Here is a 72,089-nt window from a genome sequence, read left to right as displayed (position 1 = left end):
GTTTGTTTCAAAACTTTCTAAAAGTGAAATTGTGAAATACTCATTGTGAGCAGTCAGTTTTGATATTAATTTGTAAATAATCTTAAAAACATAAAAAAAACCATTATATACATTTTTATTTATTAATATTATGACATGAAATCAAACCTAGAAAAATTGTCAATTTACTTACACCATTGCATCTGCTTGCTTGTGTATCATGTGAATTGATATTTATGTTTACATCTTGATGTATTTGCTATACAATTCTTTGAAGATAGTCTTGAAGTTACTTCTATGGTGTCTATTCTATTTATATATACTTTATTCTGATAAACCGCTTGATCATTCATAACTCTAATAAAATTGCACAAATTTTCATAGCTTAGGTTGTTTAGATGTACTCATAAGTTCCCTGAACTTAAGAATATTACAATGGTTCGTGAATTTTTTATCTAAGTATTTATTTCTTTCTGTTGTTAAAAAGTTGCATTTAGGGAGATGATACTAATGATAATAAAGTGTCCAAATAATACTGAATTAATAATTTCTATTGAAACAATAAAACTAAATCCATCAATCAAATAATATCTGAAATTCACACTGAATATTGATGTTATTTTATCACATGCTTAGTACCAAATACAGAATTTTTGTATGTTTAATAAAGGTTCCTTTCTCCTGTCTGTACTCTATATCCCATAGCTCATAGAAATATGAAAATTTTGTACTATTGCCAATAAGACAACTCTACATCCAAGTTACAATGTCTAAAAATTAAACAATTACAGGTAAAAGTGTTCCTTTAACACAAAACCTTGGCTATGATTGTTACAAAGGTATGCTTGGTGAAATTTCCTATGGCATTATTTTTTTGCTTGTTAGATTATACAATGAATTGATATTCCAGGAATTTTACTCTTTTTTATTCATTCTAATTCTCTTATAGTTGATGTCAAGGTTTTTGACTTTGGTTTTTGTTTTATTTTTTAGACAATGCCACGTAGAGGTAAAAACAAAAGTGATTTGACAAAAAGGAGAGAGAAAAGAGATAGAATCAGAGAGAAAAGAGTTAAGCAGACTGATGACAAGAACCTCATCTCCACGGTCAATCAGAGCAGCACCTCTCTAAACTGTCCGATACATAATGATCAGAGCGTCATCTCTCAAAACTGTCCTATCAATAATGATCAGAGCGTCAACTCTTTAAACTGTCCTATACAACAAGATCAGAGCGTCAACTCTATAAACTGTCATATAAATATTGATCAGAGCATCAACTCTATAAACTGTTCTAAAAACAATGATCAGAGCGTCAACTCTATAAACTGTCTTATAGTACAAGATCAGAGCGTCAACTCTATAAACTGTCCTATAGAACAAGATCAGAGCGTCAACTCTACGAACTGTCCTATAGAACAAGATCAGAGCGTCAACTCTATAAACTGTCCTATAGAACAAGATCAGAGTGTCAACTCTATAAACTGTCCTATAGAACAAGATCAGAGCTTCAACTCTATAAACTGTTCTAAAAACAATAATCAGAGCGTCAACTCTATAAACTGTCCTATAGAACAAGATCAGAGCGTCAACTCTATAAACTGTCCTATAGAACAAGATCAGAGCGTCAACTCTATAAACTGTCCTATAGAACAAGATCAGAGTGTCAACTCTATAAACTGTCCTATAGAACAAGATCAGAGCGTCAACTCAGTCTATAAACTGTCCTACAAACAATGATCAGAGCGTCAACTCTATAAACTGTTCTACAAACAATGATCAGAGTGTCAACTCTATAAACTGTCCTTATGATACTGAAACAATCAATTTAAATCCATCAATCAAATCAGATTCAAATCAATCAATCAAATCTGAATCAACTATATCAATAAATTTAAACCAAAAAGCTAAATCAATCAAACTTAATAAATCAATGAAATCAAAAGTAGATCCTGAATCATTTACACCAAAACTAGATAATGAATCAGTTGAAAAAAATCTGGAGTATGAATCAATTAAAAATGATCTGGATAACGAATCAGTTAGAATAAATCTGGATTTTGAATCTGTTGAAACAAATTATGCTTTTGAATCAAATGGAACAAATGTGGAATATGAAGCGGTTAATAGAACTCTGGATAATGAGAAGGTTAAAACAAATCCGGGCTATGAATCAAGGAAATCAAAACAGAGTTCTAAAAGCACATACAATTTAAAAGAAAAAATGGTTTCAAATTTAAATGATACAATCCAATTGGGTACTAACTTGGAAAATAAATCAAGTGATGCAAAAAATGAACACACAAATAGACTTGAATTCTTAAAGAAGATTGGGACCATAATTAATGAAAAAGAAAATATACAGATGGATTTTAACGATTTTTTAGAATTTGACCAAGATGACAATTTGCTGAAACTGTATAGTCAAAGGAACAAAAGAACAATACCTGAAAACAGTATAGAGGCTCGTAGATCACTTTTTGATAATTTGGTAGTTCAAGGTAGTTTTCATCAAGGAGATATCAGATTTGGAATTAACAGTGGGAAGCAATGTGTTGCAAACTGTTTATCAGCTCTGGCCCATAGTAAATTTAAAGATCTAAATGATTGGAACCAGATTTATTTAGACAATGTTTTGATAGATGGAAACAAAATATATAGCCGTATTCATGGTGATAATATTCATTTACTTGTAACAGACCTACCAGACATGATTGACATGTCAGGAACATTACTGAAAATATTAAGAAAAGAATCAATTACAGCTGTTGTAGATACTTCTGGGATTATAGATTTTAGTGAATTTGGAAATTCTTTACCTTTAGACCAAGCTTTACAAGAGTCTCTCATAGACTATGATGCTTGCTTCATATGTGCATATGACACTACTTTTTTAGCCTTGAAACATAATCAAGATTTATTTTTGTTTGATTCTCATGCACGAAATAAGCTTGGCTTAAAGGACAGCGATGGTAAAAGTTTACTTTTAAAGTTAAACAGTCTGGATCATCTATACCAGTATTGTTGCAACATGATTGCTGGTGCAAGTCATAATCAATGGTTTGAAGTGACAGGAGTCAGTATTTGTATTTTAGGACAAGAACCTAAGATCAAAACTAACGATGAACTTTCGGAAAGGCATAAACCATTAATCACCAGTGAATTTAGATTGTCTGAAATTTTAGAAACTGTAAACAAAGATGAGATTCCTAAAAGTCAAGAATATATTACTCAGATCAGCAATATATCACCAGAAATACTCCAGTTTAACATTAGCAGTAATGACATTGAGAACGTTAACGAAGTACACATTAATGAGGTTATTAATGATGATGAATCTGACATTGAGATATTATCTACAGCAGAATGTTTTTATGATTTCATACCCTTGAATACACTTTTAAAGAGGAAGCTTTGTAAATTTGTTAATATACCAATCAAGAAAATATCCAAACAGAAATCTACAAATTTTTATAACATCGGCCAACCAACTGCTTGCAAGACTATCACAGGTGATGGAAATTGCTTATTTCGAGCCATTTCATATTCACTCTCTAATAGACAAGAATATTTTGTAGACATACGAAGGGCAATAGTTGATCATTTGTTAAGAAATGCAGAAGTTTTCAAGTCATTTTTACAGCCAAGATTTAAAACTGTAGAAGAGCATATACAAACTCTCAGAATGAAAGAAAATAATGTATGGGGAACTGAACTGGAAATAGTAGCTTGTGCTGACCTCCTTAAAACAGACATTTATACTTTTTTTAATGGTACATGGATTAAATATTCTTCATCTCAAATAAACAGCAATAATTGTGTCAATGATCAAGCAATTTATCTTCAACATAATGGTGATGTCAATCATTATGAAGTTGTCACAGCTGTAAAACAAAAGACTGTATCACCAAATGGATTACAATCTAGACAAGAACATGAATATGACATATCAAGGAAATCTGAGGTATCAACAAAGAAAATGAAAATTGACGAAAATCAAAAAGATGACTTTCTCATCGATACTGAATCAAAAATCTTGAAAAATGAAAAAGAAAGGATCAGGTACATGACAGATGATAAATTTAGAGCGAGAAAGATAAACAATTCTAAAAGAAAATATCAGGAGAATGAAGGAATACGTTCAAAAAAAATATGTTCAGGTATTAAAAAATATGAAGAAAATGAAACATACAGAGATAATTTGATACAAGCAGGTATTCAGAAATATAAAGAAGATGAAACATACAGAGAGAATTTGATACAAGCAGGTATTCAGAAATATGAAGAAGATGAAGATTACAGAAATATCTTAATACAAGCAGGAATTGAGAAATATAAAGATGACAATGAGTACAGGGAAAAGCTGAAACAAACTAGTATACACAAGTATAAAGCAAATGAAAAGCACAAGGAACATGTAATACAAGAAAGTATACACAAGTATAAAACAGATGAAAAGCACAAGGAACATGTCAAACAAGAAAGTATACACAAGTATAAAACGGATGAAAAGCACAAGAAACATGTGAAACAAGCAAGTATACACAAGTATGCAAATGATGATGCACACAGAATTAAGATTAAACAACAAACATCAGTACGTCGTGAAAATCTTCAGATAGAAAACAAGCAAATAAATGAGGTTATAAGAAAATTTAAAGTTGAAGTTACCAAAGGTCCAGAATGTGTTTGTGCTTGTTGTTTGAGGTTGTTTTTTGAAAAACAAGTTCAGATCTGCAAGAAAGAGAATTATGATAATTCCATATTTGATTTAGTTACAACAGATAAATACCAACACAAATGTACAGATGATTGTAAGACAAATTGTGCTTTTGAAGGAACATGTAGAACAAGTCTATGGATCTGTTATACTTGTCATCGTAAAATGTTGAAAGGTAAAATACCTGCAGACTCCTTTTCAAATAGTCTATTACTAGAAGATGTTCCAGTAGAGTTAAAACAGCTTAATTCAATCGAGCAACAACTTATCGCACAGAACATTCCTTTTATGAAAATAATGGCTTTACCAAAAGGAGGACAAAAAGGGGTTCACGGACCTGTAGTGTGTGTGCCATCTGATTTGAAAAAAGTAACTTCTATATTACCCCGATCTGAAAATGAAAGTCTATTACTGAAAGTTAAGTTAAAGAGAAAGCTTAGCTACAAAGGATATGACAAATATCAATTTGTAAGACCAAACCATTTAGAGCAAGCACTTTTGTATTTAAAGGATCAAAACATATGGTATAAAGAAGTGGCTATCAACAAAGAATGGATGAATCCAATTCCTGAAGTAAATGATGATCAAGTAGTAAATGATGAATCAGAATCTGATGATACTGAGCTAGTGAGTGAAAACAAAAAAGAGGAAGAAAAAACTAAAACAACGTCCTCTACAACAGGCAATGAAAAAGATATTGAAAGCGAACCTGTTAGCTACATTGACGATAGATTACGTGGTGTTCAGTTAGATACTTGTTTACAACCTGCTGATATTGGACAAGAGGCTTTAGATTTATGCTTTGACCAAGTTTTTAACATTGCTCCAGCTGAAAATAACAGTCCTCTTAGTGTTCTCCAAGAATCAGGAATTGAAGCTAAAACTTTTCCTGTACATTTTCCAACCGGTAAAAATACATTTGATGAAATCCGTGATGAAAAACTGACAATTGGAAGGTACTTTAATCTTCGATTGATGAGTGTTGAAAATAGATTTGCAAGGGATACATCCTACATATTTTTCAGTCAATATTTAACGGAACTCAACAGTGTGATTTCAAATGTACAGATATCTCTCAGAAAAGAATGCCCTTTTTCTAAAGAGGGAAATAAAATTACTGGAGAAATGCTGTGCAATAAGGAAACCTTGAAAGAGTTGTTTAAAAAAGATGAAGCCATTAAATATTTAAAACCTATTCGAGGAACTCCCCCATACTGGCAAAGCTCACAGAAAGATATATTTGCAATGATCAGACAGTTAGGTGTGCCAACATTCTTCTGTTCTTTTTCTTCAGCAGACTTCAGATGGTCTGAAATTGTTAATACAATTTTAAAACAACAGGGTGACATGAGAAATACTGAAAATATGACATGGGATGAAAAATGTAAAGTTCTTTGTAGCAATCCTGTTACAGCAGCAAGAATGTTTAATAATAGATTCAATACATTTCTAAAGGATGTTATCATGTCAGAAGCTGAACCAATCGGGAAAATAATTGACTATTTTTACAGAGTTGAATTTCAACAAAGAGGTTCTCCTCACACCCATTGTTTGTTTTGGGTTGAAAATGCTCCAAAATATGGTGAAGATGACAATGAAGAAGTTATGAGTTTTATTGACAAGTATGTTACATGCGAGATACCAGATGAAAAGGTAGATAAAGAATTACATGACATTGTAATGGCAGTACACCAACACAGCAAAAATCATTCAAAAACCTGTAAGAAAAAAGGAACAGTATGTCGTTTTAATTTCCCAAGACCTCCTTCGACTAAAACATTCATCTCTGAACCAAGTAAACCAGATAAGGATTCTAAAAAAGACGAAAAAGAAGCAAAAGAAATATTGTCTGGATTGTGGAAAGTTATAAAAGAGCATGAAAATGAAAACTTAGATGTATCTGAAATTTTCAATAAGTCAGGTCTTACTCAAGAAAGCTTTGAAAAGTATTTTCGTTTCATCACCAATCGAAACACAGTAGTTCTTAAACGTGAGCCAAATGAAATTTACACCAATCAGTATAATCCACATCTATTAAGGGCTTGGAATGCAAACATGGACATACAATATATTTTGGATGCATTTTCCTGTGTTGTATACATTATAAGTTACATAAGTAAATCTGAACGAGAGCTAGGATTACTCCTCCAACAAACCAAAAATGAAGCTGAAGAAGGAAATTTAAATGCACAACAGACTATGAAAAAAATTGGAACTTCATACCTTCATCATAGAGAGGTTAGTGCACAAGAAGCTGTTTTTAGAGTTATTGGATTAAGGTTAAGAGAATGTTCTCGGAAAGTAGAATTTATACCTGTTGGTGAAAACCCATGTAGAATGAGCATTCCTCTAAAAGACCTTGAGAAACAACAAAGTTATAAATCTTCCAACAGGAAAAGGAGTAACAATGACAGTGAAGATGAAAATGATGATGAAAATAAAATTTGGATGAACAATTTAGTTGATAGGTATAAAGGTAGACCACATATTGCTATGTTTATCAAAATGTGCCTTGCAAGTTTTGGTTCAGAATACAGTGTGTTACTAGAGTCACAGTTACCCCAGAAAATTAATGAAGAAACAACCTTCAAACTTGATGGCAACCTTGGATATATTAGAAAGCGCACAAGAACCTCACCTGCAGTTATCAAATATCCACGTTTCTCACAGGAAACTTCTCCTGAGAAATACTTCCAAAGCATATTGCAACTATTTTTACCATACAGGCATGATGAACAGTTAAAACCTCCACTATTTAATACATATGAAAATTTCTTCACTTGTGGTAGAGTTAAGTTTACAGGGGATAATACTTTGACTTCTGTAAAGGAAATTGTTATCAAAAACATGGCAGATTTTGTGAAAACTGGTCAAGAGTTAGAGGATGCAGAAAATCAATTGCATGAAACAGATCCAAAAGAAGATGCATGGTGTGAATTATGTCCAGAATCAGAACTGAACAGAAGAGAATGTATTGATGAAGGGAAAGAAACAAGTGTAATTGAAGAAGATTTGTCAGAAGCAACAATACCAGATTTGAATAATGCAAAAAGCTCATCATCTGTTGGAACTAATCTGCTGTCAGTTTCCCTCACAAAAAATGAAATTATTCCAAGACTCAGAAGTTTGAATGTGAAACAGAGACGAATTCTCTATAAAGTGAGAGATTGGTGCATTCAGAAAGCAACTGGAAAAATACCAAAGCCTTTACATGTATTCATAACAGGAGGAGCTGGAACGGGTAAAAGTCACTTGATCAAGTGTATACAATATGAAGCAACTCGAGTATTAGCACAAACTTCAGATAATCCAGATGATCTAACAGTATTGTTAACAGCTCCAACTGGTACAGCTGCATTTAATATTCATGGATTGACGATTCACAGTGCTCTTGGAATTTTCAAATCACTTTCAGCTGATCATGCAACTCTAAGTGAAGACAAAATAAATTCACTCAGAACGAAGTTAGAAAATTTGCAAATCCTGATCATCGATGAAATTTCAATGGTCAACAAGAAATTGTTGTTTTTCATTCATGAGCGGCTTAGACAAGTGAAAAAAAGACCAGATAATTGTTTATTTGGAGGTGTTTCAATAATTGCTGTTGGCGATTTTTATCAGCTGCCACCAGTAAGAACAAAAAGGGTAGACAAATTATATGTAAACGACCCCTCTAATCCCTCAAATCACCTTTGGAATGATTTATTTGAAATTGCTGAGTTGGATGAAATTATGCGTCAACGCGAGGATAGCTTGTTTGCAGAACTTTTAAACAGGTTACGTGTTAAACAAAAAAATGAAAAATTGACTTCTTTTGATATGAGAACTTTAATAAGATGCTTAGATGATGGACACGATGAAGCCTTGCACATATACTCTACAAATGCAGAGGTTGATACTTTTAACAAGGAGATGATATTGAAATTATGTTCAGAACCAAAACTAATTGAAGCAGAAGACTATGAAAAAAACAAAACATCAGGAAAATTGACCCTGAAAAAAGTCCATTGTACAAAGTCAGACGTCTGTCTTCCAATATCTATTCTTTTAGCTGAGGGAGCAAGAGTAATGCTTATCAAGAATGAAGACACAACAGATGGTTTAGTAAATGGAGTAATGGGAACAGTAATTTCTATAAAAGACTACTCAGTTAATTCACTCCCAAGTGCCATATTTGTTTTCTTTGACAATGAAAGAGTTGGAAAAAATGCAAAGTTACAAAAAATCATCTGTGGAAAACGCTGTGTTGGTTTAAAGCCTTCAAGTGAAGACATTCCCTTAAGCACCTGTGTACGTAAACAGTTCCCATTGAAACTAGCCTGGGCTTGCACTATTCATAAAGTTCAAGGATTGACAGTTGAAGAATGTGTTGTTGATTTAAATAAATGTTTCACTTATGGTCAAGCATACGTTGCCCTTAGCAGAGTTACCTCAAAATCAGGTCTTCATATTAAAAGCATAGAATCTGAAAAACTTGACAAGAAAATTTTCTGTGATCCTGATATTGTAAAGGGTGTTGCAGAAATGACTAGATTTTTACCTGAAGTTGAGGATGAAAGAGAGGAACAGAAAGATATTGTCCAGATAATGTATCACAATATTCAAGGTTTGCAGGCTCATGCAGAAGATCTTAAACAAAATCCAGACTTTATTGGTGTCGATTTCATTTGTCTTACTGAAACCTGGGCTAATCAGGAATTTGCTTGCTTTGAAATGATTGGATATGATGGTTTTCATTTGCCGCGATCTCAAGCTTTTGAAAATGACAACTCTTACTATTCATCTTTAAAGGAAATGCAGCATGGTGGTGTGTGTGTATTTTATAAGCATTCATCAGAAACTGAACTATGCAACTTGGCCTCAAACTTGGAATGTATAATTTTCAAGATAAAAACTGAAAATATTTTAGTTGCTACGATCTACAAAACTCAGAAGTATAATGTCGGAAAATTTTTGGAGAACTTGGAGACATTAATCTGTAAGATGCAAGAATTATCAGAAAAATTGTAATTATTGGTGATTTTAATCAAGATATTTTAAAAGGATTTTATACAGTATTAAATTTCATGCAATCAAAAGGTTTCAACCAGCTTGTCAATAGTCCAACAACAGAGGGTGGTACACTAATTGATCATGTGTATGTCAGAGGATGTCCTGATATATCAGTTGCAATAATTCCCACATATTACAGCTACCATGAGGCACTTAGAATAGTACTTAAAAGTTGAAGACCCAACAAAGATTTGAACATGAAAATGTTTAAAGAAAAACAGTTTGTTTTAATTTTGATTTCAAATATTTAAAAAAAAATGTTTTAATTTTGATTTCAAACACAGAAAAAATATAAAAATAATGCCTCCTAAAGTCCAACCCTTCGTCCCCGTCGTAGGAGGCGGATATCAGCACTAACGCATAATTTAGTGCTGATAACAAACAGGGCCCTGGCAGTGAACAGTTTGGTATTGCTGAATGTGCATGAAATATTTGCAACAGCATGTTTAGCAGACAATCAGTGTAGGTGTTCTATTTATAAATTCAATGCTTTTTCATAATGCTGTGCTTTAGTCTCACCTTTTCAATCAATCACTCAAATTTGAGGAATCAAAAAATGTTGAACTTTCAATAATGATAATAAGCATCAGCATACCATTTTTTTAAAAAGTGGAAAAAAGTTTTAATGAATATCAAATTTTTTTTCAGAATAAAAATCAACATTTCTAAGACAGTTTTTCTTAGCAGTGAGGTGAGAGATTTAAATCTCCATTGTTTTAGCTCTTGTGCATTGTTTTATATATAAAAGTGCAAATGCCATGAGTCAGCAAAGAATAAAAATGTGAATCAGGTGTTTTAAGAGAATTGTTAGTTGTGACAGGTTTTTTAAATTTAAGCTGAAAAGGTACATAGACATTTTATGGGATTTTTTTGGGGGTGGAAAGACCTACAATTGTTCTCTGAACAATTGGTTTTTAATTATTATTATTAGGTCTTTCAACCTTTCAGTTGAAAGACCTATTGTTTTTGTTCTGATTATTATTTTTTTTTTTCTTCCGCCAAATTTTTTTTCCTTCACTGTTTTTTTGTTTCGCAAGATGTCGCTTAGATATATGGTATATGATATGGAACAGTTGATACGCTTCTGAAACTGACACCGTGTAACAAAAACCTTTACCATGTAAGAGTTATCTCCCCAAACACTGTTTTTCTTGTTATCTCTAAGGCTTCGCAACCGTATAAGAAACCGACAAATTTATTTTTCCAAATTGCTCGTTATATCCTCAGGATGTTCTGTTTACTTTTGATCGAAGCTATCCGGAGACTCCATATGAGCGTTATCCCCCCTTTTGTATATGATATAGGTGATATGCATTTCTAACTGGTAAACCATTAGTGATAGAGACCCAGGGTCTTTTGATTTAAGATCCTTGGTCCAAAAAAAGTAAAATTAGGTCAAGGTCAAAGGTCAAGGTCAAATTCTAAATTTTGATTTGGGCTTATTCTCACTTATTTTCATTAACTTTATAAGATATCGACAAATTATTTTTACTAAATTGTAAGTTGCGACATGTCGTAACTTATAAAATTTGGTTGCAAGGGTGCGTAGACAATAAATGGGAGTTTTCGCCCCTCTTATATTTAGAATTATGCGTAAAGTGATATTACTCATGAACCATACATATTAAGGAACTAGTGTCTTTTGATTTGAGATGTTTAGTCTATGACCTTGAAATTGAGGTCAAGGTCATAGGTTAATTGGACGTTCTAGATTTTGACCTTTGCTCGAAATTCATATTTCTACATCATAAAGCCATAGGAACTGACATTTTCAACTGAATTTTAATATTTTCATATCAAAATAGATCCTTTTTGGTTGAAAGACCTTCAATTGTTCTCTGAACAATTGGTTTTTAATTATTATTATTTTTTTTTTTTTTTTCTTCCGCCAACTTTTTTTTCCTTCGCTGTTTTTTTGTTTCACAAGATGTCGCTTAGATATTTGGTATATGATATCGAACAGTTAATGCGCTTCTGAAACTGACACCGCGTAACAAAAACCTTTACCTTGTAAGAGTTATCTCCCCAAACACTGTTTTTCTTGTGGCCACTACTACTTCGCAACCATAAAAGAAACCGACAAATTTATTTTTCCAAATTGCTCGTTATATCCTTAGGATGTTCTGTTTCATTTCAACGGAAGCTATCCGGAGACTCCATATGAGAGTTATCCCCCTTTTATATATGATATCAGTGATATGCATTTCTAACTGGTAAACTATAAGTGATAGAGACCTAGGGTCTTTTGATTTAAGATCCTTGGTCCAAAAAAATGAAAATTAGGTCAAGGTCAAATTCTTAATTTTGATTTTGGCTTATTTTCACCTTTTTTCATTAACCTTATAAGATATCAACAATTTTTTTTTACTAAATTGTTAGTTGCGACATGTCGTAACTTATAAATTTTGGTTGCAAGGGTGCGTAAACAATAAACGGGAGTTTTCGCCCCTCTTATATTAAGAATTATGCGTAAAGTGATTTTACTCATGAACCATACATATTAAGGAACTAGTGTCTTATTATTTGAGATGTTTAGTCTATGACCTTGAAATTGAGGTCAAGGTCATAGGTTAATTGGACGTTCTAGATTTTGACCTTTGCTTAAAATTCATATTTATACATCATTAAGCCATAGGAACTGACATTTTCAACTGAATTTTAATATTTTCATATCTAAATAGATCCTTATTGGTTGAAAGACCTTCAATTGTTCTTTGAACAATTGGTTTTTAATTATTATTTTTTTTTTTTCTTCCGCCTAAATTTTTTTCTTGCGTAGTATTGATGTTTCAAAAGATGTCGCTTTGATATTTGGAATATGATGTTGTATAGTTTATACGCTTTAAAAATTTACAACTGCGTAACAAAATACTTTACGCTGTAAGAGTTATCTCCCCAAACACTGTTTTTCTTGTGGCCACTACTCCTTCGCAACCGTAAAAGATTACGACAAATTTATTTTACCAAATTGCTCATTACTTCTTCAGGATTAGGATATTCATTTGGACTGAAGTTATCCGGAGACTCCATATGAGAGTTATTTCCCCTTATGCATTTGATATAAGTGATATGCGTTTCTAACTGGTAAACCATCAGTGATAGAGGCCTAGGGTCTTTGGATTTAAGTTCCTTGGTCCAAAAAAATGAAAATGAGGTCAAGGTCAAAGGTCAAGGTCATATTCTAAATTTTGATTACGGCCTATTTTCTCTTATTTTCAACAACCGTGAAAGATATTGACAAATTATTTTTACTAAATTGTGAGTTGCGACATGTTGTAACTTCTAAATTTTGGTTGGAAGGGTGCGTAAACAATAAATGAGAGTTTTCGTCCATCTTATATTTAAAATCATGCCTAAAGTGATATAACTCATTTATCATACATATTACAGACCTAGGGTCTTTTTATTTGAGGTCTTTGGTTGGTGACCTTGAAATTGAGGTCAAGGTCAAAGGTTAATAGGACGTTCTAGATTTTGACCGTTGCTTTAAATTCATATTTATACATTATAAAGTCATAGGAACTGACATTTTAGATTGATTTTTAACATTTTGATAATAAAATAGATTTCTACTTGTGGAAAGACCTTCAATTGTTCTTTGAACAATTGGTTTTTAATTATTATTTTTTTTTTTTTTTTTCTTCCGCCTAATTTTTTTCTTGCGTAGTATTGATGTTTCAAAAGATGTCGCTTAGATATTTGGAATATGATATCGTAAAGTGTATGCGCTTTTAAAACTGACAACTGCGTAACCAAATACTTTGCGTTGTAAGAGTTATCTCCCCAAACACTGTTTTTCTTGTGGCCACTACTCCTTCGCAACCGTAAAAGATTACGACAAATTTATTTTACCAAATTGCTCGTTACATCTTCAGGATTAGGCAATTCATTTGGACCGAAGCTTTCCAGAGACTCCATATGAGAGTTATTTCCCCTTATGTAAATGATATAAGTGATATGCATTTCTAACTGGTAAACCATAAGTGATAGAGACCTAGGGTCTTCAGATTTGAGGTCCTTGGTCCAAAAAAATGAAAATGAGGTCAAGGTCAAAGGTCAAGGTCATGTTCTAAATTTTGATTTTTGCTTATTTTCACTGATTTTCAAATACCGTATGAAATATCGACAAATAATTTTTCATAAATTGTTATTTGCGACATGTCCTTACTTGTATATTTTGGTTGAAAGGGTGCGCAAATAATAAATGGGAGTTTTTGCCCATCTTGTATTTAGGTTTACCCATAAAGTGATATTACTCTTTAACCAAACATATTAAAGACATTAGGTCTTTTGATTTAAGATCCTTGGTTTGTGACCTTGAAATTGAGGTCAAGGTCATTGGTTAATAGGACGTTCTAGATTTTGACCTTTGCTTTAAATTGATATTAATACATCATAAAGCCATAGGAACTAACATTTTAAACTGATTTTTCATATTTCCATATCAAAATAGATCTTTACTAGTGGAAAGACCTTCAATTGTTCTCTGAACAATTGGTTTTTAATTATTATTATTATTAAGTCTTTCCACTTTTCTGTGGAAAGACTTATTGTTTTTGTTCTGATTATTATTAGGTCTTTCCACCTTTCCGTGGAAAGACCTATTGTATTTGTTCTGATTATTATTATTAGGTCTTTCCACCTTTCCGTGGAAAGACCTATTGAATTTGTTCTGATTATTATTAGGTCTTTCCACTTTTCCGTGGAAAGACCTATTGAATTTGTTCTGATTATTATTTTTTTTTTTTTTTTTCTTCCGCCTAAATTTTTTTCTTGCGTAGTATTGATATTTCAAAAGATGTCGCTTAGATATTTGGAATATGATGTCGTATAGTTTATACGCTTTAAAAATTTACAACTGCGTAACAAAATACTTTACGTTGTAAGAGTTATCTCCCCAATTACTGTTTTTCTTGTGGCCACTACTCCTTCGCAACCGTAAAAGATTATGACAAATTTATTTTACCAAATTGCTCGTTACTTCTTCAGGATCAGGATATTCATTTGGACCGAAGCTATCCGGTGACTCCATATGAGAGTTATTTCCCCTTATGCATTTGATATAAGTGATATGCGTTTCTAACTGGTAAACCATCAGTGATATAAGCCTAGGGTCTTTGGATTTAAGTTCCTTGGTCCAACAAAATTAAAATAAGGTCAAGGTCAAAGGTCAAGGTCATATTCTAAATTTTGATTTTGGCTTATTTTCTCTTATTTTCAACAACCGTGAAAGATATTGACAAATTATTTTTACTAAATTGTGAGTTGCGACATGTTGTAACTTATAAATTTTGGTTGGAAGGGTGCGTAAACAATAAATGAGAGTTTTCGCCCATCTTATATTTAAAATCATGCCTAAAGTGATATAACTCATTAACCATACATATTACAGACCTAGGGTCTTTTTATTTGAGGTCCTTGGTTGGTGACCTTGAAATTAAGGTCAAGGTCAAAGGTTAATAGGACGTTCTAGATTTTGACCTTTGCTTTAAATTCATACTTATACATTATAAAGTCATAGGAACTGACATTTTAGATTGATTTTTAATATTTTGATAATAAAATAGATCTTTACTTGTGGAAAGACCTTCAATTGTTCTTTGAACAATTGGTTTTTAATTATTATTATTATTATTTTTTTTTTTATTTTTCTTCCGCCTAAATTTTTTTCTTGCGTAGTATTGATATTTCAAAAGATGTCGCTTAGATATTTGGAATATGATGTCGTATAGTTTATACGCTTTAAAAATTTACAACTGCGTAACAAAATACTTTACGTTGTAAGAGTTATCTCCCCAAACACTGTTATTCTTGTGGCCACTACTCCTTCGCAACCGTAAAAGATTACGACAAATTTATTTTACCAAATTGCTCGTTACATCTTCAGGATTAGAATATTCATTCGGACCGAAGCTATCCGGAGACTCCATATGAGAGTTATTTCCCCTTATGCATTTGATATAAGTGATATGTGTTTCTTACTGGTAAACCATCAGTGATATAGGCCTAGGGTCTTTAGATTTGAGGTCCTTGGTCCAAAAAAATGAAAATAAGGTCAAGGTCAAAGGTCAAGGTCATATTCTAAATTTTGATTTTAGCTTATTTTCTCTTATTTTCAACAACCATGAAAGATATTGACAAATTATTTTTACTAAATTGTGAGTTGCGACATGTTGTAACTTATAAATTTTGGTTGGAAGTGTGCGTAAACAATTAATGAGAGTTTTCGCCCATCTTATATTTAAAATCATGCCTAAAGTGATATAACTCATTAACCATACATATAACACACCTAAGGTCTTTTTTATTTGAGGTCCTTGGTTGGTGACCTTGAAATTGAGGTCAAGGTCAAAGGTTAAAAGGACGTTCTAGATTTTGACCTTTGCTTTAAATTCATATTTATACATTATAAAGTCATAGAAACTGACATTTTAGATTGATTTTTAATATTTTGATAATAAAATAGACCTTTACTTGTGGAAAGACCTTCAATTGTTCTTTGAACAATTGGTTTTTAATTATTATTATTATTATTATTTTTTTTTTTTTTTTTCTTCCGCCCAATTTTTTTCTTGCGTAGTATTGTTGTTTCATAAGATGTTGCTTAGATATTTGGAATATGATATCATGTAGTTTATACGCTTTAAAAACTGACAACGGCGTAACAAAATACTTTACGTTGTAAGAGTTATCTCCCCAAACACTGTTTTTCTTGTGGCCACTATTCCTTCACAACCGTAAAAGATTACGACAAATTTATTATACCAAATTGCTCGTTACATCTTAAAGATAAGGATATTCATTTGGACCGAAGCTTTATGAAGACTTCATATGAGAGTTATTCCCCCTTTTTCATTTGATTCAAGTAACATGCATTTCTAACTAGTAAACCATAAGTGATAGAGACCTAAGGTCTTTAGATTTGAGGTCCTTGGTCCAAAAAAATGAAAATGAGGTCAAGGTCAAAGGTCAAGGTCATATTCTAAATTTTGATTTTGGCTTATTTTCACTTATTTTCAAATACCGTATGACATATCGACAAATAATTTTTCATAAATTGTTAGTTGCGACATGTCCTTACTTGTATATTTTTGTTGAAAGGGTGCGCAGACAATAAATGGGAGATTTTCCCCATCTTACATTTAGAATTACGCCTAAAGTTATATCACTAATTAACCAAACTTATTAAAGACATAGGATCCTTTGATTTAAGGTCCTTGGTTTGTGACCTTGAAATTGAGGTCAAGGTCATAGGTTAATAGGTCGTTCTAGATTTCGACCTTTGCTTTAAATTCATATAAATACATCATAAAGCCATAGGAACTAACATTTTAAACTGATTTTTGATATTTCAATATCAAAATAGATCTTTACTAGTGGAAAGACCTTCAATTGTTCTCTGAACAATTGGTTTTTAATTATTATTATTATTATTATTATTTTTTTTTTTCTTCCGCCTAATTTTTTTCTTGCGTAGTATTGTTGTTTAATAAGTTGTCGCTTAGATATTTGGAATATGATATCGTATAGTTTATACACTTTAAAAATTTACAACTGCGTAACAAAATACTTTACGTTGTAAGAGTTATCTCCCCAAACACTGTTTTTCTTGTGGCCACTACTCCTTCGCAACCGTAAAAGATTACGACAAAATTATTTTACCAAATTGCTCGTTACATCTTCAGGATTAGGATTTTAATTTTGACTGAAGCTATCCAGAGACTCCATATGAGAGTTATTCCCCCTTATGTATGTGATATAGGTGATATGCGTTTCTAACTGGTAAACCATCAGTGATATAGGGCTACGGTGTTTGGATTTAAGTTCCTTGGTCCAAAAAAATGAAAATAAGGTCAAGGTCAAAGGTCAAGGTCATATTCTAAATTTTGATTTTGGCTTATTTTCTCTTATTTTCAACAACCGTGAAAGATATTGACAAATTATTTTTACTAAATTGTGAGTTTTGACATATTGTAACTTATAAATTTTGGTTGGAAGGGTGCGTAAACAATAAATGAGAGTTTTCGCCCATCTTATATTTAAAATCATGCCTAAAGTGATATAACTCATTAACCATACATATTAAAGACCTAGGGTCTTTTTATTTGAGGTCCTTGGTTGGTGACCTTGAAATTGAGGTCAAGGTCAAAGGTTAATAGGACGTTCTAGATTTTGACCTTTGCTTTAAATTCATATTTATACATTATAAAGTCATAGGAACTGACATTTTAGATTGATTTTTAATATTTTGATTATAAAATAGATTTGTACTTGTGGAAAGACCTTCAATTGTTCTTTGAACAATTGGTTTTTAATTTTTATTTTTTTTTCTGCCAACTTTTTTTTCCTTCGCTGTTTTTTTGTTTCACAAGATGTCGCTTAGATATATGGTATATGATATAGAACAGTTAATGCGCTTCTGAAACTGACACCGTGTAACAAAAACCTTTACCTTGTAAGAGTTATCTCCCCGAACACTGTTTTTCTTGTGGCCACTAAGGCTTTGCAACCGTAAAAGAAAGCGACAAATTTATTTTTCCAAATTGCTCGTTATATCCTCAGGATGTTCTGTTTTATTTTGACGGAAGCTATCTGGAGACTCCATATGAGAGTTATCCCCCCTTTTATATATGATATAAGTGATTTGCATTTCTAACTAATAAACCATTAGTGATAGAGACCTAGGGTCTTTAGATTTAAGATCCTTGGTCCAAAAAAATGAAAATTAGGTCAAGGTCAAAGGTCAAGGTCAAATTCTAAATTTTGATTTTTGCTTATTTTTACTTATTTTCAATTACTTTATAAGATTTTGACAAAATATTTTTACTAAATTGTTAGTTTCGACATGACGTAACTTATAAATTTTGATTGGAAGGGTGCGTAGACAATAAATGGGAGTGTTTGCCCCTCTTATATTAAGAATTATGCGTAAGTTGATATTACTCATGAACCATAATTAATACAGATCTGGGGTCTTTTGATTTGGGATTCTATGTTGATGACCTTGAAATTGAGGTCAAGGTCATAGGTTATTTGGACGTACTAGATTTTGACCTTTGCTCGAAATTCATATTTATACATCATAAAGCTATAGGAACTGACATTTTCAACTGAATTTTAATATTTTCATATCAAAATACATCCTTATTGGTTGAAAGACCTTCAATTGTTCTCTGAACAATTGGTTTTTAATTATTATTATTTTTTTTTTTTTTCTTCCGCCTAATTTTTTTTCTTGCGTATTATTGATGTTTCAAAAGATGTCGCTTAGATATTTGGAATATGGTATCGTATAGTTTATACGCTTTAAAAATTTACAACTGTGTAACAAAATACTTTACGTTGTAAGAGTTATCTCCCCAAACAATGTTTTTCTTGTGGCCACTACTCCTTCGCAACCGTTAAAGATTACGACAAATTTATTTTACCAAATTGCTCGTTACATCTTCAGGATTAGGATATTCATTTGGACCGAAGCTTTACGGAGACTCCATATGAGAGTTATTCCCCCTTTTCCCTTAAATTAAGTGATATGCATTTCTAAATGGTAAACCATAAGTGATAAAGACATAGGGTCTTTAGATTTGGGGTCCTTGGTCAAAAATAATAAAAATGAGGTCAAGGTCAAAGGTCAAGGTCATATTCTAAATTTGATTTTGGCTTATTTTCAAATACCTTATGACATATCGACAAATAATTTTTCATAAATTGTTAGTTGCGACATGTCCTTACTTGTATATTTTGATTGAAAGGGTGCGCAGACAATAAATAGGAGTTTTTGCCCATCTTACATTTAGAATTACGCGTAAAGTGATATTACTAATAAACCAAACATATTAAAGACCTTGGGTCTTTTGATTTAAGGTCCTTGGTTTGTGAACTTGAAATTGAGGTCAAGGTCATAGGTTAATATGACGTTCTAGATTTTGACCTTTGCTTTAAATTCATATAAATACATCATACAGCCATAGGAACTAACATTTTAAACTGATTTTTAATATTTCAATATCAAAAAAGATCTTTTCTAGTGGAAAGACCTACAATTGTTCTCTGAACAATTGGTTTTTAATTGTAATATCCTTTTGGCCTGGCTCGGTTCTGCGTCCTGTCAATATGTTGTTGTACTGTGGTAATATTTTGCACTGTTGTCTTTCATGTTTTCTTCTCCTTTTGTTTGCTTATGTGCTTGGTCTTTGTGCCATTTTGTTTTCTTTGTTTACAAATATGCTTGTTTTATATTGATTAAGATTATAATACAATTTTGATTATTTGCCCGTATTTATAACAATTTTACCTATTATGTCTGTTTGTTTTGTTAACACATTGTTTTCATCTGAATTTCTTGCTACTATCATACAAGTGATCAGTTTGGCTAGCTAATAAAACAGATTTTTCAACCATTTTCTAAACCTCTTGCGTGTACCTATTAGGAATATGACAGATTGTTTCCATTAGTTTGATTTTTTTCAGCTTTTGGTTATACGAATTGATCTTTATTTATTTTTTTAAGTCATATAAAAAGTCTATCTTGAAATTTAAATGTTATGGAAATTATTGAACCAATGTATGCATATATATTATACTAAGGCTTTTATTCTCCTTTTTTATAATGTCTATTATTTATAAAAAATAAAAACAAATCACGTTCAAAGCGTGACTAATAAGTGAATTCAAAGAGCAATGAAATACGTTAGTTTTATATATTTGCCATGTGTTTCATTTTGTTAATTAAAAAAAACCAATCTCCCGTTTACAATAAGTTAAACGTCATAAATACCTCATAAAAATTAACTATTCATAGATACCAGGACTAAATTTTGTATGTACGCCAGACGCGCGTTTCGTCTACAAAAGAATCATCAGTGACGCTCGAATCCAAAAAAGTTAAAAAGGCCAAATAAAGTACGAAGTTGAAGAACATTGAGGACCAATATTCCTAAAAGTTTTGCCAAATACAGCTAATGTAATCTATGCCTGAGGTAGAATTCATTTTCATTTCATTTTTTAGCTTTTGGAAATGTTCCTGTTCTTCTGATTTACCCACCCAGATATGCATCCCATTAACAACTACATATCCAATATTAATATTATATCTAAACTAAATGAAACAAGGATATCTACTAATTTTACTTCTTCGTACATCAGCTTTCAATTTCATTTTGTTTACAGTACTTAACCAAAGCAGTTACTTTGTTTTGCAAGTCTTTAAAAAACCTGACAGCAAACACGTTATATACTGCGTAAACTGTTAGCAAAAGATAAAGATAAAGATAATAAGTTTGAAAGTTCTATTTTAAGTAAATCTGGTTTAATTTTCAGTTTAGGAATGTATTTGTCTTATATTATTCTTCTTACACACTTATATATATAGTGACAAAAAAGTATTTTTGAAACAGTTTCTTCTTTATTAATCCACTGTTACATGTTTCAGTTGATTTTAGTCGCTGATGCATGTTTTTTTTTATGATAAATGTTTTTGGCTTTAAACTAGCTTTCAATTACTGCGAGTACTCTCAAATTGTACTTTCGTGTTAAATTGACCAGTTGATACAATTTCTAATTATCATGTGTTATTTAATGTTAACTTATTTAGTGTTATATCTCGTTTCTCTATTTTGTAATATATACCAGCTTTGATAAGTGTTTGGTATGACTATAATTTTTCACTTCTGTTCTCGTACTATGAACAACAAAATTATTTAATACCTAAAGATATTTCCGTTCTCCATTAAGGTTTACCCTACAACAAAAGTATTTTCATTTACCTGTGTACATTATATTCTATTAAGCGGTATTTTATTCAAGGGTATGGTTGTTTTTTTTAAATTGTTTAACTTCTCCCCTTATTTTATAGATTTTATATTTACATTGTGTTATAGATCAAATTTATTCGTTCAGTGTAAGTTCGTTTGTTTGTATCAATATGTCTTTTGATTGAGTCAATGTTGATGGGGTGAATTAAAATCCATAGAACTTTTTAATAATTTATCAAAAAGTAGTTTATATCCTTCTTTTTCTAAAAATATAATAAACATTTTTGGTCACTGGAATTTTATTTATACTACGAGTTGTGCAAAAATGTGAAAATTTGTATAGATGATGCATGGAAAATCCAATTTTGTGTGCTAAAAATAAACTGCACTTTAGAATTTGAACATACAATATGAGGAGATAGCTCTTATAATATGCCTTCAAATAAGAGAAAGAAAAAATGGGGTCACCGGACTCGCTTTTTTGCTACACAATACAATAGGTACATTCAAAACACAATCTATTATAAAGAATACTTTATCTGAGTTATCTCCCCTTATATCTGAGTTACCTTACCTGAAAGTAACAAAATATTCTGTTTTTTTTCTTCATAAAATATAGATTTGTGTTTTTCGATAATTAAAGCTCTTTGCGTATAAATTCACGAAAGTCTACATATGGATACATTGTGCAATAGTGCCGAATTAGAAATTTATTTAATAATATTGCTGATTTGGTTTTGTATATTTTTTTTTTCAATTTCCTTTGCTTTCAGAATGTTCCAAGATGGAAGCGTTAAAATACCTAACTAATCCAGAAGAAGACAGGATGTCCTTTAATTCATCTGAGTTTCAAACAATTACAAGCTCCATTCAATGTAAAACAATAAAATGATTATTTATGACCACATACATCCTGTCGAAAGTTTTCTCTTCTACTGCATACTCCATGACTATTTTTATATATAGATGTCATTGTTGAGCCTTTTGTAGACGAGAAGCACGTCTGACGTATGACATTTTAATCCTGGCATCTCTGTTGAGCTTATTTTATTGTTACATCACGAGTATATGATAGGCTGGGTTAAAACATTATGAAAGCCATCATCTCAAAAAGACTGAATTTGTGAATTAAGGATTCGAATCAGAAACAGAGTTGTTCTTTATGTATTTACATCGAAGATGGTCACGGTACTTTTTGATCCGCAATATGTAGATAACGGGATCTAGCAAAGGATTTAGTAAAAGAAACACATTGTTACAAATTATAAATACGGTATCATCTATTTCATATTCATTGACCGTATATAAATAGAGCACAGCAGCACTTCGTAGGAGAAATGCCAATAAAACTAGTGCTATAATAACACCAAGCGTTATTACCCTTTTACGCATTATTAGTGTATCTCTTGTTTTCTTCGCAAACTGGATGGCTGACAATTCACTTGTTTGAACATTTTTTTGTGCATGGGTTATTCGGTAAACCACAACCCCGTAAACAGAAATAATTGAAACAGTAATAAATACAAAAGGAATGTCGAATGAAAAAACAATCAATGGCGTAGCGGTGTTTTTAGGGTCAGGTGGCACTGGTCCACCAATTGTTTCTACACCAAACATCAACACAGCAACGAAGTGACTAAGAATGAAACATAGAACCACACATTTGTTACTGGTTAAATGCATCAATAATCTCTTCTTCATGGTAAATGTAGCATTCAGTCGCTCCAAGCATATCAATAAAGTCTGCATAAGAGACCAGAGGTAAGAACCACAGGTGAAATATCGAATCGCCATGTACTGATATTGGAATGTGACACTTTTTGAATTTATAAAACGCAGAACATTGTGATACAGGAATTCTAGACCAAATGTAATATCACTTAGACTTAGATACAAAGATAATACCAAGAAACGGTTCTTCTTTAATTCCTTTGAAAAAGTCAATATGTAGATAGATAATCCATGAAGCAACAGCAGTGCGGTAACAATTCCACAATTTAGTATCTTTATAACAAGCAACATATTAGTCCATACAATAATTTGAAATGTATTGAAACGACTATACAACAAATGATAACTATATAGTCAAACTGCAATAAATGATAATCATATCTTATTTTACTTCGTAACATGCATAAGTCAGAACATGATATAGAAATCTCAACTTTTTCGTTGTGGAAATTATCTGTATTGAAATCTAAATATATCTCCTCATTTTAATATCAGGAATAAGACATCAAGACATCCAGGAATACCACCTCTGGAGAAGATAATGCTTTCAGATTGTCATATAACTTTGTACATTGTTAAAGACAAACATAAAAGAAAGAAATATAGAATCCTTTGTATGAGCTTTAATGAGTTACGGATATTATTTTTTTTTTATACAAATCCAACTTCCAGGAATGTGAGATAAACAATGACAATGCAAGATAATGCGATAAATGTCAGATCTTGCAGCTTGTCGTTCGTTTTTTTGTAATTATTCTTGTTAACAATATCCATGAAATAGAATTTAATCGAGTGTGATTTTTATTTTAGTCTGTCATAACTGTAAAAGGTATTCATATAAAAGCAAACAAGACATATGTTCGTTTTTGATTAATCAAAGGTGTGATACAGTCATGAACACGATCATGACATACTTAAATTTTCATTGTATCAAGTCTAAAACCTTTTTTAAACTTTTGAAACACTACTATTATCTGAAATGGGGTTTTGAAAACTCAAAAGGACGCCACATTTTATTACAATGACCTATATAATGTATTATATTATGGCTATTTTTTTTATTTCATTGGTTGGAACCCGGTTTTAAAATGGCGCAAACGAACCTTGAATAATACATAACTGTACTGCTATTGTTAAGCTGATTGAATATTCAGATATTTACATGTTAAAGTTTGAAATGCGACGTGCATATATTTTTTAATTATGCTGACAGTTGTTGGTCGTGTTATTATAGACAAGAATACACTGACAAAACGATATAAAAGTTGTACAATACCCGATCATTTTTAACTTATCGATGACCTTGTTTACGAAATTCTAAGCTAACAGATACAATAAATTATTTGTTCATAGTTTAATTGACAGTATACAGGGATGATATCGTCTGCAAATTAGAGATAATGAATTTGCAAGTGACACTCATTTCCGTTTAATAAAAGAACATTGGTGTAATTTATTTACTAGACTATCACGGAAAGTAACTTTAATAGCAGTAAAAACTCTATGAGATCTGGAAAAAACCTGCAGAACATGAAAATAAACTTACTTATGATGACAAAGAAATCACAAAAGGAAAATTATTTATAATTAATCCATTGTATGATATTTTCTACCTGCGTTATTTTTTTTTTGGCTTGTTCTTTTATGCTTTTGAATTCTCAACTGGATATATTCAACGTTCAACTTGTCAAATTGTAAAAAAGTCCGCCACGTCGAATAAATGCGAAGAATTTGGTTCAACTTTCTGTCTGGAAACCCAAGGACAAGTTTTTATTGTGTAGTATTGTCGTTTGAGCGATTTTTTAAAAAATATTACCATAAAGCAGGAGATCTGGCTATCCATTAAACCGGGTACAAACCACCATTTTTAAATTTCCTGTTCACTTTCTGAAAAGTGGCTGTTGTTTCTTTGTATGGTGGTTACTTTTTTGTTTGGCAATTCACTGTTCCTGATCCCGAAATTCCGTTCTTAAAAACATGAAATCCCGGGGTCCCAAACTTAAGTAAATTGAAATCCCGACGCACCGAAATTTGAAAAAAGAATTCCCGGATCCCTTAAAAAAACCCGATCCAGTAGTCCCGATAAAGGTCCTATCCCCTCCTACATTTTACATGTACTTTTGGAACATTTTAGTGTCAAGTTTCCCGTGTAAAATTTAAATGTCTAAATATAGGAAAGGGGTAATAACCGTTTATTTTTAATTGATTTAAAGTAAGTTCATCTGGGTAAATTTTGGCAGTATATTTAGAAATATCTTATAAAAAAAAAGATGTGGTATGATTGCCACTGAGACAACTGTCCACAAGAGACCAAAATGACACAGACATCAACAACTATAGGTCACCGTACGGCCTTCAACAATAAGCAAAGCTCATACCGCATAGACAGCTACAAAAGGCCCAGATAAGACAATGTAAAACAATTCAAACGAGAAAACTAACGGCCTTATTCATATATAAAAAAATTGAACGAAAAACAAATATGCAACACATAAACAAACGACAACCACTGAATTACAGGCTCCTGACTTGGGACAAGCACATACCAAAATAATGTGGTGGGGTTAAACATGTTAGCGGGATACCAATCCTCCCCTTAACCTGGGACAGTGGTATAACAGTACAACATAAGAACGACACTATAAAAATCAGTTGAAAAAGGCTTGATTATTTAATGAAAGTAAGTGTTGAATTTATCAATTGAATGCAATTCAGACAGATTTTTACGGAGTTTTGTAATAAACTGTGGTTCATAACAGTAGAAGAACACTCCTGTTATTTAATAGGCACAATTGTTGCCCATAGGGATACCTACAACCTTGTAGATAAACTGAATTGCCAAAACATACATAAAACTTATCAAGAAGAAAATTGACGGCTTCAATCATTTTAACTACACCTCAAGTAAGTATATCTTTAAAAATGGAGATGTGGTATCATTGCCGATGAGACAAATCTTCACAAAAGACCGAATGACACAAAAATTAACAACTATATGTAACCGTACGGCCTTCAACAATGAGCACAGTCAGCTATAAAAGGCCATGAAATGACAGTGTAAAACAATTCAAACGAGAAAAACTAACGGCCTAATTTATGTACAAAAAATGAACGAAAAACAATTATGAAACATATAAACAAACAACATCCACTGATTTACAGGCTCCTGACTTGGGATAGGCACGTCCATACAGATTGTGGTGGGGTTTAACATGTTAGCGGAATCCACACCTCCCCTTACCTTGGACTGTGGCGTAACAGTACAACATAAGAACGAACTATAAAAAATCAGTTATAAAGGCTTATTTCATCAAATGGATACAAATACAAAAACTACACAGAGTGGACGTTGTTGGGTACTTCCAAACAACAAAAAGACACAGACCTGAGAGTACTCACAGTTACTGATAATAGTACGGTGCCCAAGTAAGGAAAAGTCGCTTATTTAAGGATTTTAATCGTCATTCGGACTATACGGCTGTAAATCACAGTATTGGTAGTTCAAAGGTTACACTTCACATTTTGACTTGTCGTCAAAAAATCGTACGGTGCAATTTTTGTAAAATGGGCTTTGAAGTTCGTTCCCTTACTTTAAAGAAAAAAATACTTTCAAAAGATTTTTGGCCTGCATTCTAAAAGAACATTTGGGATATGCTTTTTGTTATTATATACATTGTTGTAACACATTCTTTTAACAATTTCAAACAAAGTTTAGCAAAATAAATCCGTTATTGAGGAGTTTTTGTAAAAATTGAATACTACGAATAATTTGCATTTAATAGAGTATGTTTCAATTCATTTTCATCATTTATTTTTACGAAAAATGTAAAATAAACAACATTTATATGATATTTCAAACCTTTATTGAACAACACTTTCAAAATCATTTATCTCAGAAGCATTATTTCAACTTATACACTACAAATTGAAGATACAGATTTTCCTCTTGAAATTCGATTTAAAAAAAAATTAAACCGGACCGATACTATTATTTTAATCTATAAATGATATTTTGTATCACAACGATTTTTCATTGCTAACATTTGTTCAATTCGATTTTTTTTTTGATAGTTTATGGTCCCATTTCGTCTTGGTTATCGTGTTTTTTTTGTCTTTTTAAAAGATTTCATATTTTCGTATGTTTATTTGATATGGGTTTTTTCTTTTTATACATTTCAAAAATTAAAAACCAAGTCTGAATTTGAACATGTAGTTATCTGGAAAATGTTTGAACTAGGAAGTCCTTTACGATTAGGTTCTAGTAGTTAAACAAGGCAACACATGGCTTTTAATTTTGAAATATGTATCGTATGACAGAGAACAAGTACTGAATCAGTTACCTCCTTTACTGTAAAGAGTAAACGTTGCTTCTTAAGTTCTGTTGAAAGATAAATGATGGAATCTGCCAGCAGTGTTGTAGAGTATAGGTCGTTTGTTGAACCTGATTTGGTGAACCAATTCAATTCTGATGCCTCGTGTGCACTTTCCCTACCTTCCTTTGGTCCATCACTCACAACTTACTTCAGTCTGAGAGGTGGTATGACATTGCTTAAATATATTGATGATAACAAAAAAGCAACAACAAAAAAATGATGACCTTGCAGGTGACTATTATAAAAATATGACCCAATGTTTTTCGCTAGCGCACACAGTAGCAGACATATTTTTACCTCTTCGACATGAAAAGCTCAATAAAGTTGTCTGTTGAAAAGGAAAGCCGCACAAAGAGTACACCTTTAACCAAAGTGTATCAGATTATTGAAGGGAGAAGGATGCTGACTGGAAGAAGTTTCTTTCTGTTAAAGAAAACCAACAGGCTCTCCCTTATTTCTTTGGTAGTTTTTCTTTTTTAAAACTTTACTCAGCTGGAACGTTTGTAAATCCGAAATTGTCGAAGTTATTTCAGACAATAATGTTAATGACTGTTGTAACTTGCTTAGCACTCACCAAGGGCCAATACTCGTATGATAATTAATGCCTTATACTTTGACATGAAGTTAACAGAAAACAGGAAAGAGCGACAGAATAATCCTAAGGACCTCTGATACGAGTGTGATTGATCTGTGTGTTCATTACTGCAAACGAATGACACATGCATGCGAGATGTAGGCGCAGCTGGATGTGTACAGATTGCTAGTTTAGTCTTACATGAATGATTTATTAGTTGTTGGTGGCTTTGAACTAGCTGTTAGATAACTGCGAGTACTCTCAGATCTGTTCCTAGTGTCTTTTTGTTGTTTGGATGTACAAGTACCCGGCTACGTCCAATTGTATTTTTGTCCATCTGATGAATTAAGCCTTTTTCAACTTATTTTTATAGTTCGTTCTTATATTGTACTGTTATAACACTGTCCCAGGTTAGGGGGAATGTTTGTGATCCCACTAATATGTTTAACCCCGCCACATTATTTATGTATGTGCCTGTCCCAAGTCAGGCGCCTGTAATTCAATGGTTGTCGTTTGTTTATGTGTTACATATTTGTTTTTCGTTCATTTTCTATATTAATGAGGCCGTTACTTTTCTCGTTTGAATTGTTATTACAAAAGACATGAAAGGACACACACGACTATTGTAGTTACAGAGTTTTGGGAGTACTGACGAAGATGAAGCCCTTGTTTGTGTAAGAATTTAGTTTCGAAGATGTATGATCTGATAAATTATCTCTTTAAATCATTCCATCACGATATTAATAAAATTCGCGTCAAGCTTGCCACCAGTAAAAAAGTATGTTTAGTCAGGTTACCTCTCTGTGAAGCGGAAATTTTGACCGCATGAAACATTACTAAACCCCCTGTTTCGTCACCTTAAGAATACGGTTGGCGAAAATTAATTATTTCATTACACCCCGTTTATTTTAAAGGGCATATGTCAGCGGAATTCTTGCAGGATCTTTTGTGTTCATGTTAGGGAAAATCTTCATGTGAAAAGTGTTTGTTCACAACAAAACCTTACATGTACTGATCTTTGCTCCTTTCAAGGGTAAGAATTATGTAGAAATTCCTTGACAGATGAATCAGAAGATACTCCTGGGTGAAATCTGTTTTCTGATCATTTTGGTTGGATTTTTTAATGTTCTTCGAGCTATTTAGTGGTTTTTGGTTGCAATGAATTACATGCATGAGCTTTTTCAAAATAAACATTCAGGATGGAAGGCTTTACTTGAAAACAACATTAATCTTTTATTGCTGAGGTTGAATGTCACCCGGCAAGGTAACTAATGTAACTTTAACGGAATTTGTATTGATCTTGTATAATAGAACAAGTGTTGAAAAACGCCAATTTTCAGAATTAACCGATTTCTAAGTAATATGTTCCTTTTTTTTTACATTTTCGAGATAATTCATTTTCAATTGATTTGAAATTTAACACAAAATGCTGCTAATATCTTTCAATTGTTAAGATACAGAAAGAAAAAAAGAAAACAGTATGTTGATCTTTGACCTTAATTTATGCAAAACTGTTACCACATTTCTTTTTGACGACATCGATATTCCAAAAGTACTCATTTTCCCGAATCTAATGATATATGATATAGCCATATAGTATGTTTGACGATTAAATTTTAAAAATATTGGGTCTGGTCACCGTACTATAACTAGTCCAAAGCCACAAACAACTAAAGACATCATGCATCTAAGACCACTAGCATATTTACCTTTCTCATTGGAGGATTTAAATAAGTTGCAGCAAATATAATAGCATTTTGATCTACTTAGCAATCAATTAATTGTGTAGTTTAGATAACCAATACATTGTAAGGAACTTTCAATGTTCAGAAAAGGCCCAAAGCTGTGATGTTGTTATGATATATTTGTTTATCAAAGGACTCTCCACACAGACTTGAATGTTGTTGTAAATGTGTGCTCTGGATATTCCAAAGTAAAGTAATGTTGTTACCATTGTATTAAGAGAGTTAATATAAGTTATCAGAAGTTATTTCTAGTTATTTCTAGTGTTTAGTATATTGAATTAGTAATTAACGTAAGTTTTACTTTATGTTATTAGCTGTATCAATAACGTCATGTATTGCGCAACTTTGTAATGTATTGTTCAGCACGTTACCGTTGGGTCAATATGTTAAGCGTGAACCCAAAAGTGTTCATTTGTGAGCTCTTAACTGGAAGATTAAGGTGGCTCGTGGGTACAAAAAATTCAGCAAAAATTAAACCTTTATTTTTGCATTACAAATTTTATTTATTACACTATTAGTTATTACTTTATGATATTGTACAAAAATCAACCCAAAAAATCACTTTGGTTTGGCCCCAGATGACTTTTAAAATGTTTATATCATTAAAAAAGCTCCAAATTATCTCCCTTTGATGCAAAACTGCCATTTTTTTTGCATTAAATTTGAAATATCTTTTTTCAACTCATCGGTGACCTATATTTTTTATTATTGTTTTCAAATAAGCTGTACATAAACTAAATAATAGTAAAATTTAAGCGATTTCTGTAATAAAGCTATTTTTTTATTTCGATATTACCTTTATTTCCACTATTAGTTCAACAGAAAAGGAGGACATTAACAAAAATAAATGCTTCTTCCGGAGGCAGATTGTGAGCTTAAATGAACGGTGACCTCATTTTTTTTATTTCATTTTTCTTTTAAGTATATGATAAAGTTCATTTATAAGAACATATAGCGAAATCCTATATTAGAAAAAAAATTGATTTATACCCAGGAACCTCCATATTTCCGGTAATTTCAAATAAATACCAGTGCAACGTCACGTTCGTCAGTCCTTGCTGTGTTTAAATTTGGCTCACAGCAAGGCTCCGGGGAGGGGGTCCTAGAGGTAAGAAGCAGCGTATTTAGCTTTATGCCTCGCAGTTTATATTATGAGTAAGGGTTGTAGTTTTGAGGTAAGAAGCAGCGCAAATAGCCTTGCATTTATTTTTAATTGTCATTGTAGAATTTAAGATAATCCCGTTTGGTCCGTACATAAATGTGTAGTTACAAGTTTTATAAGTTTAATCGTATTTGCTGGTTTTAAAACTAGATAAATAAAGGCAACAGTAGTACACCGCTGTTCAAAACTCATAAATATATGGACAAAAAACAAAATCGGGATAACAAACTAAAACTGAGGGAAACGCATTAAATATTAGAGGAGAACAACGACACAACATTAAAATGTAACACACACAGCAACGGACTAAGCATTAGACAACATCCGATAAGAATAACCAATATAACATCAAAACCAAATACATGAATTTGGGATAGAAAAGTACCGTGACACGTCTTATAGTAATGTAAATTCACACTCAAAAATAGGAGAAAACAAACAACACAACGGAAACACAACGTAAAAATGTTACACACACAGAAACGAACTATGATATAACAATGGCCATTTTCCTGACTTGGTACAGGACAATTTTAAAGAAAAAAATGGTGGTTGAACCTGGTTTTGTGGCATGCCAAACCTCGCACTTTGATGGCATTGTTAAATATAACATTAAAGATTAAAATGACAACATAATAATACAGGACTACAATACAAATAAATAGCAGAACGTATTAGGCATAGACACACATGAATAATGGATAACAAAAGGCATCAGGTTTAAAATTCATTACATCAAAAACGCGCCTCGTCCAAACAAGACCAGTGACGCCCAGATATAAAAGTTCGAAAGTCAAAAAAAGTTGTATAGCTCTGAGGATCAAAAGTTGAAAAAGGTTGTGCCAAATACGGCTAGGGTTTTTTGCTTGTGATAAGAACAACTCTTATTATATAGAACAATTTATGCTATAAAACATAGCAAAAAGCAGAAATTACGACAAATGTAGATGAATTTAAAATTTCATTCTTAAGAACGTCCGTGTAGTATAATTAAAACGACATTCAACCCGCACCACATTGTTGGCTGATTTGTCGACTGGTAAGTATTTGAAGTTTTTTTTTTATTCTAGAAATAGATTATCAAGTATTGTGTTTGATTATCCCAAATGACATCCCCGTACTCTAATATTGGTCGAATGTATGAAAAATACATTTTTTCTAAAGTGAACCTATTCAGTACAAAACGCATCTTCCTAAGGATATTTATTCTATTGTATGCACGTTTAACTATATATTCAATGTGAATATTCCATAATCCATTATTTGAAAAAAATAATACCCAAATGTTTATGAGTAGAAACTTCTTGAAGATCAGTGTCATTCATTTTTAAGATCGGATGACTAGGTTTTATTGATTTTCTTGAAATAATCATGGTTTCTGTTTTTTGTGAGTTAAAGTTTACAAGCCACTTAGAGGACCACATATGAATTTTATTCAGATCTCCATTAAGAATTTCAGCAGTATTTTCAGGGGTGTCTACTGTCAAATAAATACTAGTGTCGTCTGCAAATAATTTGATAGTAGCTTTAATATCAGATACTATATCATTAATAAAGATAAGAAAAAGTATCGGACCTAAAATTGAGCCCTGTGGGACACCTGCATTTATCTGTCTCCATGTTGAATTGCTTCCATTTAAGACCACCCGTTGACTCCTCTCAGATAGATAATCACAAAACCAATTAAGTAAATTTCCAGAAATTCCATATTGTTTAAGTTTTGATAATAACCCTTTATGCCAAACCCGATCAAAAGCTTTGCTGATGTCACAAAAAAACACCCTAATCTCTTTTCCGTTATCTAAAGCTCTACCAAAGTAGTTAGAAATATCTATAAGTTGATTTATGGCAGAATCGCCTTTTGTAAAACCCGATTGATTAGGGGTGATTATCCTATTTTCAATTAGAAAGTTGTGTACATGTTTATAGACACATCGCTCCATGCACTTTGATAACATACTTAACAACGAGATTGGTCTGTAATTTTTTACTTCATTACAATTATTACTCTTAAAAAGGAGTTACATTTGCTTTTTTCCAATCTGCCGGAAATATAGCTTTAGATAAAGATAAATTAAATAGTTTACAAAGTGGAAATTTTAGCTGTGATACAGCCTCTTTTAATAAAATTGGACTTATCAAGTCTGGACCTGAGGCCTTATTTGGATTTAAAATCTTTAAAACATCTTCGACCTCACTATCTTTAAGTGTAATGTCACTTAGTGTATAGTCTGGAACGGTCAAGTCAGGAATAACAGCTTCGGTATCATCTATGTTTGTCTGCATGGCAAAAAAGTTATTAAATTCATTCGCTTTATCAATATCATTAAAAATCAAATTATCAGCCTTAAGCAGGGGAGGAATACCCGAGTGAGTAGGTTTGATACCAGAAATTTGGTTACAAGTTTTCCACCAAGTTCTTGCTGATAGGTTACTATTTGACAATTTTTGTATAAGATTATTTTGATATTGTTCTCGAGCTTGTCTTATTGAAGTGATCATTTTATTTCTATTTTGTCTAAATTTATTCCAATCGGCGGGTCGGTTAAACCGCTTAGCTTTCGAGTGTAAACGGTTTTTCTTTCTTATGAGTTTTCTTAAATCGTTATTTAACCAAGCAGGGTCAATTTTACGAATAGTTACGATTCTATTGGGTATGGAAATTTCAGCTGCATCAAGGATACGATTTGAAATTTCTGAATTAATTTTATCAACATCATTTAGATCAAATATTCTATCCCAGTTGGTTTTGGTCAATATGCGTCTATATTCATCAAAATCACATTGCTTATATAACCATATTTTTCTTTTAAAAGACAAACAAGCAGGTTTTTGTGCATTGATTTACCCTATAACTGGACAGTGATATCTTATTTGGTCTAAAAGTGGTGGCCCGACTCCACAATACGGTACAAAATCGGAATTATCAGTTATAATTAAGTCAATTAGCGAAGACGATTGTTCCGTAAAATGAGTTGGATCTTCAATAAGTTGTTCTAGACTGTTAATGGCAGTCTAACTAGTTGTAGTTCAGATCTTGCAAAAAAAGCAAGAAAAGTTTTATTTGCTATTAACTCTTACTCATCAGGCTTTGGACAACTTCCTGTGAGAGTGTCTTGCAACCTTTTTGAAACTTTGGTCAAACCTATTTTAACATATAATAGTGAAATATGCTATATGGACACTTATATTCAATTTTATAGAGCTAAACTCCGAGCTAACAAAAATAGCTCAACACCAGATGCTATTCATTTTATTGATAAAACTGTTTTAGAAAAAACCCAGCTACATTTTATGAAACAAGTACTGGGGACAAAAAGAAGCTCAACAAATCTAGCTGTTAGAAATGAACTAGGACTTTTGCCATTAGAAACTTTCATAAAAACCCAAACTATGATGTACCTATCTAGATTAAATAATGAAAATCTAAACCCACTTCTTAATGAAGCCTTTAAATTAACTAAAAGTTTAGATACCAAGGGAACATACTCTTGGTATACTTTTGCAAAAAATGTGTCACAAGATATAAATATTGACATTAAACTTATTGAGGAAACTAAAACTTTAAAACAGACTAAAATGTTAAAACCCCAATTAAAAAAAAGTTATATCAACTATTATCAGACTGTTATTGATGATAAAATAAATAACTTAAATGAAAATAATAAAATATATCTATATAAATTTCTTAAATCTAATATAAATAACCAAATGCAATACTACCTATCACACTCAAGTAAAGAGACAAGAAAAATGTTAACCAAATTTAGAATAAGCGAACATTGTCTCTTCATAGAAACTGGACGATATACCAAAATACCACGAAATGAAAGAAAATGTAAAATATGTAATATCTTAGACGATGAATTTCATTTTTTCTTCAACTGTAAAATAAATAAAAATATAAGAGAAATCTTTCTAAAATATTATATACAAAAATATGTAAATTTTAATACACTTAATTTTACTGATAAACTCGTAATAATACTTAATCCATCAACACCAAATGATGTAAAAGCAGTTGTTTCTTTTATTAAAGAGTCATTAGAACTGAGGAAAGGAGAACAGTAACTGTTTTTATCATATTTCTTATAATATTGTCGAGTTTTCATTATGTTTCATTATGTTTGCTTGTCAATGTATTTGCCACAACCAAAATTGGTTTTTGTATGTTTTGCAAATAAAGATATGTTATTTGTACAAATATTATGTATTTTGGAATTAGCCCCATTTAGCAAGTTATCGTTAAAATCTCCCGTTACAATAATTCGGTCACATTTTACATCATTTACGGCAGACTCAATTGAACTTTCAATTTTTGTCCATATTTCATTATTACTTTTAGGTGGCACGTAGAAGGTTCCGTACAATACATTTTTGTTATTTATTTTTAGCTGAATCCATATAACCTCAACACCGGGCACTTCCAAATCATCACGTCTCTTCGAATGAATATTTTCTTTAACATATACTATTAACCCTCCCCCACTTTTCATGGGACCCCCATCTTTCCTGAATGGTTTCTGGTAGTTTAAAAGTTCAACTGAGTCTGACGAGTTATTACCGTTCAACCAAGTTTCAGTAAATGACAGTATATCAAAATCTTCGTACTCAGCAAGAATCAGATCAAGTTTTGGAAGTAAGCTTTGCACATTTAAATGTAAAAAAGGAAATTGAAGTTGAAAACATTTCACGTATACTGTTACTCTCTGATACACTTTCGAAGCTAATATTATGATCGTCATTATCATCAGATAGCGGATGAGGGCCAGGATTAGTTTCTATTCCACCCATAATAAGAAGTATTTGAAGGACCTTCTGTATATGTCTTTTTGTTTTGTGCATCACTGAGTCTTTTGTAGACGAAACACGCATTCGGCTTACGCTGATTTGTGGATGTGGCATGATTGTTTACTACATGTATATGTTACTCATTGGAACACACAACATTGAGTATGGATGAGTATTTCTAGTGGTAAATAAGTTTAAGAACTTCTGAGAAGTATTTACATCTGGTAAAACTCCTTGAACCAAAGTCAATGGACTAAAATTATCAAAATAGTTTTAAGTAATTTGTGTGTACGTGCTTGTACTTTTTCAAAACGCTTCACTTCATAGCTACATTACATTTCACCAGACGAATTTATGAAATTAATTAATTCTCAAAATCTACTGAAAGTATATATTTGTTAAAAGTCTTTAAATCTTATAAAATATAGTTTATATTAAAGCAATTCTCCTTAAACTTGTATTTATAATTGATAAAAAGGGACGTGCGTCTTTATGCTGGTTGAACATAATTTATCTAATAGTTGCAATTGGTTTGGAACTAACTTCCAGTAACTGTTTTATTATGACGATGTAATGAGTCTATTGATTTATGTTAGTAGTTTTCGTGCCTCGTGTCAATTTTTGTAGTAAAGCCAAATTCATCTGATGCTTAAGAGAGAATGTCACACACAGCCCATCGAGCCTTTTGCTAAAAATATGGAAGGCGGCAAAAAAATATTTTGCTTAAAAATTTAAAATGTTGAACATAACATGGTGTTTTGATTTAGTTTTTACAAAAACAGAAAAAAAAGCATGGTTGATATGGATACCAGCTGTAAACATTAATGGAATCTCACATAATTTAATGGGGTTATTTAAAGAATATTCTCTAATAGTTCTGATAATGGAATTTTGTGTGAATGTCATACAAGTGATCGGTTCAGCTAGCTATACAATCAGGTTTAATTTACTATTTTTCTGCAGAATAATATGCCTGTACCAAGTCAGAAATATGACAGTTGTTATCCATTCGTTTGGTATTGTTGAGCTTTGAATTAAGCTTTTGATTAGGGATTCTCCGTTTTGAATTTTCCTCGGAGTTTGGTATTTTTGTGATTTTCCTTTTTTCTCATGTTGTGCTGCTACATCACTGTCCAAGTTTAGGAGAAGGTTGAGCACACACAAGTTTTAAAACCCCGCCACATGCTTTATATGCCTGTCCTTACTCAGGGACCATTAGTTTTGTTGTTGCCATTGGTTTATTTGTGTCATATTGTTTGTCTTAAATTGTTTTCTTACTAATTAGACAGTTTATTTTTTATTTTTCAGGAGAACATTCTACACAAGCCAACATCAAGACACATTTCATTACAGAAAAAGAAAAGAAAAAACTGTCTAAGCATTACCTTAAACCTATGTTTTTTATGCTCTCATATAAAAGTAAAACATATAAAATAGACAAGAATGTGTAAAATCTTAGCTGTTGTCATGTGTTTAACTGTCATTGCTGTCAATGTTTGGAAAGTAATTGTAACGTTCGCCATTACGTCGGACATCTAAAGTCTGGCAGTGAATGCTGCCACCAAATCTGTACGAATCTCTGTATGGTACACGGATACATTTAATACCTGAAATATATATAAATATTTAACAATCTGTACGAATCTCTACATGGTACACGGATACATTTAATACCTGAAATATATATAAATATTTAACAATCTGTACGAATCTCTGTATGGTACACGGATACATTTAATACCTGAAATATATATATATAAATATTTAACAATCTGTACGAATCTCTGTATGGTACACGGATACATTTAATACCTGAAATATATATCAATATTTAACAATCTGTACGAATCTCTGTATGGTACACGGATACATTTAATACCTGAAATATATATAAATATTTAACAATCCGTACGAATCTCTGTATGGTACACGGATACATTTAATACCTGAAATATATATAAATATTTAACAATCTATACGAATCTCTGTATGGTACACGGATACATTTAATACCTGAAATATATATAAATATTTAACAATCTGTACGAATCTCTGTATGGTACACGGATACATTTAATACCTGAAATATATATAAATATTTAACAATATGTACGAATCTCTGTCTGGTACACGGATACATTTAATACCTGAAATATATATAAATATTTAACAATCTGTACGAATCTCTGTATGGTACACGGAGACATTTAATACCTGAAATATATATATAAATATTTAACAATCTGTACGAATCTCTGTATGGTACACAGATACATTTAATACCTGAAATATATATAAATATTTAACAATCTGTACGAATCTCTGTATGGTACACGGATACATTTAATACCTGAAATATATATAAATTTTTAACAATCTGTACGAATCTCTGTATGGTACACGGATACATTTAATACCTGAAATATATATAAATATTTAACAATCTGTACGAATCTCTGTATGGTACACAGATACATTTAATACCTGAAATATATATAAATATTTAACAATCTGTACGAAGCTCTGTATGGTACACGGATACATTTAATACCTGAAATATATATAAATATTTAACAATATGTACGAATCTCTGTCTGGTACACGGATACATTTAATACCTGAAATATATATAAATATTTAACAATCTGTACGAATCTCTGTATGGTACACGGAGACATTTAATACCGGAAATATATATATAAATATTTAACAATCTGTACGAATCTCTGTATGGTACACAGATACATTTAATACCTGAAATATATATAAATATTTAACAATCTGTACGAATCTCTGTATGGTACACGGATACATTTAATACCTGAAATATATATAAATTTTTAACAATCTGTACGAATCTCTGTATGGTACACGGATACATTTAATACCTGAAATATATATAAATATTTAACAATCTGTACGAATCTCTGTATGGTACACAGATACATTTAATACCTGAAATATATATAAATATTTAACAATCTGTACGAATCTCTGTATGGTACACGGATACATTTAATACCTGAAATATATATAAATATTTAACAATCTGTACGAATCTCTACATGGTACACGGATACATTTAATACCTGAAATATATATAAATATTTAACAATCTGTACGAATCTCTGTATGGTACACGGAGACATTTAATACCTGAAATATATATAAATATTTAACAATCTGTACGAATCTCTACATGGTACACAGATACATTTAATACCTGAAATATATATCAATATTTAACAATCTGTACGAATCTCTACATGGTACACGGATACATTTAATACCTGAAATATATATAAATATTTAACAATCTGTACGAATCTCTGTATGGTACACGGATACATTTAATACCTGAAATATATATAAATATTTAACAATCTGGACGAATGTCTACATGGTACACGGATACATTTAATACCTGAAATATATATAAATATTTAACAATCTGTACGAATCTCTGTATGGTACACGGATACATTTAATACCTGAAATATATTTAAGTATTTAACAATCTGAACGAATCTCTGTATGGTACACGGATACATTTAATACCTGAAATATATATAAATATTTAACAATCTGTACGAATCTCTACATGGTACACGGATACATTTAATACCTGAAATATATATAAATATTTAACAATCTGTACGAATCTCTGTATGGTACACGGATACATTTAATACCTGAAATATATATATAAATATTTAACAATCTGTACGAATCTCTGTATGGTACACGGATACATTTAATACCTGAAATATATATAAATATTTAACAATCTGTACGAATCTCTGTATGGTACACGGATACATTTAATACCTGAAATATATATAAATATTTAACAATCTGTACGAATCTCTGTATGGTACACGGAGACATTTAATACCTGAAATATATATAAATATTTAACAATCTGTACGAATCTCTGTATGGTACACGGATACATTTAATACCTGAAATATATATAAATATTTAACAATATGTACGAATCTCTGTATGGTACACGGATACATTTAATACCTGAAATATATATAAATATTTAACAATCTGTACGAATCTCTGTATGGTACACGGAGACATTTAATACCGGAAATATATATAAATATTTAACAATCTGTACGAATCTCTGTATGGTACACGGATACATTTAATACCTGAAATATATATAAATATTTAACAATCTGTACGAATCTCTGTATGGTACACGGATACATTTAATACCTGAAATATATATATAAATATTTAACAATCTGTACGAATCTCTGTATGGTACACGGATACATTTAATACCTGAAATATATATAAATATTTAACAATCTGTACGAATATCTGTATTGTACACGGATACATTTAATACCTGAAATTTATATAAATATTTAACAATCTGTACGAATCTCTGTATGGTACACGGATACATTTAATACCTGAAATATATATAAATTTTTAACAATCTGTACGAATCTCTGTATGGTACACGGATACATTTAATACCTGAAATATATATAAATATTTAACAATCTGTACGAATCTCTGTATGGTACACAGATACATTTAATACCTGAAATATATATAAATATTTAACAATCTGTACGAATCTCTGTATGGTACACGGATACATTTAATACCTGAAATATATATAAATATTTAACAATCTGTACGAATCTCTACATGGTACACGGATACATTTAATACCTGAAATATATATAAATATTTAACAATCTGTACGAATCTCTGTATGGTACACGGAGACATTTAATACCTGAAATATATATAAATATTTAACAATCTGTACGCATCTCTACATGGTACACAGATACATTTAATACCTGAAATATATATCAATATTTAACAATCTGTACGAATCTCTACATGGTACACGGATACATTAAATACCTAAAATATATATAAATATTTAACAATCTGTACGAATCTCTGTATGGTACACGGATACATTTAATACCTGAAATATATATAAATATTTAACAATCTGGACGAATGTCTACATGGTACACGGATACATTTAATACCTGAAATATATATAAATATTTAACAATCTGTACGAATCTCTGTATGGTACACGGATACATTTAATACCTGAAATATATTTAAGTATTTAACAATCTGAACGAATCTCTGTATGGTACACGGATACATTTAATACCTGAAATATATATAAATATTTAACAATCTGTACGAATCTCTACATGGTACACGGATACATTTAATACCTGAAATATATATAAATATTTAACAATCTGTACGAATCTCTGTATGGTACACGGATACATTTAATACCTGAAATATATATATAAATATTTAACAATCTGTACGAATCTCTGTATGGTACACGGATACATTTAATACCTGAAATATATATAAATATTTAACAATCTGTACGAATCTCTGTATGGTACACGGATACATTTAATACCTGAAATATATATAAATATTTAACAATCTGTACGAATCTCTGTATGGTACACGGAGACATTTAATACCTGAAATATATATAAATATTTAACAATCTGTACGAATCTCTGTATGGTACACGGATACATTTAATACCTGAAATATATATAAATATTTAACAATATGTACGAATCTCTGTATGGTACACGGATACATTTAATACCTGAAATATATATAAATATTTAACAATCTGTACGAATCTCTGTATGGTACACGGAGACATTTAATACCGGAAATATATATAAATATTTAACAATCTGTACGAATCTCTGTATGGTACACGGATACATTTAATACCTGAAATATATATAAATATTTAACAATCTGTACGAATCTCTGTATGGTACACGGATACATTTAATACCTGAAATATATATATAAATATTTAACAATCTGTACGAATCTCTGTATGGTACACGGATACATTTAATACCTGAAATATATATAAATATTTAACAATCTGTACGAATATCTGTATTGTACACGGATACATTTAATACCTGAAATTTATATAAATATTTAACAATCTGTACGATTCTCTGTATGGTACACGGATACATTTAATACCTGAAATATATTTAAATATTTAACAATGTGTACGAATTTCTGTATGGTACACGGATACATTTAATACCTGAAATATATATAAATATTTAACAATCTGTACGAATCTTTGCATGGATACATTTAATACCTGAAATAAATATAAATATTTAACAATCTGTACGAATCTCTGTATGTTACACGTATACATTTGATACCTGAAATATATATAAATATTTAACAATCTGTACGAAACTCTGTATGGTACACGGATACATCTAATACCTGAAATATATTTAAATATTTAACAATCTGTACGAATTTCTGTATGGTACACGGAGACATTTAATACCTGAAATATATATAAATATTTAACAATCTGCACGAATCTCTGTATGGTACACGGAGAGATTTAATACCTGAAATATATATAAATATTTAACAATCTGTACGAAACTCCGTATGGTACACGGAGACTTTTAATACCTGAAATATATATAAATATTTAACAACCTGCACGAATCTCTGTATGGTACACGGAGACATTTAATGCCTGAAATATAATTAAATATTTAACAATCTGTACGAATCTTTGCATGGATACATTTAATACCTGAAATATATATATATATTTAACAATCTGTACGAATCTCTGTATGGTACACGTATACATTTAATACCTGAAATATATAAAAATATTTAACAATCTGTACGAAACTCTGTGTGGTACACGGATACATTTAATACCTGAAATATATATAAATATTTAACAATCTGTACGAAACTCTGTATGGTACACGGATATATTTAATACCTGAAATATATCTAAATATTTAACAATCTGTACGAATCTCTGTATGGTACACGGTTACATTTAATACCTGAAATATATATAAATATTTAACAATCTGTACGAATCTCTGTATGGTACACGGATACATTTTATACCTGAAATATATTTAAATATTTAACAATCTGTACGAATATCTGTATTGTACACGGATACATTTAATACCTGAAATTTATATAAATATTTAACAATCTGGACGATTCTCTGTATGGTACACGGATACATTTAATACCTGAAATATATTTAAATATTTAACAATGTGTACGAATTTCTGTATGGTACACGGATACATTTAATACCTGAAATATATATAAATATTTAACAATCTGTACGAATCTTTGCATGGATACATTTAATACCTGAAAAATATATATATATTTAACAATCTGTACGAATCTCTGTATGGTACACGTATACATTTGATACCTGAAATATATATAAATATTTAACAATCTGTACGAAACTCTGTATGGTACACGGATACATTTAATACCTGAAATATATTTAAATATTTAACAATCTGTACGAATTTCTGTATGGTACACGGAGACATTTAATACCTGAAATATATATAAATATTTAACAATCTGTACGAAACTCTGTATGGTACACGGAGACTTTTAATAACTGAAATATATATAAATATTTAACAATCTGCACGAATCTCTGTATGGTACACGGAGACATTTAATACCTGAAATATATTTAAATATTTAACAATCTGTACGAATCTTTGCATGGATACATTTAATACCTGAAATATATATATATATTTAACAATCTGTACGAATCTCTGTATGGTACACGTATACATTTAATACCTGAAATATATATAAATATTTAACAATCTGTACGAAACTCTGTATGGTACACGGATACATTTAATACCTGAAATATATATAAATATTTAACAATCTGTACGAATCTCTGTATGGTACACAGATACATTTAATACCTGAAATATATATAAATATTTAACAATCTGTACGAATCTCTACATGGTACACGGATACATTTAATACCTGAAATATATATAAATATTTAACAATCTGTACGAATCTCTGTATGGTACATGGATACATTTAATACCTGAAATATATATATATAAATATATATTTAACAATCTGTACGAATCTCTGTATGGTACACGTATACATTTGATACCTGAAATATATTTAAATATTGAACAATCTGTACGAATCTCTGTATGGTACACGGATACATTTAATACCTGAAATAAATATTTAAATATTTAACAATCTGTACGAATATCTGTATGATACACGGATATATTTAATACCTGAAATATATATTTAAATATTTAACAATCTGTACGAATCTCTGTATGGTACACGGATACATTTAATACCTGAAATATATTTAAATATTTAACAATCTGTACGAATTTCTGTATGGTACACGGATATATTTAATACCTGAAATATATATTTAAATATTTAACAATCTGTACGAATCTCTGTATGGTACACGTATACATTTAATACCTGAAATATATTTAAATATTTAACAATCTGTACGAATTTCTGTATGGTACACGGATACATTTAATACCTGAAATATATATATATAAAAGAATTTGTACGATTCTTTTGGTTGAAAAATTTTGTAAACTAGATACATGTACCCTAAGGATGATGAAGGCTAAGTTAAGTTATAATTTGGTACAGGTGTTTCAGAGTAACAGTTTTTGTACAAGATTACATAAAAGTTAGAATAATTGAATTTAACAAACTAGATTGTATGGGATCAATTGACAATGTTGGTCATGTTTGACTAATTTGTAAATCTTACTTTGTGAACAAATTTGCTGTTTACAGTGTATCTCTATCTATTTTAAATATGCAAAATAATAACCAAAAACTGAAAACTTTACTTAAAGCCTCGGTCACACCTTACCGGATAGCACGAACGGACGCCTAACGGATGAAAATAAAAGTTGTCCGTTGACAAAATTATTATCCGTTGGGAGTCCGTTGATGTACTGACAAAAGCAGACGCGTAACGAATGTATAACGGACACACACCGGATATGCAACGTACGAGAAACGGAAACGTAACGGACAGAACAGATGTCGAACGTACATCCAACGGATGACTACCGCATAAAACGGACAACCAACGGAAGCGTACCGGATACAACCGATGAACAAAATATACGGAAAAATTAAAGGCGACAATAATAATACATGTAAATCGCATAACGTTCAAAATGTTTCTGTGTAACTGGTTTTGGTTTGTTCTTCAAAATGTCGCCAAAGGGCAGAGTCTGGCCTAAATAAGAGCTGCTTGATTGTGAAGACGTGCCCTTAGATCGATTATGAATAATAAGAATTCATGAACCTTAAAAAATCTTATTGGCATTTCCGACGAGAAATTTTAAAATGGCATTTATCCGTTTCAGATCCGTTCATCATCCGTTTTATCCGTTATACGTCCGGTAGAAGTCCGTTTCACATTCGTTCAACATCCGTTTTATCCGTTAGACCTCCGTTGGTAAATTTATCTGCCAGACCTCCAACGGATGTATAACGGACACGCTACTGATACAAAACGGAAACGGATATGGACGGACGTCTAACGGACATGAATGGATTGAAAAAATGTTATCCGTTAGGCATCCGTTTGAGCTATCCGAGAAGCCTCGAACACACCTTAACGAATAGTTCGAACGGACGCCTAACGGATAACTTTTTTTCAATCCGTTCATGTCCGTTAGACGTCCGTTCTTATCCGTTAGACGTCTGTCCACATCCGTTGCATGTCCGTTTAGCGTACGTTTTATCCGTTGGAAAATGTTGAGCATTTTTAAAACTTTGAACGGGCGTCCAACGGATGAAATGTCCGTTGAACGTCCGGTAGGCGTCCGTTTTGTACGGTACTTGTCCGTTTCGTTTCCGTTTTGTATCCGTTGCGCGTCCGTAATACATCCGTTGTAGGTCTGGCAGATAAATTCACCAACGGACTTCTACTGGACGTTTAACGGATAAAACGGACGTTGAACAAATGTGAAACGGACTTGTACCGGACGTATAACGGATAAACGGATGATGAACGGATCTGAAACGGATAAATGCCAATTGAAAATTTCGCGTCAATTATTGGTATGTCAGATTTCTTATGGTTTATGAATTCTTCTTATTCGTAATCGATCTTAGAGTAAGGGCACGTCTTCACTATCAAGCAGCTCTTATTTAGGCCAGACACTGTCCTTTGGCGGCGTTTTGAAGAACAAACCAAAACCAGTTACACAGAAACATTTTGAATATTTATAAATGCGATTTACAAGTATTATTATTGTCGCCTTTAATTTTTCCGTATATCTTATTCATTCGTTTTATCCGGTACGCTTCCGTTAGGTGTCCGTTTTATGCAGTACTCGTCCGTTGGATGTACGTTCGAAATCCGTTCTGTCCGGTAGTTTCCGTTTCTCGTACGTTGCATATCCGGTGTTTGTCCGTTATGCATTCGTTACATGTCCGTTTCATTTGGTCAGTACATTAACGGACTCCCAACGGATAACAATTTTGTTAACGAACAACTTTTATTTTCATCCGTTAGGCGTCCGTTCGTGCTATCCGGTAAAGTATGACCGAGGCTTTAAGGTGTGACCGAAGATTAACATACCAATTTAGGGGCAGCAAGCCAACAACGTGTTGTCTGATGCGTCTGGACATTTCAGGGTAGATAGATCTGATAAACATGTTTACCCCCATGTCAGATTTGCTCTAAATGCATTAGTTTCAGAGATATAAACCAAAAACTGCATTTCACTCCCTGTGTTTTATATTTATCTATCTCGGTAGAAATGCGGAATCATCGGGTACAGTTTTTAACATTAGGCACCCTAAGGATAATTAGGCAAGAGTGTTTTAATTTAGCCCAGAAATTAAGAATTTTGTAAAAGATAACAAAAATGTATGTAAACATGTGAAAGAGTCACTTTAAAGGGCAACAACTCTGTATGAGGTCAATTGACAATTTTGGTTATTTTATTTAATTGAAGATCTTACTTAACTCAACATTTTTGCTGTTGATAGTTAATCTCTAGGTTACATTTCTGTAAATAAAGACAATGCAATTTATCACAGGAACACCCTTTGGGCCCAAACTGTTACACTTTTACTATGAAGAATCGTGAAAAATTATATCCTAGAATAGAAAGTTGATTTGCAGAACTATTTTCATAGTAGGGCTGTGTGGCAAATTTTCCACATTTATATGCCCTAAACTTGTTAGAGTTTCAACTTTACTTAAATGGTGTACTACCCTATCCTTTACTTTTTACCAACTTGAGGATTCATTTTCCCCAATAGTATATTTATATTCTGGTCCCAAGTTATGTCTCTCTGAGATGAAACATAGAGATCATATCTGGGAACCAGTATGTCAACAAATCAAATTATCAATGACTATTTTATATATTCTGGTTTTATTTGGCTTATTAGTTTCAGAGGTGAAGATTTTTGGGCCCGGTTAGCCAAAAATGAAATAAGGTTGAGGACGTTTCGCATTGTCTGACATACAGTATTTGTAGACCTTGCAAGGATTCCTTCTATTTACCAAATGAAATTGTCATGCAACTCTTAACAAGTTAGAATTTCCCATGACTAAAAGACTATGATTATTTATCAAAAGAACAAGGCTTATAATTTAAAACGTCAGTCTACATAAGACTCATCAGGGACGGTCATATCAAAATGGTTAGAAAGTCAAACAACTACGAAGTTGAACAGCATTGATGACCCAAAATTCAAAAAAAGTTGTTAAGGTTATCTATGCCTGGGATAAGAAAATCCTTATCCTTAATACTATTTCGAACAATTCATACTTTTGCAAACAGAACATTTATAAAAAAAAAATGACCATATAATTGATATTCATGTCAACACCGACGTGCTGACTACTGGGCTGGTGATACCCTCGGGGACGAAATGACCAGCAGCAGTGGTATCGAACCATGGATGTTAATAGTTATCAAAGGTACCAGGCTTATAATTTAATACGCTAGACGCGCGTTTCGTTACATAAGACGCATCAGTGACGCTCATATCAAAATATTAGAAAGCCAAAAAAAGTTGAAAAGCATTGATGACCAAAAATTTCACAAACGGCTATAGAATATATGATGAGTTTATTTACAACCACTGGGTCGATGCCACTGCTGGTTGAGTTTCAATTACGCAAGGGTATCACCAGCCCAGTAGTCAGCACTTATGTGCTGACATGAACTATCATTGATATGGTCATATTTATAAATTAATTTATTACAAAACTTTTGAATTTTTGAAATACTAAGGCTTTTCAACATCAGGAATAGATTACTTCAGGTGTATTTGGCAAAATATTTAGGAATTTTGGTCCTCAATGCTCTTCAACTTCGTACTTTATTTGGCCTTTTTTATGGATTCGGGCGTCACTGATGAGTCTTTTGTAGACGAAACGCACGTCTGGCGTAAATAGAAAATTTAGTCCTGGTATATATTATGAGTTTATTTTGTATATGCCTGGGATAAGAAAATCCTAAGTTTTTCGAATAATTCATACTTTTGCAACTAGTATATTTATTAAAAAAAATGACCATATCATTGATATTCATGTCAACACCGAGGTGCTAACTATTGGGCTCGTGATACCCTCGGGGACGAAACGTCCAACAGTAGTGGCATCGACCCAGTGTTGTTATTCAAGATTGATAAACCATGAAAATGAGGTGATGGACAATGAACTAATGACAGATATAAACTACATAACATAAGCCATTAGTTACTTCTAAAATATGAAGTTTTTAATTTAAACCGTCGCATTCCAGTAGTAACACCACGTCTCATATTATGAAACGTTTTCCTAGAGGAGACAAAATTTGGACAAGGAATATAAACGTTGGAGCGCCTAGAATGCAACGTTTATGAATTTGAATTTCCAAAGAAAAACACCTCCATTTAAAATTATTGACAGGTACTGATTTTTGGATTCAGAATGAGACATTGTTGGTTTATACATTTAATATTATTTTCACCAAATGCATTGTGCCAAGAATTAACATGTGAGAGAACAGGAGAGACAGACAGACAGACTTACTAACACCTGGTATTTCTGTGTTCCCTTTTATAAAATTGTGTGAAAGACTAAAATAGAAAATGATTTACCAATAACAAAAAGCATGGTCTAAGCCAAATCAAAAACCTAATGTTCAGACAACAATTGAAGGTCTTTCCACCCGCAGCAATATATTTTGATATGAAAATAGTTAAAATTTGGTTTGTATTATCATGTTACTGCCAAAAGATAGCTTATTGTATGCTGATTTAAAACAATGTGGTTTCTATACTCTTTTGTTTAAAATAAGAGAAATTATTTGTTACTTCCGGTGTGAAACATGTTACTTCCAGTAACATTTGATAGTTTTCTTTACACTGATTCCACAAATATATAGTTATATATACTTTTACATTAAAAAAGAAAAAAGCTACTTCCGGTTTAATTAATGCCACTTCTGGTTGTCTTTTTCAAACTCATATTGTTTGCAATATAATGCAAAAAGTCTTTTTACTCTTTCTCTTATAAATTTTAATTTAAAGCAAAGGTCTAAATTAGAATGTCAAATCTCCTATAACATTGATCTTACTGTCAAGGTCATAAAGTAAGGACCTCAAATCAGAAGACTCTTAATCTTTACTATATATGGTCAATGTATTATATCACCATACCGTTAGTTCAGAAAATCAGAGCAGATAAAACTACGTACTTGTTCAACCAAAAACTATGTGTTCAAACATGTCGCATACAACGAGTAAGTGAAAAATTGTTGTCGATATCTTATACGGCTTCTGATAATTATAGAATAACTAATCGAAGAATTCAAATAGAAAAAAATATTCAACGAGTCACCGAACAACACTTTAATTCACGAATGTGCGTAGCGCATGAGTTAATTATCAGTGTTGTTCGGTCACGAGTTGAATATTTTTCGATATTGGAATTCTTTTATTAGTTATTCTTTTATTGCATTGTCAAATGGCTTTTTTAAAAGAAATTAATGTAAAACATGTAAGGAACTATATCTCTTTTCTACGAACTCACAATTTGTTTTGATCTGCCGTTATCAACGTCTTAACAACGCCTGTTGTTGTATGACGTCAGAGAGTGAAATAACCACGGTTTTTATTTAACTGGGAAATCAATGTAATTCATTGCAACCAATTCAATGGAATAATATGAGATAACAAGCCAAAATCAAAATTTAGAACACGTCATTGACCTTTGATCTTGACCTCATTTTTCTAAGTGGACTAAATATTCAATGTAATCCTAAACTTCACAAACTTAAATATCAGTGCAGCCATTACTGTTAATTCAGAATTTTTTGCGTGTATTCATTTTTGAGATTTTATGAAAATGGGCAAACCTTCGAAATTGATTACTGCTATGTCAGGAAAATCTTAATACAGATATTTTTATCAGAAAATAGAATGCGATGTCTATTTACAAAGCTATACTCAACACTTTTTCCATTGATAAAAACCTCGCAATAATTTCTAAATTTACAGATTTTCCGATCTTACTCAACAATTAAATTCAAAAATAGATAGGTTATACCTAATGACTCAAGTAAGTTAATCAGCGGTAGTTCAGTTTCCTCCACAATTGCTTTATCTGGGCCTACCATTAACATATTTATACTCAACCAGGCAGTAGATTCACAGCACTCCGGTACAATCATGCTGTTAGGGAATGGGGCATCAATTATCTAGAACAAAAGAAGGTACATATAAGGCTGTTTCATTTAAACATACATGTATCTGACACCTAAAGAAGGCATTTCTTTAAAGGTATCTTAAATTTCCATGTCCACTTACATTTGCACTGTCTTCACACCTATCCATGGTGGACATTCCTTGTTCATTACATTTTCACTGTCTTGACACCTTTCAATGGTGGAAATTCCGTGTACACTAATAATTTCACAATCTTTACACCTAACCATAGTTGATTTTCCATGTTCACTTACATTTTCACTGTCTTGACACACATCCATAGTAGAAATGCCTTGTTCACTTATATTTTCACTGTCTTGACACCTTCCAATAGTGGAAATGCTTTGTTCACTTATATTTTCACTGTCTCGACACCTAACCATAGTGTAATTTCCATGTTAACTTACATTTTCAACGTCTTGACACTTAACAATAGTGGAATTTACATGTTCACTTACATTTTCACTGTCTTAACACCTTCCCATAGTGGAATTTCTATGTTCACTGACACTTTCACTGTCTTGACATCTTCCCATAGCAGAATTGCCATGTTCACTTACATTTTCACTGTTTTGACACCTACCCATAGTGGAATTTCCATGTTCACTGACATGTGCACTGTCTTGACACCTACCAATAGTGGAATTTCCATGTTCACTAACATTTGCACTGTCTTGACACCTACCCATAGTGGAATTTCCATGTTCACTGACACTTTCACTGTCTTGACACCTTCCCATAGTCGAATTTCAAAGTGCCTACCCTGAGTCCCATGTATGTGTATTAAGGTCAAGTCTATGCTGATACTAAAAAGTGTTTCTTTATTACCTTTTGTTTCTGAATACATTAAGAACGCTAAAAGCAAGTTATGTTATATTTAAAAGCTTTCTTTTTTTAAAGCATTTGAAAGACTAATGCTTATATGTTAATACATCTTATTAATCATGGTGCTGATGATCAATACCAGAATAAAATTATATACCATTAATAATAATCAATATTGCTTATGGTTTCATACATACATCAGGCGGTTATTTTCATTTTCAAAACGTTCCGCTTTTTTCATGCTTAGGCCGTACGGTGACCTATAGTTGTTAATTTCGGTGCCATTTGGTCTCTTGTCTCACTAGCATCATATCAAATCTTCTTTTGTATATATAAGGCATTTTATAGGTTACTAAATGGTATGGGATTTTCTAATAATTCATATCTTTACAGTGACCTATAGTTGGTGACATCCATGTCGAGTGTCCACCGGTGATTATTCATCTCCATGCAATCATACCAAATCTCCTAATTTTCATATCAAGGATGTTCGCTCCTCTGTACTGAAATAACGTTTCTTTTTAAAGAGTGTTGTAAATTGATAGTATAGAAATAACAATCGATCTTGTAAATCACAAACAAAGTAAAGGTATGTGGCCTTAATTTTGAGATATAAGCCATTGAATACTTGGTGGGAAGTAAATTTGTCTTGATTTTTCATACTTTTAATTTAATATTGTTAATTTCTGTGTCATTTGGTCTCTTGTGGAGAGTTGTCTCACTAGCATCATACCAAATCTTCTTTTGTATATATAAGGCATTTTAAAGGTTACTAAATGGTATACATGGGATTTTCTAATAATTCATATCTTTACAGTGACCTATAGTTGGTGACATCCATGTCGAGTGATCACCGGTGATTATTCATCTCCATGCAATCATACCAAATCTCCTAATTTTCAAATCAAGGATGTTCGCTCCTCTGTACTGAAATAACGTTTCTTTTTAAAGACTGTTATAAATTAATAATATAGAAATAATAATCGATCTTGTAAAACACAAGCAAAGTTTAATGTCTGTGTCCTTGATTTTGAGATATAAGCCATTAAATATTTGGTGGGAAGTAAATTTGTCTTGATTTTTAGGTATAAGCCATTAAATATTTGGTGGGAAGTAAATTTGTCTTGATTTTTAGATATAAGCCATTAAATATTTGGTGGGAAGTAAATCTGTCTTGATTTTTAGATATAAGCCATTGAATATTTGGTGGGAAGTAAATTTGTCTTGATTTTTAGATATAAGCCATTAAATATTTGGTGGGAAGTAGATTTGTCTTGATTTTGAGATATAAGCCATTAAATATTAGGTGGGAAGTAAATTTGTCTTGATTTTGAGATATATGCCATTAAATATTTGTTGGGAAGTAAATTTGAGATATAAGCCATTAAATATTTGGTGGGAAGTAAATTTGAGATATAAGCCATTACATATTTGGTGGGAAGTAAATTTGTCTTGATTTTGAGATATAAGCTATTTAATATTTGGTGGGAAGTAAATTTGTCTTGATTCCAAGCCATTGAATATTTGGTGGGAAGTAAATTTGTCTTGATTTTGAGACATAAGCCATTGAATATATAATGGGAAGTAAATTTGTCTTTATTTTGAAATATAAGCCATTTAATATTTGATGGGAAGTAAATTTGTCTTGATTTCGAGATATAAGCCATTGAATATTTGGTGGGAAGTAAATTTGTCTTGATTTTGAGATATAAGCTATTGAATATTTGTGGAGAGAAAAAATTTCTTGATTTTTCATACTTTTAATTTAATTTTTGCTCTTCTCTCTCCTTTAAAACCCAGGGAATATTAAAAGGATTGTATAAGATTATGAAAAATAACTGTATAAAATATATTTATACATTTATAACAAATTATCAAAACAAAAGCAGTGGCAAGCGCACAAAATGTTAAATGACACAACATGGAAAATCCAGAGGATTCCAAATACCTCAAAAAAAAATTCAAAACCACAGTTGCTATCATCCCAAAATAAAGCGCTGATTGGTTCTTTGTGTGACGGACTATAAGAAATGTACCACCAACAGTTTTATCATATAGATATACTCACTTCCCAAGATGAACCTTTGAATATTTTATCTTTATCGTCTTTTCTCATTGGTCGATCTGGAGGGGTGATGAGAATCCCTTTCCTTTCATTTGTCGGTGGTACTAGTGGAACCAGTGATGCGTCTATTCAGAAAAAAAAATTAGGAAGGAAACTTGTAAGCTCCAAGGGGACTTTTTTTTTCTGTTATGGCTGTTCCAATAAAACATACATAGGATGATGGGAACATCGAAATACTCTGTAATCTCAACTATAGATTGTTATCAAATACCTTATGAGATTAATCAAATAATGATAAACCCAAAATAGGCAATAACTGCTTTGAACAGATGATTATCAATTGGCGACAGAGGGAAAAATTTATCAAAAAATCCATTTCTTCCAATTGGCAAGCATGTACTGGACTTTGTCATATCTAGTTAACTAATCAATATATATGACTAAAGTCGCGACAAAGTACTTTTCAGAATCATGACACATAAACAAATTATAATTTGGTACATTCACGGTAATTCGCTTATGTAATTATCTGTCATTTGTTAGTCTTTATATCATTCATACACGTTATACATCTCCTTTTATCTATTTCTTTTGTAAAAAAAATTGTAAAAAACTAAATTACGGCTCATGCAATCAAATAGAAAAAAAACATTCACATTCGATTTAGATATGGATTTTCTCCAGCACAAAATGGAAACCACATGTTGACAGTTTATTGAATTAGATATACTAAATCTATCATAGAGAGCTAACATTTGATTGTAAAGGGGATAAGCTAGGGTAAAACATGTTGTTCTGCCTTTTTGTAGTTGAATTCTCTGTCCTGTCTATTTAATTTTTACTCTATCAGGTCCTGCCTTTTTTATTTGTTTATCCTGACTTTCTTTTACCAAGTTGCTCATCGTGCCTTTTTAAAAATTTCTTCCTAGTCCAACCCTACCCCAGTCTCTCTAAAAATCAAATGATAGCTTCCTTAATATATACAACCTATATGTACTGGATCCATATCTTCAGGAAAGTGGACTTCGTGTACACGATAACCACGAGATTTCACGTGCCGTCTGAGCCAATCAATGCCTTTTCTATTAGCTGTCATGCTCTGCTGCACAATCAGATCTTTTCCAAGTCTCAAAACTTCAGCAGCGTCAAAACACTAGAAAATCATTTTCTGTTTAAAATACAGAACCTATGTCCGAGCTTTACTTACAAAGATCTCACAATATAAAAAAGAAGATGTGGTAGGATTGCCAATGAGACAACTCTCCACAAGAGACCAAATGACACAGATATTAAAACAACTATAGGTTACCATACGGACTTCAACAATGAGCAAAGCCCATACCGCATAGTCAGCTATAAAAGCCCCCGCAATGACAATGTAATAACAATTCAAACGAGAAAATCAACGGCGTATTTATGTACAAAAAATAAACGTAAAACAAATATGTAACACATAAACAACAAACGACAATCACAGAATTATTCTTTCCTAACGGTATAACAGTACAACATAAGAAAGAACTATACAAATCAGTTGAAAAAAGCTTAACTTATCAGATGGATACACATACAAATACTATAAATAAAAGTGGACGTGGACTGTTTTACTTTCTGTTCTGGCATTTACAACAGCAACCAATGAAATTTCAGCCTTCAGATTTTAAAGGTGTTTATTTATGACTGGAGTATCCCGATAGATTTGTTAAACAGAAAGTAGAATGAAGGGTTTTTAGGTCCAAAGCTTGGACACATGATCCGTTTTATTACCAGATGGTAAAATTATAAAGGTATTATAGAATATAGAGATTAAAAAATGTGTGCATGTCTCTATATAAATAATATTTGTTATTGTCTAATAAGTATACTAATAACAAATACAAATGAAGGATTGAGAAACACTACTCATTTAGAAAAAAGAGGATTATCTCTTGTTTACAGAGGAGAACATAGGTTTAATTAATTGCAATATTGGTCTTCAATCTGTACCAAGCCATAAGCCTGTAACTCAGTTATTTGTTTATGTCTGCTATATTTGCTATCTGTTCAATGTATTATCATCAATCAGGCAATTAGTTTTATTTCTAATTTGAATAGTTTCACAATTTGTCATGTGGGACCTTAATAACTTCATATTTAGTATGGGTTTTGCTATTGTAGAAGGTTGTACAGTTACCAATAAAATCAAATGACAACAAAACTATATTGTTTTCTTAGTGCATGACAAATTAACAAATAAATTCCTAATGTTTGTCTTATTTAGAAATGTTTTGCTAAGTCCTATGACGCAGATTGAAGGGGAGGATTAATGTGAATCAAGCATGTGTCCACTGTACACGGATGCCCCACTTCCACTATCATTTTCTATGTCCAATGGACCGTGAATGTGAGGTCAAAACTTTAATTTGGCATTTAAACTATCATATCACGGGAAACATGTGTACTAAGTTTCAAATTGATAGGATTTCCAATAATCAATAATTACCTTGACCAAAACATTTAAGGCTGTTCCATTAACATGTACGTTGGAGGGTAGGAAGTGAAGCTCAGTTATTGAATGTTGGTCATGGGTCTTTTTTAAGTATGCGTCTATAAACATTATGTAAATTATCTAAACAATGGTCCCTTCCTACCCTCTCACATACATTTTGTTGGAATAGCTCTAACCAGAAGCCGGACAGACGGATGAACGAACCGATAAAACTTCAATGGATGTGATCATCACATCAGATTGTGTTTCTTGTGTATAGATATAACATATATATCTCTATAAATACCTATCAAATGTATAGTCGTACGATGAAGCTTTGGTAACTATAAACTGATAGAAGAAAAGTGACTATTCTTTTTTTTTTCATAAAAAGTTCTTACCGTGACGTCGCCGACGTTATATTACATGGCGGAAAATTTAGCTTCTCACGCTAACTGTGGGGGAAAAATTGGCCTGATCCTGGTTTTCCCCCCATAACGCTGAGGGGGAAAAGTAGGATCATGCCAATTTTTCCGGGGGGAAATATTGGATCGATCCAGTCTTTCCCCCCGGAAAATTTGGCATGGGGGAAGAATGGCTATAGGACACCGGTATGGAAATGAGACTGTTCTATGACGACTTTTATTTATTGAAGGCACTAATTTATAAAACACAAAATTGTATTTATTGGCTCTTGGAGATGTTCAATAGTGTATTTGAATAAAATATCAAAGACTTAAATTTACTACAATACAAACAATTCTGATCTCTATTTTAGAACATGTAATTTAAACTTGTTGAAATGAAGTTAGCTTAAAATTTGTCAATATAAACTTTAAAAATTCCTTTTTTTTTTTAATTTAGATTTATTATGCATGTCTCTAAACATAGTATGCGACGCGTAACAGTTTATGAGGTGTTCTCATATATGCATTTAATTCGGTGAATTTATTATGGATATATTTCAGACTTCATTTATGAAAAAAAATCTTTAGAGCAGTCTCAGCATTTTTGTTTTGTTTGTAGCTCTATTCTAGAACATGTAATTTAAACTTGTTGAAATATGTTTAAAATTTGTCAAAATAAGCTTTAAGAATTCCTTTTTTTTAAGATTTATTATGCATGTCTCTTTACATAGTATACAACACCTAACATTTATAAGTAGGTGTTCTCTTAAATGCATTTAATACGGTGCATTTATTATCATGGATATATTTCAGACTTCATTTATGAAAGGAAATCTATAGAGCAGTAATTGTTTTTTTGTATCAATTTAAAATGTAGATTCAAATATTTTTCACTTCACACGATAAAGTAAAACTTCTTCAAAACTTATATATGATAATAGTTCGGCGTCCGCAAAAAAGAAGCCAACGAAAGTGTTTATCTTTTCTTCACACATACTTATTTCATTGAATCTCGATATTTATCATGTTTATAATTTTTCTAACAATGACGTTCTACCTCCATAAGCCTGCAAATGTCATGGCGGGTCACATATACGGTGATGTTTAACCTGCTTTGAATCAATGACGTCGCGACTTAAAATTGTTCGAAATCAGTTTCTGTCAACTTCTTGCTGGTGTATAACTCAATGAAAATCAGACAACAAAATAAGTCGTCAAGAAGGTACGCTCCCAAACCTAATGATGATAAGCTGATAGAATGACATCACATGACAAAATTGTCAAAAACAAAAATATGTTGGATGGATAAAGTACATTTCGTGAAAACAATGATTGGATTGGATTTCGAAAGCACATCTTTACAGCTTGTCATTTTTAAATTATTACCTTAATGCATTCTACAGACTATTTTCGTTTACTTTTTAATGTCTTGTTTGGTTGATAGCAAATATATATTTTTACTTTTATTTTGTCAAATAAACGGAAAAATTTTACGATAATTTCATATTATGATATAAACACAAATTCGTTTAATTTTGGAGAATTTTAAATGTGTCAGTAAGGTAACATACATGTAGACTTTAAACTTGATTCAGACTAAAACTAAAGGGCTAAATGGAATCAACAACAATAAACATTCTCCAACATTGTGGACTAGGATAGAATTCATCACTAAAATCTTGTATTGGTGAGATCCTTTTTTTCTTACATTTTCTCTCTTTAGTGTTCTCATTTTATTTAGTTTTTGGAAAACACACAAAAAGGGTTAAACAAAATTTGTCATTTAAGGGGAATCACACCTTTGAGGATTCTACTATCAAATTCGACAAAATTTTACATTTACTATTTTGAAAAATAGATCTTGTCTTGCTGATAAGTTTTGCTGTGTAAAGTGACTAACAATTTTTTTTAAAGTTTCCTAAATACATGGCAGACATTCAAAATGGGTAAAAATTGTCATTAAAGAGCAACTACTCAAACAAGGAGAATAAATCTACAAATTAGGTCATAATCCTTATGCGAAGATCTCGTCTTGCTGATAACTTTTGCTGTTTTAATTTTATCTATCTATAATATTTTTAACCTCACAGTTTTAAAAGCATTGGCGTATAAGTGCTGTACATCATATGGGTTACATGACAAAAAAAAGACAGAAAAAGGCTTATTAACATAACGTCAAATTTGCATGAAGGAATTTGAATTTTATTCTAATTTATCAACAAAAATTACACAAATTGATAGTAAGAATTATGTCAGAAGAAAATACCTTCAAGCCAGTAATTAATTGTCAGCAATGTTTTCTTATAATTGTTCATTTCTGGAACCTCAAAATGTGTTCAATCAGGCTGGGTGAGGATTTGTATATAGAGTATATGAGAATGTTAACATATTCAAGCGAAATGTTAGCTTTACGTATTATATTTTTACAACTTACCTGCTCGCCTAACAGATGGTTTTTAAAACATTTGACAATTTCACATGTATATACTTTTTATTTATACATTATATAATGTGAAGATCTTTATCAAAAAAATTGTATTTGTAACATAAGCATAATATTTTAATTGGTAATTTTAAAGAGGAGGCATGCTTTCAAAAATAGTATTATAATTAATACTAATAATCTATGTTTTTGTTTTTCTTTCAACGCTACATGTTTGTAGTGTTTAATGACTATCGTTTTGTAATTAATATGCCACTGTCTGTTTGTTTGTTTTTGTTGTATATTTTAGTAACAATCCTATTGTTTGGATTTTAGACTAATAAAATTCTTATTCTTATTCTTATTCTTGTATAACATTATATGACGGATATCGACGTAGTTCAGTAGTTTTAAATGAATTTCAAGTTAAAAAAAAGTGTGTTATAGATTAATAATTTCATCTAAAGGTTTCGTGAAGATTTATATTGTAATAAATATTAACGGTGTTGTTATTCTCGTAATGTAACATGGTCTGCTTTATGTTCTTTCCCCTCAAACTCTCAACAGACGAACTACATCTGTGAGAGCTGATGTTGAGTCTTTACATGTTGGGGAAAACTAGCCGTGGACAATGCCTATGATGGTTTAAGGCATTGCTGTAGCTGTAGAGACAGGCCGGAATCGACAACCGGGAAATCTAGAATACAATAAGTGTTCGAATTGTTTATTGAAAAATAAAGTAAAAACATTACAATATTAGATAATATTTTACACATTGTTATTTCCAAAGTATTTTTAATTTGAAACATGAATAAAAATGAAACATACATTTTAATTGTTCTTAATATAATAAAACAGTTATAATGAATACAGTACTTATGATCTCAAACTTTCTTTAATGAAAAATAAATAAATTTAACTATTAGAAATGATCTTAAGAATAAATTGTTTATTTCAAATTATTTCAAACTTACCTAAAATACAATAAGTGTTCGAATTGAATTTTATTGTAATTACTGATTATCAAATTATCTGTGATGTCTTGACCATTACTAATAACATTTCAAAGTATGGCCAAAACAACCAGGGGCCTGTTTATCGAAGCTCTCTTAGGATTAGGACGTGTCCTAAGACCAACTTAGGACACATCTTAGTCCTAAATGGGTTTATCAAACATGTCTCAACTTAGGAAAATCCTAGGAATTGTCCTAACTTTAGGATACCAATTTAGGTGTCTTAAGAGGGTCTTAGGATGGTCCTAACTTTAGGACATATTCTAATTTCGTCTTTTGCTCATTTTCACACGTATTATTTTTTAGCAGTAGTAAATTAGTTGAAAGTCTCCGTATTTATTTGAAAAATGCACGAGATTTGCCTTTCAACTGTTGAAGAATAAAACCGTGACACCTCGAATTCAACTCACTCAAAAACATGTAATGATTTTTACCGATTATAATTATATCTTGTTTACAATTAGTTTGATAATTTGTAGTTATTTTTTTTTCCTTCTGTTTTGTTTTACACAGATTAAATGTACAATTATTTATTACGTTTAATCTAAAACTAGTTTCTAATTAAACAAATTTAAAAAAAAACAAAAAATATTGATAAAATTTGATATCATTTTTTTTTTCATATTTAATTTGTATTTTCTTTTCCGCCAATACTTAGGACATCGGTTAGAACGTCCTAGCTAAGATATTCCTAAGATAGCTTCGATGTGCATGCTGAGACGTGTCGTAAGTCGGTCCTAACTTTATCCTAAATTCTGTCCTAAGAAATTCTTAGGACAGAACTTAGGACAGTTTCGATAAACAGGCCCCAGATGTTTGCGATAATTGTTTAATTATTATTAATCTTATGTGTGTACAATACTTGATTATCAAGAAACCAGAAACTAATTAACTCTATGTCGCATCTGCTATTTGTCCCAAAATACATTATTAGATTTTCATTATGATATAAATTGTTATAAATTTGTTTATCTTTAAATTGTACTGAATAATAAATTATATAACAGTCTTTATTGATTTGAGCAACTCAATTTCCATTCTTTATAACAGCATATTGATACCAATCATCTATAATAATATCAGGAATAGTTAGATGAATAGTTTACAACATAGTTTGTCCAAAAGTCATGTCAAAACTTAAATAATTTAGAGCATCAATAATCTATACCATATATTTATAAATTAAACAAAAACAATATAAAGCACAATTTAACGTCACAATATTTATATATTACTAACAGACACATGTATGAGTGTGTTCAAGTTTTTCTGAATATAAATGTAATCGTGAAACTGTAAAAATATCAGTTAACACACACGTGTTAACTTCCTTACTAAGGAAAGCTGTCTTATATATGTATTTGATAATTCAAAGGAGAAAATGAACTGGCTTTATGAAAATGTCTACAATTTCAAAGTCGTTTTACTTGCTTTCATGGGAAAAGTATACATTCGACTTCAGTTTAACAAATTTGACCATATTTATTTTTAATGATGTAGATTGTGTAAAATATTGTATGACCTCGAAGGAATTGTCTAAATATATACTAAAATTGTAATAGCAGATATTGTCAAAAAGCTAAATTACAGAGTAGGCAGGATTAGATGTATAGAAAATAAACAAAATAGGAATTGTTGAGATGCCCGTGATTGTACCCGTTCTGATAAATGATTAATGTCACAAGATGTTTTCGACACAAGTGACAAATATGACTTGCTCCTGAATAAAATTTAAAAAAAAAGCTTTTGTTTTCTACATAGAGCTATTTAATGACAAACATAGATACAGGTCGGTTATTTTAAAAATTTAGATGATGCGGTGATGCGATAAATGATAGGCGTTGTGTTGCTATAAACCGGTTTCATATAAATAACTTTTTGTTTTTAACGAATGCTATTTGTTCATTTTATAGTTATTTAATGGTGATGTTGTACCCTTTTTGACTTGTTATATATTATATTTTGTAGTGTACAGAATCATATTACATGACCCATCGCCCTGTAAGATTAATCGTTGACTATTTATTCAGTCATTTTATATAGTCTAGCGGGACGGCTGCAGTGCAGGCGATTTGGTGTCACGATATGACAGTAGCATATGGGTTCGAATCCCGGCGAGGGAAGAACCAAAAATTTGCGAAAGCAAATTTACAGATCTAACATTGTTGGGTTGATGTTTAGACGAGTTATTTATCAATATGTATGGTCAGATTATTTTTCTGTTTGTAAGAGAGAGTTGTTCCCCTTTTGTCAGTATTTTGTATCTATGTTTGTGACGTCATCTTTGTCTGATTTAAATGTAGAAAATGGAGAAGATGTGTTTTTATGTGTCCGTATATTTTAAAACAAACGTATCAACGCTGCAAAACCGAAAGTCTGGCATCCCAGACTCCTCCCTCGGATGACCTTATGCACGCATTACTTTCACACAATCAATTACAGTGACACACACATAACAATGGCATTTCCTACTAGACAAACTGATATAATTATAAATAGCTGTCGTACAGAATAAATTCATTAGCTTTTTTTTAAAATAGGTCTTCTTGGAACTCTTCAAAACCATGGCGATACAGTTATCACCAAAACACAGTACAGTAAATATAAATACGTTTTTAAAAGAGTCAAATATAGGTTACGGTGGAATGAAACACAACAGCGATACAGTCAACATTACGGAATACACATAACACGTGTAGTTTAACGGATAAATCATCACTAAACAGTAAAATTGGCTCTTCTGGTGAAATCGAAACAAATTAAATATTATAATTAGTCATTTTAAAGTAGCATCTTTATAAACAGGGTCCAACTATTACAAAAATAGATTATGTATGATACAATGAGATGAATCACACGTGATGTCCAGTTGCGAACGGAATACATGTAGACATTCGTAAATAATTCACAAAGACAGTACAAACACGAGACGAGACATGGTCTGTTCCGCTTCTTTCCAATAATGAATTTAAATTTTGGTACAATAGTAATAAATACTATAATAAACGTTCAGCTGTAAATGTATAAAACTAATTAAAAGTGTTCAGCGCTAGCATCACGGCGGACCGCATATATCAGGATCCATCAGGAACGGTCGGTCAACTTCGAATGTAAAAATATCAAAATCCAAAGAAAATAAAACTCCAATAAACGTATAATTATTTATCCACCGATCGTTTAGGGTCCCCACCATATTACAGACTAGGGGAATAGCCCTGGTAGCATGGATGGAGGCGATCACATATTGACACATAAAAACACATCTCTATTTTCTACATTTTAATCAGACAAAGATGACATCACAAACATAGATACAAAATAGTGACAAAAGGGGAACAACTCTCTCTTACAAACAGAAACATAATCTGACCATACATATTGATATATAACAATAAATATGGATGTTGTCACATTTACCGTCCTAGAGTTATGTCCCTTTAAAAGTTGAAAAAAAATGCGGAATATTTTGTTTCCGTTCTCCAAATTAGGTTTGCCTCAAAAGACTGTTATGCATCATACACACGATTTTTATTAACACAAAACGCAGATTAAGTTTGAATTTCGGTGGCGTAACTTTTCTGTTCTAGAATATTGTTCCTTTGCAAATGGAAAATTGATGAATTTTTCGTTTCCATTCTCTAATGCAATTTTTCCCCCAACCAAATGTTTTGAAACTTATACATAATGCTTATTACCACAACCGGAGAGCAAGTACGAAATTCAATTTAGTTATATTCCTTTATAATGTTACTTGCAAATAGGGGCATCATCTGTGTCTTATATTCTATATAATTGTATTTATTTTCTTTTGCGAGCAGAGTATGTCGTGGAAATAGTGCAAACATTGTTCCTCTTTAATTACACCTTCGTTTTTCAACGTCAATACGTCATTTACGTCGGCTCGGGAGATAGTCTCAAGAAGGTGCTATCAAATAATGAACATCAACACTTCAACAGCTGCATATCGTATATGTCTTTTATCACCACTACTTGTTATTCAATTAATGTTATTAAACGGTTGACTTGAACGGTTGTATATTGTTTATGTATCCTATTGCCACTACATGTTAATTTTGAAGCTCCTTTTCTGCATTTTTATGATTTTCAGATATTTGAAACATAGGTTAAGCCAAGAGTACTATCAAAATGTGTTTTTTTATTTTATTTTTGAATCTTATGAAATCCATATTTTCAGAAGAAGAAAAAAGCACCTTGGTTTTGTAAGATAGTTCATCCAATGCTTTCGTTTTAATCAGTATACTCATTTTAAGAATGTGTAGCTAAGTTGCTCACATCAGAAACCGAATTTCGTTTTATGCATTTACATCGAAGATGGTCACGATACTTCTTGATCCTCAAAATGTAGATAACGGGATCTAGCAAAGGATTTAGCATAATGAACACATTGTTGATAATCATAAATACAGTATCATTTATTCTAGATTCATTTCCCATGTAGAAAATGAATAAAGCAATACCACGTAGTAGAAGTACCACCACAACAAGTGCTATAATCAAACCAAGGGTAATTATACTTTTGCGCATTCTTATTTTGTCTGCCATTTTCTTTGCCGACTGACTAGTGGTCACTCCACTTGTTTGAATACTTTTATGCGGATGGGTCATCCGGTAAACCACAACACCGTAACAAGAGATAATTGAAACCACAACACCAACACAAGGAATATCCTGTGTAAAATGAATCAATGGAATAGTGGAGTTTTTAGGGTCACACGGTACTGGTCCATCAATCATGTTTATACCAATTCTCAACACAGCAATGGAGTGACAAAGTGTAAAACAAAATACCACACATTTGTTACTGGTTAAATGCACCAATAATCCTTTCTTTATTGTAAATGTAGCGTTAAGTCGCTCGAGGCAAATCAACAAAGTCTGTATAAGAGACCAAATGAATGTTCCACAAGCTAGGTGCAGTATCACCATGCACTGATATTGGAATGTCGCACCTTGCAAATCCATTAAACGCAGAACATTGTGATAGATGAATTCTAGACCCAATGCTATATCACTGAGACTTAGGTATAAAACTAACACAATGAAACGATTTTTCCTTAATTCTTTTGTACTAGCCAATATGTAAATAGAGCAACCATGAAAAAACAGCAGTACAGCAACAATTCCAAAATTAACTACTTTCATCACTTGCAACATTGTTATTCCATACAATAACCTTAAATAAATGTAAACATCCAACTCATTATTCTAATGCAGTTTTCATGTTGAAACGTATTAGTTGGCTTACATTTACCGTCAAATCCACATCATAAGATAATGTCTTATGTCGCCGCTATTGAATGTTGTTTTACTCCATACAATGACCGGAAAATTATAGAATTATTAGCATAATAATCATAAATATATACTCAAATTATAATGAATGATTACACAAACTTATTGTTTAATTGGTATTTGGTTGACTACAAGTATTTCCATGACAATCGCCTTATACATCTCTCATTTTCAATATCACAAATCAGACAAAAATAAATACCACATACGGAGAACATAACTGAACTTCTATCATAGTCATTAATCATAATGCTTTTCATGCTATGATGTTTTTATATGATCTGATCTGTCTAGTATCGAAATTAATTTCCTTTAAAAAACTGTTGGCGATATATTCAGCATAAGTATATATTTTGCGAGTCGAAGCTTTTCCTAAGCTCATAAGCGTAGTGTAAAATTGGAATAAGCTTATTCATTGTTAATTTAGAAATAACTTTAGATATTTTCTTTTTAAAGCAAGCATGTTGCAAGTGAAATTTATTTTCCTCAGACGACGTTTGAGATAACAATTTTTGTAATTATATAATTTGAAATGACATACATGGGCGCTTCCCTTGTATGAAAAACATAGCATAAAGAAAAATATACAACGAAGAATCAATATGTTTGCAACTCTAGACTGACTATAGAATCTATAAAAAATGAATGCTGCAACCTCTCGTTGAACTTTATTTATACAACACGATTACTTAATTATGTATATTGAATTTCATAATTATATTTTAAATGTTAAAGTTGAAAGAATATATTATACGTGGAAACGTTAAGTTAATTTTCATATTATCAGTCCCTATAAACATATTTAAAGTTATTTTACTCGAGCAACATCACACCGTACATCCGGTCTGTTGCTTTATACTTTAGCTGTAATGAGACAAAAGGCGTGTATATAAAATCAAAGACATTCCTCGAGTTCTATGTTTTGGCCTCAGAACTGTAACGTACGGTGCTATGTATTCGACATCATATTTAAGAACTTTCAATTTGAAGCCTCAGTTGACCGTGTTTTCTCGGAGTAGCAATCTGCTCTATAACCCTACCATCCATGTGTTATTCATGTATCATCATGATGACAATACAAGGTCGTGGTTATATAGATCAGAATATAAAAACAAAACTTTATTTAGTCGTAGAATACCCGATTTTCGGATATTGGATACAATAAATCTCGTGTTCATTGTATAATTGACAATAAAAGGAAATTATACCGTCTGCGAATAAGATATATTTGAAAGTTACATTAGTTTCCGTTAAATACTTCAATAGTGGTGTAATTTATTTTGATAGACTGTCTTTAAACTTGATTTGTGACCAAAATGGTATTATATGAAATTATATAATTTAAAATGACTTACCTAAGTGCTTCCTTTTTTTAAAACACACAGCAAATAGAAAAAAAAACACAATGAAGGACCAACATACATGTTTACAACTTCATTAATAAAATTACTCTATGTCATCTAAAAAAACCAAAATATTTGTAGTAAACTAACTTATGATGATCAAAGAAACATAACAGGAATATTTATTCATCATTGTTCCATTCTTTAATATTTTATCTACTTTAGATATTGTATTTGGCGCAATTTTCATTCTTGAAATCCAAAGACTTGGAAATAAGTATTCAATTATTCTTCACCGAACAAGTGCATGTGACATTTATAAAACAACCATTTTTCTAGATAAGGAAATGCCTGTACCAGGTCAGATATATGACAGTTTTTTACCAATCGTTTGCAATTGATGTATTTGAGCTTTTTTTCTGCCAGCTGATAAGGAACTTTTCGTTTTGAATTTTTGATGGAGTTATATTTTTTTGTTATTTTACTTTTCAAGAGAAAAAAAACAACTGTTATAAGAAAAATTATGCCATGAGTTTTTAAAATATGTGTTAACCATCTTTACTATATACTGACTAGTTCTAGGAACACTCGATCTTTCAATTACTATTCTCATATATGTAAAGGAACAAAACTTCTCAAATTATTTTATTTTGTATCTCTTTTTTATTGTTTGTTAAAATACAACTGTGTGTTAATGTTGATGTTAACAACATCTCTATGTTTATATTTATAAACCTGTACATATACTAAGAGGAATAGCGGTGAAAATATATCGATACAACGTCTTCTCATAAACAGTCTCGCACATTAAAACAAAATAGTTCTTATGATACTGGGGTGATCCTTTGGTTATATGTCGCCCATTTTGTTGCCAAACCATTGTAGAACCATAAGGTAATACATGCTGCTCAGAAATACTGGTCCGTGCTCACATTTTATTTGTAGGAAATTTCATCATTTGAAATTACTTTTATGTGCGCCTCCATAATACAAAAAAAAAACAACAACAAAAAGGAGTGAGACCAACGCATTTATAATTCTAAACTCACTAAAATTCAAACTTTAGGAGATAAAAACTATAACCTTTAGTTGACTTCGACGTTTACAACACGTTTCCTTAATTATTTACAAATATTATTGTAATCATATTTCAAGTGTTCTGGTTGAATGAATATAAGTAGGTTTTTTAGTTTTAATGTTCCTGTCATCATTACCTGACATTTCAAAGTATTTAAAGTTCTGCCTTAACATGTGTTTAAGTTCACAAAAATCAGGAGTCAATTTGAAACATACACACCGGTATAATTCATAGTTGATGAAACATTGACGAGACATGCGATTGTTTTTTCTCCTGAATTTAAAACTGCATTAATTTGCTTATATTTGTTCGTTTTGCTTTCAGAAAGTAAGAAAAACATCATGAAAAATAAAATCTTCAAATAAATGATAAAAGCTCGTCAAAACGGAAACAATCTGTTAAAAATTACACGATCATATCTGAATCTCTTACAGCTAATAGATAATTTGAATCTTTTAATTGTACATAGTTCAAAAATCATATCAATACTATTGTTTTTCTTTTTGACAGGTTTCCGTTTTATCTTCCATCCGATTTTTTTTTAATCTAACGTATTAGTTATTGGTATTTCAACGAAACTATACAGGCCACGTATCAATTCTAAAGATTAATAAAAGTTAGAAAACAATTTGTGTCAGTTAAATTTCTATGTATAATGTGACGTGAATTTGATTGGCATGTTAAATATTTGAACCATTTTTCTCCTATAGATGTACATCATCTTTTAAAATTGAAAAATCACCCCAAAGATAAAAGGAGAAAAGAAGACATCTTTCCTTTCAAAGTTATGTCGAATACGGCTACTAAAGACAACGCTCATCTTCACAAGTGCCTCATATTCAACCTCAATGTTATTCCTGCAAAAAAAAAGACTTCTTATCTCAAATATATCATTTTTAAATGTACTAAAACCGCGATGAAAATACAATTTGCTCCTGTCCCATAGATATACAACTTTTCTGAGGTAAGTAATGAACATTTCTGACGAAATATGAACATACATGTAAACGTTTGTTATGTAATCTTGGATTTTATGGTGTATGAATTTCACAAGATACTAGTAAATTATCATTTGATTGTATAAAAACATGTATTAAAGATCCATTTTTACAAAGCTGGAGTACAGCTTTAGAAGAATGTAACAAACTTTGTATTTATAAACGATATAAACTAGTATTTGGTTTTGAAAAATACTGAGATTTCCATTGTAATGTATCTATAATAACAAAACTACGTAGCAGCATACTTAGATTAAAGGTTGAAGTTGGTCAATATCTAAATCCTCAAAGAAAAACAGAATTTGTATATGTTGCAATATGAATGTTTTAGAGGACGAGTCTCATTTTGTTTTATCATGTCCACCGTATAGATCTGTGCGTATAGAATTTTTACCTTTATTCTACTGTTCTTTGCCAAATCGGCACACGTTATATAATTTATTACAAGCTCATTCTAAATCTCTGACAGTAAAACTATGCAACTATTTCAATGCAGCTTAGAAAATTAGATCACATGTATTGTCATAATTTTATTGTATACTCTGTAACTACTGTTCTCTGCTGTCTTTTGTTTGTCATATATTGTATATATTTTCGTTTGCCATAGCATGTATATGCTTCTTGCAAATAAAGTATTCATTCATTCATTCATTCATTCATTCATTCATTCATTCATTCATTCATTCATTCATTCATTCGTTCATTCATTCATTCATTCATTCATTCATTCATTTCTTTGCAAAATAGGTAAATGCGGGTAAGAAGTTCATTTCGGTACTAAAACTGTTTCATCTGCATTGTCTTGTATCAAATTTATTCAAATTTTTTTTTCTTTAAGAAAGATGACGGTACGAGCTAGTTATCTTTATCTACTCTTATAATTTGATAAAAAGATTTCCCCCAAACACGGGAAAAGTAATGATAAAAAGAAGGAAATATACCCCATTCGTCAAAATTCATTACTCTGTAGTATCAATATAAAAACAATTTTTGGAATCAAATTTAGTGTTCAGTTATGGTGATGGCCGTTTCACAATTTTTAAGCATTCTAGTAATATTTTTAAAAGCGATTAACAAAACGTTGTGATTGGTGGAAAACGTCCTAATCAAAATAAACTCAATTAATGACGTACAATTATTTACCTTTTGGGTAGGAACGATGAGATTATTCATAGTCCTATAGATTATGACATAATTCATATGTTTCAGATTCGGTCAAATCAACAATTGTATGTTGAATTTTTTTCATTAACAGACCAAACAAATGACAACTTTAACCTGCTAACCTTCGATGTCGTTTCGTCTCTGGTAGAGATTTATGTTATTTGCAATCATACCACATCATCTTTTTTATATATACATACAAACCTAAGCCCAAATATCACACAAAAACAGGTCAAACAAGTTGTGACTGCATATCTTAACACCCACTGTGTCATTTTGCTACAGGATGTGTTCAAATACCTCAAATGATTCTTATTGCTAAGCTTTAATTTCAAGCAAGCTTGCCAACTAGCTCTTAACACAACACAACTAATAAGAAAACTTATATTTCTGTGTACATCGTTGCTAAAAAAGCATATATAGATATAAGCTACGACTACTAGGTTATATTCAACGATCTTGACTACCCATGCAAATTTGTTTTTTTTTACTATTAAGCTGTCAAATATTTACAATTTAAGCAATGATTTGGAAAGAAAAGGGGTCTTTAGATTTTCCTTTTTGTGTCTTTTTGGAAATAACTTTTGTATGACGCTTTACATGTTAGGGTTGAACCAATTCTGTGTAATAACAAAAGATATAACATTATCATCATTTTCTTGACGTTATGATTTTTAATTAATTCGAAAGTGGTAGAGACTTGGGTCTTTTCAATACAATAATTTCATAAAACTTTTGGATAATTCTCTCTCTTGAAATATATGTGAAGTTGTTTAAAAATGTGCTAGTTCATTTAAAAGTTGTTCTGGTTTTTTTCTGTTCTGCTATATATAATATGGTACACACCCGCCTCGTAAAATAGATCTCCTAGTGTTCAAGGGGTGACATGATAGGAAAATCAAATATTGATGTGTGTCTCGTGGTATGTAGTAGATATCTGTTGAGATGTCGCCGGTGGTATTAGTTATTTATAGTATAACTAATCGCCGTATTTGAATATCAAAAATAAGACAACGCGTGACCGAACGACGCATGGATTAAACGAGTGCGCATCACGAGTTTAATCAATAGCGGCGTTCGGTCACAAGTTGTCTTATTTTTGATATTCAAATACGGCGATTAGTTATTCTTTTTATTACATTGGCAAATGGCTTTTTTTTTTATGAAATTAATGTAGAAAATGTAAAGAACTATATCTTTTTCCTACGCATTGACAATTGGTTTTGATCCGACGTTATCGACGTCTTGACAACGCCTATTGTTGTATGACGTCATAGAGTGAAATAACCACGTTTATTTCACATGTGAAATTATCGGTTTTTATCTAACTGGGAAATCAATGTAATTCATTGCAACCAATGTAATAATAGTATATATTTATGGCAGATCCGTGATGCTGCTTACTATTGTGAATTTAATTGCAGGATGGATGTTATCGATGAGTCTATGTAATATGACCATCGTTGATTTAAAACATGACTTTTGTTTTAATGATACTCATAAAGTAAAGTTTCACCTTTCGTGGTTTCAGAAAAAAAAAGTAATGTTTTTTTCTTACATTAGTGCACAATATTATTAAGGAAATTTTTACATACACATTTCATTTTCATAATTCTGTTCGCTTATTTATGACACAACGAGTATTTTCATAAATTAAGCAATTAATTTGTATATCAGATATTTCACAGTGGGATCGTAATGCTTGACCAACATTAGTTATTTTAAAAGATAATTTTTATCATATACCTAATGACAGCTTTGTTTGAATTGAGTTGATATTCATCTTATCTTTTGTTTTTAATGACTCTCAATGATAGGATATTGTATTCTTCTTTCTGAATATCTTCAGACCTTATAAAGACATCAAAGCGTTAAAAGCATTATAATTAAAGACTATGATTGAAGTTCAGTTATTTTCTCCGAATGTGTATTAGTACGGTGACCAAGTAAGGAAAAGTCGCTTATTTAAGGAGTTTAATCGTCATTCGGACTATACGGCTATAAATCACAGTATTGGTAGTTCAAAGGTTACACTTCACATTTTGACTTGTCGTCAAAAAATGGTACGGTGCAATTTTTGTAAAATGGGCTTTGAAGTTCGTTCCCTTACTTTAAAGAAAAACTTACTTTCAAAAGAATTTATGTCTACATTCTAAAAGAACATTCGTGGTATGCTTTTTGTTATTATATACATTGTTGTAAAACCTTATTTTAACAATTTCAAACAAAGTTTAGCAAAACTAATCTGTCATTGAAGAGTTTTTGGAAAAAATGAACACTACGAATATTTTGCATTTAATAGAGTACGTTTCAATTCATTCTCATCATTTATTTTTACCCGAAATGTAAAATAATCAACATTTATATGATATGTCAAACCTTTATTAAGCAACAATTTCAAAATCATTTATCTCAGAAGCATTATTTCGAATTGTGCATTGAAAAAAATATACACTACAAAATGAAGA

At 31.3% G+C, this 72,089-nt stretch overlaps 3 protein-coding genes across 3 annotated transcripts; 2 read left to right on the top strand and 1 right to left on the bottom strand.

Annotated features, from left to right (window-relative positions):
• The first annotated feature begins 975 nt into the window (after positions 1-975).
• On the top strand, positions 976-1,719 carry LOC139521398 (lysostaphin-like). Its single transcript, XM_071314876.1, has one exon. It carries the CDS (start codon positions 976-978, stop codon positions 1,717-1,719), a length of 744 nt encoding a protein of 247 aa, XP_071170977.1.
• LOC139521397 (uncharacterized) lies at positions 1,101-9,709 on the top strand. Its single transcript, XM_071314874.1, has one exon. The coding sequence runs from the start codon at positions 1,913-1,915 to the stop codon at positions 9,707-9,709; it is 7,797 nt and encodes a 2,598-aa protein (XP_071170975.1). The 5' UTR covers positions 1,101-1,912.
• Positions 9,710-37,255: 27,546 nt separating this feature from the next.
• LOC139519710 (glycine amidinotransferase, mitochondrial-like) lies at positions 37,256-54,590 on the bottom strand. The gene is made up of 4 exons (XM_071311938.1): positions 54,404-54,590; positions 53,420-53,541; positions 50,369-50,519; positions 37,256-37,487 (listed from the first exon to the last, which is right to left on the bottom strand). The coding sequence occupies exons 1-4, from the start codon at positions 54,510-54,512 to the stop codon at positions 37,354-37,356; spliced, it is 516 nt and encodes a 171-aa protein (XP_071168039.1). The 5' UTR covers positions 54,513-54,590; the 3' UTR covers positions 37,256-37,353.
• Between the last annotated feature and the right edge of the window lie 17,499 nt (positions 54,591-72,089).

Source organism: Mytilus edulis, chromosome 4, assembly GCF_963676685.1.
Source record: "Mytilus edulis chromosome 4, xbMytEdul2.2, whole genome shotgun sequence".
Taxonomy (NCBI): domain Eukaryota; kingdom Metazoa; phylum Mollusca; class Bivalvia; order Mytilida; family Mytilidae; genus Mytilus; species Mytilus edulis.
The sequence above is the reverse complement of the archived record's forward strand: the minus strand, read 5'-3'. Positions and strand labels throughout refer to the sequence as shown.

Bases quoted from the DNA above. Each gene is read 5' to 3' on its own strand.
- LOC139521398 (XM_071314876.1), top strand. From the start codon at position 976: ATGCCACGTAGAGGTAAAAACAAAAGTGATTTGACAAAAAGGAGAGAG.
- LOC139521397 (XM_071314874.1), top strand. From the start codon at position 1,913: ATGAAATCAAAAGTAGATCCTGAATCATTTACACCAAAACTAGATAAT.
- LOC139519710 (XM_071311938.1), bottom strand. From the start codon at position 54,512: ATGACAGCTAATAGAAAAGGCATTGATTGGCTCAGACGGCACGTGAAA. The intron at 50,520-53,419 runs GTGAGTATATCT...CTTTTGTTCTAG, and splicing joins TCAAAGGTTCATCTTGGGAA to ATAATTGATGCCCCATTCCC. The intron at 37,488-50,368 runs GTATAACCTATC...TATATATTTCAG, and splicing joins TAACTTACTTGAGTCATTAG to GTATTAAATGTATCCGTGTA.